Source organism: Amborella trichopoda, chromosome 5 (assembly GCF_054954075.1).
Source record: "Amborella trichopoda isolate Santa Cruz 75 chromosome 5, AtrichopodaSantaCruz75HAP2 v2.0, whole genome shotgun sequence".
Taxonomy (NCBI): Eukaryota; Viridiplantae; Streptophyta; class Magnoliopsida; order Amborellales; family Amborellaceae; genus Amborella; species Amborella trichopoda.
The window spans coordinates 40,830,787-40,902,875 of NC_142340.1; the positions used below are offsets into that span (position 1 = coordinate 40,830,787).

The 72,089-nt window shown below is 35.9% G+C and overlaps 2 protein-coding genes across 39 annotated transcripts; one reads left to right on the forward strand and one right to left on the reverse strand.

The window, feature by feature from the left end:
• Positions 1-2,074: 2,074 nt before the first annotated feature.
• LOC18424979 (paramyosin-like protein) lies at positions 2,075-45,015 on the forward strand. Of its 38 annotated transcripts, none has more exons than XR_016056295.1 (17): positions 2,075-2,408; positions 16,148-16,307; positions 17,317-17,394; positions 17,478-17,542; positions 17,684-17,728; positions 18,150-18,246; positions 18,557-18,673; positions 18,979-19,092; positions 31,209-31,388; positions 32,221-32,300; positions 39,503-39,542; positions 39,668-39,775; positions 39,876-39,976; positions 40,060-40,131; positions 41,127-41,207; positions 42,765-42,887; positions 44,429-44,986. XR_016056295.1 is itself a non-coding variant. In XM_088867908.1 (17 exons), exons 1-17 carry the CDS (start codon positions 2,197-2,199, stop codon positions 44,432-44,434), a joined length of 1,671 nt encoding a protein of 556 aa, XP_088724034.1. In that variant the 5' UTR covers positions 2,075-2,196; the 3' UTR covers positions 44,435-45,015. The 38 variants fall into 38 exon arrangements, 35 of the variants coding, with proteins under 35 accessions (XP_088724034.1, XP_088724045.1, XP_088724033.1 ...); XM_088867908.1 differs by having other exon boundaries at positions 39,876-39,968; positions 44,429-45,015; XM_088867919.1 differs by lacking the exon at positions 44,429-44,986 and adding an exon at positions 42,976-43,199 and having other exon boundaries at positions 18,552-18,673; positions 39,876-39,968.
• A 10,491-nt stretch (positions 45,016-55,506) lies between these two features.
• On the reverse strand, positions 55,507-57,370 carry LOC18424978 (gibberellin 3-beta-dioxygenase 3). The gene is made up of 2 exons (XM_020661859.2): positions 56,436-57,370; positions 55,507-56,293 (listed from the first exon to the last, which is right to left on the reverse strand). The coding sequence occupies exons 1-2, from the start codon at positions 57,197-57,199 to the stop codon at positions 55,651-55,653; spliced, it is 1,407 nt and encodes a 468-aa protein (XP_020517518.2). The 5' UTR covers positions 57,200-57,370; the 3' UTR covers positions 55,507-55,650.
• Between the last annotated feature and the right edge of the window lie 14,719 nt (positions 57,371-72,089).

Genomic DNA, 72,089 nt, shown 5'->3' on the forward strand with positions numbered 1-72,089 from the left:
CTTTGTGTCTATTCAATTATACCTTTAGAGCCACCCCTTTTGAAATTGAAAGGACGAGAATGATTGTGATCTCTATGTGCAAAAGATAAATGATCTCTTCGTAGATAGTCTTTTTTAAATAACATAACTTTATGGAGATTTACAGGTAATTTTCCCACATTGAAAAGAAAATGATTCTTTTAGGGGTATATATGCATACATTTCTTAAAAAAGAGAAAGAAAAAGAAGAAGGGAATTTACGAGATAAATGAAAGATAACCATAATACAACCATTAGAGAGGGTGTTATTTGTATAAGGTCAGGTGCACTATCAAATTTTATTATAAGATATATTGAAATTTTTTAGGATGGTTTGAGAATTCATTTTCATCTCTAATTATAAATTTTGGACCCCAAAAATGATTCAAATTATATATATGCCCTATATCTGTGGGCAGTGATTTCATGCAATGGTTGTATCATTGTATAATGCAACCACACTTCTAGAAATCCATGTGTTGTGGTATTTGTATAACCCAAAATTTGGCACACATGCTCTTTCATCTCAATAATCAACTCAAAAAAAAAAAGTTCGATTTGAACTCAGATATAGTCAAATTGAGTCGCCTTCAACAACGAATCTAGACCATTCATTTAGTGAATTTCAAGATTTTAGCCTTTACAAACTCAAAATCATTTTTTCCTTTTTGTAATATTGTTTATCTAATGATAATAAAACCATATAAAAAAATTGGAAAAGAAAAAAAATCCTACTAAGACTTAGATCTATACATCTTATCAAAATGGACGGTCTATTCTTAATTGAGCTAAAAAAATACTTTCGAGGATGCGTACTTTTTTTTTGTTGTGATTGTTCATTAGAATTAAAATGCGTATATTTTAAAATTTGGATTAATCAAATGACCATAACATGATTTTTTAATGTGATTGCATCATATTACTATACAACCGTTGCATGAAATCACTGCCCTATATATATAGGGATATTCTAAACTTCATAATCCTTCAAATTATAAAGGTTCAAGATAGAGAGAGTTGTGAATGATGAATTTATTAATTTTGTTGCTTATTTTTTTAAAAAATTACTTTTGAGGGGCAAATTTGTAAATATTACTACAAGACAAATGATTTTTTTGTCATTTCCATAAGAGGTAAAATTGAAATTTTAACTAAAAGACAATGACACTCTACAAATAAAGTTTCAGATACTAACTTCCAAAATGCCATTGTACTTTTGTGAAAATTTCAAATTTACATTTGTTTAATGGTAAAATTATATTTAAATAAAATTTTAATTAAAAAATAATGATTGTTTTAATAAATACACTCATCACAACCCCTACTAACTTGAACGTTTGTATTGTGAGAGGTTGTTAACTCTAGACAAACATATATATATATATATATATATATATATATATATATATATATATATAATAGGAAAATATCTTATTATCCTTTATTGACTTTATCTCTCTCTCTAAAAATCCATCTCTCTTCATATCATCATCTCTCTCTAAAACTCAAACTCCATCTCACTCTCTCTCAAAACTCTATTTCTCTCTTTAAAACTCAAACTCCACCTCTCTCTTTCTCTAAAACTCTCTCTCTAAAACCCAAACTCCATCTCTCTCACTCTAAAACTCCATCTCTCTTTTACACATAAGAAGGTATGCTCGTGTTCGAGCTCAAGCTAAGCCCTTTGACTGGTAAACTCATCGAAAAACGAAAAAAGAGAGATGAAGTTTGAATAAAGTGTTATTTTATTGTTTGTTTGAGTTAAAAATTTATGGTCAAAAGGGTACAGGGGTTGTAAGATGGAAATGATGTAGACTTTTTGCTTACAAGTGATATTTTCAATTATTGAGTCTCATGAGATATAAAAGTTAAAAATAGATGATAAATAGATATTATATAATATATATTTATTGCCACTTACACGATGCACTATTTTACCACTCAACTTTTTTATTTTATTTTTATTTTTTAATTTTTTTACGTCTATGTCGATTAGAAGATTTTCAATTTTCAATTTTCAATTTTAAAAAAGAGTAGATGGCTTAGATGCATCTTCAGTCCACACTTTAAGGGTGTAGCCTTATATAAACTCTTTGATTAGGGGGAAGAGAGAGCTATTTGGTTAGGAGAGAGACAGAGAGGTAACTGAAGTTTTGGAGGGACAGAGAGGGAGGGGCAATGGAAACAGACGTAGAGAAATGCGTGGTCCTCGAGAAAATATTGGAGCTGTTGGTGTCAGCAGGTTATTACAGGGCGACGATTTGTACATTGTCCACATTCGACAAGCTCACTGGGGGCCTCGCATGGTGCATCTCTGCCGCCGCTCACGCTCACGCTCATCCCAATTTCTACATCCTCTATCACGACGAACAAACCCTAGGCGACAAGATGTACTCTCTCCTCTCTCTACTTCTAACTTTGCAAATTGAACTGGACACTACTCTTAGACAACAGTGTGAAACGCGTGGGTTGTTTAGAGATACTTTCAAATACATTTATTCTAACATTACAAATGGAAATGCAAATTACTCTTAATATATCCAACTGAAGGATTAAGTTTATTTGTAGATTCTTTTATAGAAAAAAGGAATCATTTGGAGATTTTTTTTTTTTTTTTGTCAATTCTCTCATACATTTCTGATGCTTGTTTTTTTTTCCTTTGTTTGTGTTGGGAGGTGATGCCAAATCACCACCGCACGTAGTATATTGGTGGGGGTATGAAGCTTTTTTAGTGGAGGCTCATAAAAGGTTTTTCTAGAGAGAGAAACATAGAGAAAAAGGGGGGGAGTTCTTTTCTCCACCTTGATGCAAAATCACGTCCTTGCTTTGCCAACCCTTCATTTCTTTCCTTTCTTGAAACTAGAGAGGTTAGACTCCATTATAATTTTTCTACTTAGATGGGCTTCATAAGCATATCCTCAAGGTTGTCTTCATTCTTAATCTTGGTCAATCGAACACTTTCATCTTCAACAACTTGCTGGACATAGTGATATTGAACCAATATGTGCCTTAACTTCCTATGGTGAATCGGGTTCTTTGCCAAATGGATAACACTCATATTTTCACAAAATTGTTCCATGGGCTTGCACATAATGCCCATCTCACCTATCAACCCTTGAAGCCACACGGCTTCTTTTGATGCCTCCGTTTCTGCCAAATACTCGGCTTCGATAGTTGACAATGCTACCGTGTCTTGGAGCCTTGACATCCAACTAACCGGTCCATTTGCAAACCAAAAAACAAATGCGGTAGTCGACCTACCTCTATCAAGATCATCGGCAAAATTTGCATCCACAAAACCTTGCATTTGCGTTGAGCCCTTGCGAAATATGATTGCATAACGAGTTGTACTTCTTAAGTATCGAATTACCCATTTTGTTGCTTCCCAATGGACCTTTTTGGGGTTTACCATAAACTGACTTAGAACACCAACCGCATGCGCGATGTCCGGTCTTGTACATCCCATGACAAATATCAAACGTCCAATCGCATTTGCATAAGGAACCTTAGCCATGCTTGTTCTTTCTTCTTCCATCTTCAGACTTTGCATTGAAGACAATTTGAAGTGAGGCGCTAAGGGTGTCTTCACCGGCTTTGTATCTTTCATGCCAAAATTTTCAAGTACCCTTTCTATGTAACCCTTTTGAGATAATGACAAAATTCCATTTTGTCTATCCCTTTTAATTTCAATCCCAAGGATTTGCCTTGCCGGCCCGAGATCTTTCATCTTAAATCTTTTGCTCAAATAAGTCTTGAGCTCATCAATTTCAATCCCAAGGATTTGCCCTATATCTTTCAAGCTTTCCATCAAGCCCCTTCTTTATCTTGAACACCCATTTACAACCAACGGCCTTTTTACCTTTTAGTAGCTCTACCAAATCCCAAGTCTTAGTTATTTGAAGGGTCAATATCTCCTCTTCCATAACCTTTTTCCAATGCTCAGTACCATTGCTATCAATGGCTTCATGGAATGCTATTAGCTCTTCATTTTCGGCTATCAAAGCATGCAAAGTATTTGAATCCACATAATCTTTGTGCAACCCGGGTCCCCGAATTTCTCTAGTAGAGTGCCTATATACAAAAAGCACAATTTCATCATGATAGCCATGTGGTTCTTCATCTTGACTTCCTTGTTCTTTACCATATTCTTCATCATGATCAATGGGTATATGCATCATGATCAATGGGTATATGCTCGTAAGGCATAATTGTACTTGGTGGAAGTGTTTCGGGGTTGCCTTGAAATTCTTGGCTCTGTTGTTGCACTTCTTAACCATTGTCCTTTATCGTCATCCCTTTTGCTAATACCTTGGATTCATCAAAATGCACATCACGACTAGTAATTATTTACCGTTATCCCTTCACATCCTTGCTATAACCCCCAAAGATGCACTTCTTTGACCTTGGATCCAATTTGTTCTTTTTGGCAACTTGGAATAAGTGCATAAGCATCACAACAAAAAATTTTCAAATCGGAGTAGTCACTCGGATTCCATACCATGCCTCATTAGGAGTTTTGCTTCCCAATGCTATGGAAGGTGATCAGTTGATAAGATAACAAGCCATTGATAGAGCTTCCGCCCATAATTCTTGTTCTAGGCAAGCATTGCTTAACATGTACCGTGCACGCTCCATCAAAGTGCGATTCATCCTCTCGGCCACATCATTTTGTTGAGGATTGTAGGCATTTGTCTAATGCTTAGTAATTCTTTCGGCCTTGTAAAATTTTTCACACTCCTTTGGTATAAACTCTTTACCATTATCTGTCCGAAGAACTTTGATGTGATGCCTGTAGATTTTTCAATTTCGGCTTTAAAATTTTTTAATGCGCAAAACACATCACTTTTGGACTTGAGAGTTTTGATCCATACCTTTCTTGAGAAGTCACAAACTAATGAAACAAAATATAATGCACCGCCATAAGATGTAGTTGGTGAAGGGCCCCTTACATCTGAGTGAATGTAATCAAATTTGCACTTGCTTACCTTGTTACTACATTCAGCTGTAGTAAAGAGGATTCGCTTGATTTGGACGCGGTGTGTAGTACCCTACTTGCCGATGAACTTCGAAAGAAGGCATCTTTGGGAAGTTGTAGAATCGAAGACAGAAGCTCTTGTGGCAAGAGGTCGATCGAATGAACGGGGTGATTCGTCGAAGAATCATTCAAGAAGTAATTCAAGATTTCGATCAAAATCTAGAGGGCCCAATAACAAGAATGTGTAGGCATTGTGGGAAGCCCGGTCATATAAGGAAGATTTGTTTTAAAAGAAATGGAGTGAATTCTTTCAAACCTCCAAACGCGGGAGGTGAAAAGCCAAGTGAATCCCAGAATGAAGCAAATCAAGTCGAAGAGTCTACATCCGAGTTCATTGAAGATGAAGTATTGATGGTGGCATATAATTCAATATTCTATCAAAATTGGATACTTGATAGTGGAGCCACCTATCACATGTAACCCCATAGATCATGGTTTGACTCATATGAGTCATGTGAAGGAGGATCGGTATCCATGGGAAATAATTCCACTAGCAAGGTGGTTGGAATGGGTTCGGTTCGCCTAAGGATGTTTGATGGTACTATTCGGGCAATTAAGAATGTTAGGCATGTGCCGGAACTAAAAAGGAGCTTGATTTCCTTCTCTTCTCTAGATTCGAAAGGATATAAGTTTACCGGTCAAGATGGAGTAATCAAAGTATCAAAAGGGTCTCTAATTGTGATGCAATGAGTCCTAGTTGGGAGCTTGTACAAGTTATTGGGAAGCGTAATAATAAATGATGAAGTGAATTCCATGGTCGAAGGCGAGGAAGTTCCATTTTGCCTATGGCATAGAAGATTGGGGCATATGAGTGATAAGGGTACGGAGGTCTTGATGAAGAAAAATTTTATTCCTACACTTCAATAGATGGATCCGAATTTTGTGAGCATTGTGTCTATGGGAAACAACATAGACAACCTTTCAAGGCCGGGAAGCATACAAGTAAGTGCAAACTTGATTACATTCACTCGGATGTATGAGGCCCTTCATCAACTACATCTTATGGCGGTACATTATATTTTGTTTCATTTGTTGATGACTTCTCAAGAAAGTATGAATCAAACCTCTCAAGTCCAAAAGTGATGTATTTTGTGCATTAAAGAATTTTAAAGCCGAAATTGAAAAATCTACGGGGCATCACATCAAAGTTCTTCGGACCGATAATGGTGGAGGGTTTGTATCAAAAGAGTTCGAAAATTTTGCAAGGTCAAAGGAATTACTAAGTATTACACAATTGCCTACAATCCTCAACAAAATGGTGTGGCCGAGAGAATGAATCGCACTTTGATGGAGCGTGCGAGGTGCTTGTTAGGTAATGCTAGCCTAAAACAAGAATTATGGGCGGAAGTCGTATCAATGGCTTGTTATCTTATCAACCGATCACATTTGATAGCATTGGGAAGTAAAAGTCCTAATCAGGTATGGTATGAAACTCTGAGTGACTACTTCGATTTGAAAATTTTTGGTTGTGATGCATATACACTTATTCCAAGTTACCAAAAGAACAAATTGGATCCTAGGTCAAAGAAGCGCATCTTTGTGGGTTATAGCAAATGTGTGAAGGGGTACCGGTCATGGGATCCAAGTACCCGAAAAATAACTATTAGTCATGATGTGCATTTTGATGAATCCAAGGTCTTGGCAAAATGGATGATGATAAAGGACAATGGCCAAGAAGTGTAATAAGAGAGCCAAGAATTTCAAGGCATCCCCAAAATACTTCCATCAAGTACAATTATGCCTTATGAGAATATACCCATTGGTTATAGTGAAGAGCATGAAGGATTAGGAAGTCAAGGTGGAGAACCACATGGCTATCATGATGAAGTTGTGCCTTTGGCACAAAGGCGCTCTACTAGAGAAACTCGTGCATCCAGGCGGCACAAAGATTTTGTGGATTCAAATACTTTGCATGCTTTGATAGATGAAAATGAAGAGCCAACATCATTCCATGAAGCCATTGATAGCAATGGTACCGAGCATTGGAAAATAGCTATGGAAGATGAGATATTAGTCCTTTAAAGAAACAAAACTTGGGATTGGGTAGAGCTAACAAAAGGTAGAAAGGCCGTTGGTTGTAAATGAGTGTTCAAGATAAAGAAGGGGCTTGATGGCAAGCTTGAAAGATATAGGGCGAGATTGGTGGCAAAAGGTTTTTTGCAAAAGGAAGGGATTGACTTTGATGAAATTTTAGTATCGGTAGTCAAGTTGGTCTCAATTCGCTTGGTGTTTGGGTTAGTTGCTATGCATGATTTAGAGCTTGAGCAAATGGATGTGAAGACAACTCTTTTGCATGGAGAACTTGAAGAGGAAGTGTACATGCAACAACCGGAAGGCTTCATAGAGAAAGGCAAAGAAGGACTTGTATGTAAATTAAAAAAGTCCTTGTATGGGCTCAAGCAAGCATCAAGACATTGGTATAGAATATTTGATATGTTCATGTTGAGCCTTGGGTACACAAGAAGTAAGTATGACCATTGCATCTATTTAAAGTTCTTTGATGATGGTACATTCTTGATTTTAGTCTTATATGCGGATGACATGCTTTTGGTGTGCAAAGATAAGGCAAAAATTGATGAGCTCATGACTTCTTTGATCAAAAGATTTGAGATGAAGGATCTTGAGCCAACAAAGCAAATCCTTGGGATTGAAATTGAAAGGGATAGACAAAATGGAATTTTGTCAAAAGGGTTACATACAAAGGGTGCTTGAAAAATTTGGCATGAAAGATGCAAAGCTGGACAAGACACCCCTAGTGCCTCACTTCAAATTGTCTTCAATGCAAAGTCTGAAGACGGAAGAAGAAAGAAGAAGCATGGCTAAGGTTCCTTATGCAAATGCGATTGGAATTTTAATGTTTGCCATGGTATGTACATGACCGGATATCGCGCATGCGGTTGGAGTTCTAGGTCAGTTTATGGCAAACACCGGAAAAGTTCATTGGGAAGCAACAAAATGGGTGCTTCGGTACTTAAGAGGTACAAGTAGTTATGCATTCACATTTGGTAAGGGCTCAATCCCAATACAAGGTTTTGTGGATGCAAATTTTGTCGGTGATCTTTATAGAGGGAGGTCGACTACAGCATTTGTTTTTTGATTTGCAAATGGACCGATTAGTTGGATGTCAAGGCTCCAACATACAGTAGCATTGTCAAGTACAGAATCCGAGTACATGGTGGTAACGGAGGCATCAAAAGAAGTTGTGTAGCTTCAAGGGTTGATAGGTGAGATGGGCATTATGTGCAAGCCCATGGAACTATATTTTGTGACAATATGAGTGTTATCCATTTGGCCAAGAACCCGGTTCACTACAGGAGGTCGAGGCACATATTTGTTCAATATCACTTTATCCGACAAGTTATTGAAGATGGAAGAGTTCGATTGGTCAAGATCAAGACCGATGACAACCTTGCGGTTATGCTGACAGAGACCATCCAAGTAGAGCAGCTAGAATGGAGCCTAACTTCTCGAGGTTTCAAGAAAGAAAAGAAGTGGTGGATTGGGAAGACAAGGGTGTGATTTTGCATCAAGGTGGAGATTGTTGGGAGGTGATGCCAAATCACCACCCTATGTGGTATTTCTCACTATGGTGAGGGGTATTTTTGTTACTAAAAGGAAGCTGTTTTAGTGGAGGCTCGTAAAAGGTTTTTCTAGATAGAGAAACGTAGAGGAAAAGGGGGTGAACTCTTTTGTTGAGAAAAGGGAGCTTGTAGAGAAGATTGGGGGCTGGAAATTGGAGGTTTTGCAACAAAACCCTAGCACCACCATTTGGGGCTGATCTTGGGCCATTTTGTCGGCATTTCTTCACGGCATCGGTGAATCCAAGAAATGAGTCGTTTGTAGGTGGTTTGTGGTTGGAAGTTTTTGTTTGAGCATTCCTTGAGATTGTATGAGGTAACTCTATATAACCCCAATCTTGTAAGTTTTTCTCTTGATGGTGAATACGCCTTTGCCATGTTGCCCGTGGACGTAGCCCATTTTGGGTGAACCACATATATGTGCGTGTCCCTCTCTATTTTCATTTGAGTTGTGCTTTGAAGATTTCCCATATTGCTTGTTTCATTGTTGTTATATTTTTCCCAATTATATTTCACTGTTATTGCATCTTGGGCATATTATTTGAGTGTTGAAATCATTGTGGTGGAGTGCTCACCACATCTAGTGGGATTTGAGATATCCCGATTTGCTCAAAAGGGGTGATTGGGTTATCTCGATTTACAACTGTTTGGTATCATGAACCATTCAATTAGTTTTATGATTCTTTTAGGTATTCCCTAAACATATTTTCTGCTCTGTCAAAGAATAAATACAACCCATGTAAATTTTCTTAGTCAACCAATTGCACAAAAACTCAAGAAAATAGAGGAAAATGCGAATATCAATCTGATAATAAGAAAATAAGAAATGCCCATTGATTAGTTCAATCGGTTTGAACAACCTTAACATCAAGGTTTCAAAAAATGCTAGGTGGCCCTAGGTGGTTGTCCTGGCGCTCAGCGCCCAAGCGGGCGCTTACAACCTTAGGCACCCTATAGTACACATTCTCTAAATATATACATATATGTGCTGTTGTCCAAACGCGTATGCATATATTTATGTCAATTTTGTAATTATTACATTTGAAAATATTGTATCATATTTTTTTATATACAAACATATATCATATCACATGTTGAGAATAAACTTGTTCAAAATTTCAAAATTTGAACCATACAAAATTTAAAAAAAATTAAAAGTCTAATAGACTATGTATTAGTAATAGTCTCAACTCTCTATATTCCATCTTTGATATTTGTGGCCTCAATCTAGCTACTAATCACCTCAAAAGTCTTCTAATACCTCCAATAGTACCCTAAAAATAATTCCAATGAGAAAAGAAAAGTTTGGGAAGCTTCTTCATAGGTATAGCTAAGAGATTGAGAGAACATTGGGGGTTGAAAATAACCCCTATATTTAAACTTTTTTCGGGGTCAAAATTACCCCTTTTGCCCTTTTGAGTATCTCTAAAAATTGAAGAAAAGACCCACGTCCTTGGGTGCCTGCCCAGGTACATCCTCCTAGGCCTAGGTCTAGGTGTGTGGTTCAAAGGTGTCTTGGGCACCTAGGCATTGGGCAGACCATTTTTTGAAACCTTGATTTACATCTATGATCTGACTGGTTATGTGGATCCAGTGGTTGATCGTACTATACAATAGGCCAATTCAGGTCCAAACTCATTGAAGAGCTTGTCCAGTCTAGCTTTGGAAAATTTTGATTTAAGATCAGAAAGACAGGTTACCTAGTTGTAACTATGAATGCTACTTCTGGGATTGATAGTTCTGAACTTCTTTGGATGTTTACGTTACATGGATTTAGTGATGGTGACTATTTGAAGTTTTGTATAGTTTGGAAAAAAATGAATTTATATTCACTTTTCTGTAATTTTCAATGTTCTAAAACTCAGCTCGGGCAGGCTGGACTTGGCCGAGTCTTGCACAACACCAAAATAGGCCCAAAACTTCAAAAGAAAATTGTAAAAGGTTATTTAAAAGTAATTAGATATGAGTAAAAACAAAAATACGTAATGGAATTCCATCAATATCTTTGGGTCCTGATGGTTACCCGGTGGCGCTATTCTATATCTTTTGGGATGCCTTTCGCTCTTATACCTGGCTTTCTTCTTGGAGTGCCATCAAGGAGGGGCCATTCAGAGGGCTATGAATGCCACCTTCATCGCTTTGGTCCCTAAAGTTAAAGGGGCAAAGGACCTGAAAGAATTCAGGCCCCTTTGTCTACTCAATAGCTCTTATAAGATTCTTGTGAGGGTCCCATCCTCTCACTTGAAAGCGCCATTAATTTGGGTCATCTCTTTGACTCAAGGAACTTTGTCAAGGATCGGTAGATCCTCTATGGCACAGTAGTAACCACGAATGTAAACATTCCAGACACATCTCTAGGATCCTTGGTGGTCATTAAGCTCGATTAGAAGAAGGCTTGTGACCATGTCGACTGGCCAATCCTAGATGAGAACCATTTAAATATGGGTTTTGATGAGAAATGGAGAACTTGGATTGGTGCTTGCATCTCAAATCCGTCCCTCTCCATCCTCATTAATGGCTCCCCTAAAGGTGTCTTCCTTTCCTCTAGGGGCCTTCATAAAGGTGACCCTCTCCTTTTTCTCCATGATAGTGGCTGAAATCTTTAGTAGGTCTACATAGAGAATGTACCAATAGTGGTTACCAAGTGACTACTATCGGTTATCAAGGCCAGGTTATTTCTCATCTTCACATGTAGATGACACCTCGGTCTTTTGTGATGCTACCCCTTAGCAGGTGGGCCACCTTTTCCTCTTCCTCAAATGCTTTGAGCTAGCACCGGCTTCAAGCATAACATGGTGAAATCTAAAATGATGGGTGTTGCTTTTGAGGCAAGGGTGGTTCATGACCTGGCCGACCGACCAACTCGGACGTGGAGTGGACCAGCTATTGTCGACCTACCTTGGTTTACTTCTTTGTCATTAGTAAACTGAAGAAGCATCTTTGTGATTCCTTCATCGAGAAATTTGATCATAAACTTGCTGCCTCGGCTTGGCTCCCTTGAGGTGTTGAGAACGGCTGGTACTCTGGGGCATGGCGAAGTATAATAGCGAGCTACAACCTCTTTCGGGATAACATTTGCTTTAGGGCAGGGTAAGGCAATAGAGTCAGGGTTTGAACTGATTTGTGGATCGGGAACTCCACCCTTCAAGAGAGCACAATTTATTCCTTATTGCCTATGACCCTCAAGCAGTAGTTGCGGATTAGTTCGAATTGCCGGACTCCTCGAATGTTTGGTCCTAGATCTTGAATTCATTTCCCTTTCCTCTCTACTACATTCCACCTCATAGTTACCAGGATTGGGAGTGAGAACATATCTTAGATTTGGCGACTGGACCTCGGGATTGAGAGATGCACGGAAATCCATGGGACAGGGATCAAGATCCATGCACTATGAGTTCAAGGATTTGCGATCCCAATAAGCTGGGAGTACGATCCAAATTTATATAGGATCAAATGGTAAAGTATATGGAATCAAGGTTTGTCCAGCTTAGAGTTGACGCTCCCAAAGAGAACTTAACTAGAGTACTCTAGCTCGGGAACGAAGTCCGTTGAATATGATTAATGTTTCTCTTTTTTTTTGAATTTGAAAATTAAAGCATCATTGAATACAAAGAATTTCATTTTTAAAGTATTTTTTAAAATTTTGTTATCATTGGAGTGTGTTTCATAAGTGAGAAGTGAAACTGAAAATACAAAATGATGATTCAAATTTCAGTCCTCAGGCATGAAAGAAGTTATGGTATTTGATGAAAATACAGTGTCCTTGTTTTCCCTCGTTTGGGACCTTTCACTTACATGCGATTGGGCATGCAACTGGTCGTACGCTCTCTAGATTCAGAGGAAAACAAACGTCAAGCTGCAAAGGTCTCTGTAATGAGGGATATGGTCAACAAGAGGGCATTAGAGACAAAGATCAATTGTATAAAACGTATAGAGCTTCCAATAAGTGAAATGCAAAGCATTTAGTGTAGGATATGGAGAATCTTTAGTTTTGCAGTGGCTCTCCTTCACCTATAGATTTCATAACATAATATGGCAGCAGCTTGTATGTTATGGTGTTTATTTTCATGACTTACATGTTCAAAGTTCAGACTTCAAGCTTCAAACCCTGGTTGATGTTGTGGGAATTGGGAATGTTTTTCAACTGGGGCATCTCTATATCGAAAGTCAATTCAGATTTCGGATGTTTTTAAAAAATATGGTCTTTGAGAGAGAGAGAGATTATGGGCTACGGAGTTAGAGAGGGGAAGGGTGGGGTAGCCAGTGCATGAGACTCAAAATGTGCTGGTGATCTTCCGTACTAATGTACAAGAAACTTGATTCCATTTTGGTGGAGGTTTTATATCACTTACTCATGGACTCATGATTTGGATAAGAGGTATCTATATCCCATTAACCAGGGATCTAGATCCCCATTTTTGCAGACCAAGATCTCTAAATTCGTAGAACATCTAGAATCAAGATCCCTTGTCCTGAAATGCAGGACCGAGCTTCTGGAGCTGGAGTGACCACCTTCTTGGGTGATCCTGGTAACTATGAATCACCTTCCTCCCCACTTCTGGCCTGACCAACTGATTCGGAAGCCTGTTGCTTTGGGGATATTCTCGGTTTCCTCTTTTTATGGAAGATTGCAGCTGCCTCCAGCCTTCCCCACTCGCGACCTCTCTCTCATCTCCTGTGCTTGGGTCTCATCCTTCCCTCCGAATTCAATTCTTCAGCTGGATTGCCCTGTCCGAGAGAGCCCTCACAGTTGATCAACTCCGTATGAGGGGTTTGCCGATCCCAAACAGATGAATTATGTGCAAAGAAGCGGAAGAAACCAATCTACATTGTGATGTCATTTGGGGTTTGTGGGGATTCTTGTTAGAGAAATTCAACTGGAATTGGGTGAACCCAAATCAGTCTCACATCTATTCCTTTCCTATGAACCTCCACATTATTTGAGGTCGGGCATCTTCCATTTGGTGTGTAGTTGTGACTGCAACCTTGTAGGTGGTATGGACCAAGAGGAACAACATGATCTTCAATGGAAAGGAGGCTATACCTTATGCTCTCAAAGGTCTCAATAAAACAATTGCGATTTTTTGGGCTAAGAACAATAAAATGTTTAGCCATTACCGCAACTCAGATTTCTTTCAAGATTGGTAGGTTTTGCTCAACTTTAGGCCACTGCAGATCTTTCACTTCTCTTCGTGGAGACCACCAGAACAGGCCAAACTAAGTAAATTTTGGTGACTACTCACATGGTAACCCGAGTCCTGTTGGCATCAGGGTATTTTTGGAGACCATGAGGGCAAAATTCTGCTATTGTTTTCAGGGCAAATTCACGTCGGCTCTTCCACAGCTGGGACTAGTGCTCTTCTTGTGGGCCTAGGAAGGTTTAACCAATTTTGGGGCCCATTTTGTTAATTGAGGAGGGCTCCAAAAATGTCATCTCGTGGGCGTCAGATGCTTTTCCTTGTCTGTGGAGATTGGAGCACTTTTTTGATAAAATACTTGAAATTTGCAGGCCTATGTGGTATAGTGGCCGATGCAAATTTGGCAGCATATGGCCTCACAAAGGAAAGATCTCTCAAGAATTGCGGCTGGGACTTTATTTTAGCGCCTTTTTGAGCAATGGGTCCGCAAACCTCTCTTCTTCCCTTCCCTAGAATGGCGCTCAATATTTTTTGGACAAATTATAGATTTCTAATCTTGCTTTATACGGAGCACTCATCTTGTGGGCTGCCATACCACCTTTTTATACTAAATTTTGTCTTTTTAACACTAAACATTGAATTATCTCAAAAAAGTAATCACTAACAGTGGATAAAAGAAGAAAGAATATATATAAAAGATGGGTTATTGAAAAAATTGATTTGTACCGTGAAATGTTTCAAAAAAATAAGAAACGAAAAACAGAAAATTAAAGCATATAACAATATAAAAAATCATCATAAAAAATCCAAAAATCATAAAGGTGCATAAATCATATGTGAGTGTTTTTGTTAGCAAAATTTGTGATTTTTAAGGGATATAAAAAATCAAAAAATTGTATAGGAGCATAAATCATATGTTAGTGTTTTTGGTAGCAAAATTTGTGATTTTTGGGCACATAAATTCCCCTCAGCAGGTTGCTGAGGCCGGTTACTCAAGACTTTCTGAACATTGATAATTTTACTTCAATCGATTGGAAAAATTTGTCGCCCACTAATTTATGAAGAAAAGAAACTGATCCCTTATGAGGTACCTCATTGATCCACTGTCGATTGCGTGTTTCATATGAATATTTAATTTTCTCCGTAGGTGTAAAGTATAATTTGCAGCATTTCTTTTGAAACTAGTTATTTGTCTGGAAGATCCACAAAATTTACACTCTTTACTATGATACCGCATTTTTAGAATCTCGTTGATGATTTCATTGCAACAACTTCAGTTCGACCCCAGTATACATGTCATATTTCTAGAGTCACATTTGAGACATTTTAGGTATTTGCTTTCTTATGATGAATTGGCATGTTTTATATTCATGTTAGAGATTGGTCAATCACGTAATCCAGGTCAACTGTCCAAAATAAATGAGAAGGGATTTAGTTGTTGTCGACAATGATAAGCATCACCATATTTGCATGTCCATTTTCTGGCTTGTCAACAATGATAAGCATCACCATATTTGCATGTCCATTTTCTGGGTCATTTATGTTATCAGCGGTTGTCTTAAGTTACCTTTTTTATGAAGGAAAAGTTTGTATAAGGCTAGGGCACTCGACAATCAAATTAAGGCGCACCTCAAAAATACACTAGAAGAGGTTGTTTCGATATTGAAAAACCCTCAATTCGATCATCTCGACTTCAAGATGTATGGACATGAGAAAAACTAGAATTTAAGCCTCGGAAATAGTGCATCTTCTAATGTATTATCTTGACCGTTAATGTTCAAGTGTTCATATATATGCGCGATCTACACTATTATTGAATCTTTAATTTTTATAATTAGAGATGAAAATTTAGGCTATCACAAAGATTTCTGAAACTGAAACAGCATGTTTCGGCAGTATCTGAAGGTGTGTCTTACTTCGGCCTTATACCAACCACACCCTGCTATAAATGACAACATAAATATTGATTTTCAGTTTCCTACGATTTGGCCTATCATATGTGGAATGCCCTTACTAATTCTATCTTTCCTTATCTCTTTTGGTTGCGATCTTTTGGTTGTAAATTGTTGAAATAAAATATAAAAATATAGTCCTTTTTCTAGGATTAATACTTCTATTGATCTTCAATGATTTCATGTTATTGTGAATACCTTCTGTGTTAAGTTAAACTGAGAGTTATGTGCAAGTTATGGTCTATTGTTTGGGAAGGCATCTTCCAATGATAATGTATGTGCTCTGAGTTATCAATTCAATTTACACATTTGGAACTATGAATAACGGGTTGTCTTTGGTTGCGTTGTGCTGTACACTAATATTTCTTGTTCTTAATTGGTAATGCTGTTAGGTAGTGTTTTGATTTGATGGCATTTGAAATACAGTAAGGTTGGTGAGGCCATTGAAGCAGCATTACGATCTATGGAATGCCCATTTCCTCTCCATGCTCATCAGCTTCAAGGCCTAGATTATGATGGAGTCTATCCCGTAATCCAATGGATCGTAAGTCGTGTTTTGACTATGCGAGAAGAGTTGGGGGCTGAGGTGAGACTGTGCATCAGATATGATTGCTTATGATTGTTATACCCATATAGATTGTATATTGGACATTTGTGATTTATAATGCAATATAAATTGTACACTTTGGTCACTTGAGAAATAAAGTGTATCAGTTGATTTGATCATTCATGCATAGCCAACTAATGAGAGAGGACTGCCTTCTTTGTTTGAAACAATTGTTTTCTTGTCATCTCTCGATAATACTTCTGTTGGTTTCGTTGTACGTGTCTCATTGGTGAATTCTTTATGAATTATGATGGGCCAAAACATGTAAATGATGTACCACATATATCATAGAGGTCAGACAATGAATCATAATTTGTAGTACCGTTTTTTAAACATCGCTTTAATCTTTTTAACTATTTAAGAGGCATCAAACTCAGGTTTTGAGCAAATCCCCTAAAGATTAGAGGCATGTTTGGTATGTCTGAAATCTCTCTCTAGGACAGAGATTTCCATTGACCAAGCCAATTCCTATGTTTGGTTTGTGGAAATTTCTCTCTGAGAAATCTCCATGGTGCCTGTCGCTATACAAAATCTGGGAAATCTCCGTGGTTTGGTGGGGAAGCATCTTCATGCCCAAGAAGGTATGAAGCCAGTTTCTTGGAAATCTTTCTCGTGGAGATGGATCTCCAATGAATGAAATGACCCCTAAGTTTGCCATTATAATCTACCTCTAGCATCCCCACGCATCCCATGAAAAGATTAATTCTTGACTGATTATAGTTGTCCAGTTTTATCAGTGTTGGATTCTTTTTGTTCTAAGATAACCATTTTTCTTAATGCCCTGATTCCTCTGCATTCTGCAGATTTATCCTTTTGATGTATTTATTTGATTGTCTTCTGGAGAGACAGATCCTTGGCCATGCTTGGTGGCATTTTTTAACTAAACACTGGTGTGGTTGTATTGTATTGTATTATAAATGTTGTATTGTCTATTTTAAAACAGTGCCTGGAACCAGTTCTTAGTTTCTTACAATTTTTGTTGTATCAGCTAAGGCGCTATTCACACCTACAGTTTCAAAACCACTTTGAGTTGCTTGAAGACCCTTCCAGTAATCCAGAAAGAAATGTATGTTCTCAATAACACTGTCAAATGTGGAACATGTGGTGTAGATTTCAAATTCATGATGCTTTCTATCTCTCTTGTTTCAGGATGTTTCTCCAGGGGTTAATGGATCCAGTTTTCATCAATTATTGCATCGAATGGCTCAGAAAAGGTAATGTTTGTCACCATCTAAATAATAATAATAATAATAATAGAGTTCATGACTCTATTTGCTATCCTTTCTTTCATTACTCATGAGCTTTCTAATTTTTTTACCTGTGATAGAAGCTAACTGATTGATACACATCTTCAGCGAAACATGCCCTGCTTCGGCAGAAAATGGTTCAGGAGTTCAAAGGTGATCAGTTTACCTTCCTGAATGCTATGTATTTCTACAGGGTAGCCATCGACTTTCAAGTTGGATATCTATCAACTATTGAAGACAGAAACCACTTTTATTTTAAATAAGACGATTATATCATTATCAATAAGCATTTGATGATATCATAGGAGTCTATTATATTATCACAGAGTATCTGTAGCTTTGTTTTGCATCAAGGGCCTCAAGTTCTTCAAGAATTTGTTTTTGTTCATTACTGTTTTTACTTTCAATAAGAATTTTGAATAAGAACTGCTTGGGAATCACCTAAGAATTGTGTTTGGGAATGGAAGTATCACCTCTGGAGAAGCATACTTGCTTCTAAGAGATAATATCTGGTTTCTCGCTGTTGTTTATAGTTTTCTTGCATTTTGATGTGTATAGAAATGTTTATTTCCAGAGCACCAACAGAAATTTTGCATTTGGGCAATAAACAAAGTTCATTAATGAACAGTGGCATTATTGACGGAGAATATAATGAAGATCCGCAGCATCAGGTAATTCTCCCCTTGTCACTTATGATTTTGCATGGGTGCATTATAGCTGTGTTCTGCTTCAGACAAATTACACACTCGTGCACATATGACACACATACACATCTATTCATTACTAAACTTATTTTTGATAATTGGCCAAGCCATTGGAGTATGATTCATGTAGGGATGCACCTGCAATGTATTGTGTATAGCGACAAGTGCATCTTTCCATGGTCATGCATCTGCAGTGCAAGGAATGTTCTGTAAAATAAGCCCTTGAAAATCTCATGTTTTAACTTTTTTTCCCATATCTTATGTGACAAAAGTTTAGGTTGCAGTCCTTATGTACAAAATTGAGGAGGAGAATTTTAATGTGCATCAACTTCAGGAGTTGCTAGTTGATACAGAAAAGTCCATAGAAGTGTTACATGGCAGCCTGAGTGAGCAGGTACGCTTTGGACCTATGTGTGCCCGATGTTGTACTTCTTGTATTTACAGATTGAAGCCAATTAAAACCAAATACCCAATGCTACCCTTACCCAACAATTCCTCCCCCCAGGAAAAGTAGAATGGAGGAAAGGAAACCCCTATATAATTTTCAACTTCTAGATGAAGGTCACTCTGAAAACGGGCTTGGTTCTGTTATTTTTCTTAGATTTTGTTTATGAGTTCCATTCTTATTTTCTTCATTTGTCGTCTTCTCAGATTCATATTTGTGTATTCTCACGTCACCTCTGCTTTTCCACATTACAGGATCATAGGAAAACTAGTGTCCTCAATGAGATACAACTTCTGACCCAAAAAATTGATCAAGCAGGTGCTATATCATTGTTCCAGAGGCTAATGTCGCATTTGGAGCAGCTGAAGGTATATTGCTTTAGGCCTATTTGAGATGGTACTCTCATATGTTTTGTGATTTTATTTAGATTCATAGAAGATATAGTGATATACTAAAATATGTTTACCATTAAAACAATATCTTCAATTGGAGATTCAGTATGTTAGATATTAAATCAGGACTTGTTGGACGGCAATTATGAGATTGTAGTTGTGGCTAGTAGGATTGTGAATTCAATTCATAAGAGTTAATACCTTTTTTCATAATTAAGAGAGAATTGCATATTAACCTATTGGTTATTAGTTAATGATTACATAGGAATGCTGACCATTAACTGTGTGTGCTAATGCACATTTATGTGACAATGAGGGCTCATGGAGGGGGAGATTTTAAAGTATGTCAGACAATAATTATTATCTACTGCGGGCAGCTTTCTCCAAAGAATGGTATGCTCTTTTCTCCCTGTGCCTGTGTCAACCACCGTTATCTGTACCTATATAGAAGAACTTGTTTTATGGTTGTAGATGCCTTTCAACTAGGTTAATAGTCTTGTCCGGCAAGAGTGATTCTGTGAGTACAGGACAGAGTTCTCTATAATCCATGATTCTTATTGCTAGCAAATGTTGCACTTTGTATTTATTACAGAGCTAAATGGATGAAAGTTCATGATTTCCTTTTCCCCCTCAATCAGGTATTTGGGTTATAACAGTGTTAAAGAATTCAACCGCCTAGCCTCCTAGGTGGCCAAGCTTTAAAAACCCCTAAGCCTGCCCCTAGGCAGGCACCTCGGTGGTGTAGCCTCTAGGCGCCTGCCTAGGTGGCATCTTTCTCACCTAGGTGGGCACCTTTCTCACTTAGGTGGGCACCTTTCTCGCCAAGGTGCCTTGGCCCTCTTCTTTTGTACATTTATCAGTTGTAATCATTATCATTTTTCTCCTTTCACTATTTCTCATTTTTGGCTTTTATCACCCCCACTTCACTTTACCACATGGAACACTTACATATTGCCATCTAATCTACTTATTAATCAATGCTTCACTTTTCTCTTTGGCATTTGGACCCCCACTCACTTCTCCACATGGAACATTGCCTTGCCACATATTCCACTTATAAATCAATGCTCTTCCTCTTTCTATCGCTCTGTCTCTCTCTCCTGTAAATAGGTACGAAGGCATGTAAAACAAAGGGAAAAAGAAGACAAACAAGAAGAGGACAAATAAAATTAGAGAAATAAACTATAATATTTACATAATAGGAACAATGAAGAAGGAGAAAACTCCAATTATTTGTCACTTCAGCAGGATGCATGCGTTTATTTCTTCTTATCCAGTTCCTATTACTGCTACACGTGTGTTAAATCTCCCCTTGTGATGGCGATAAAAACTCAATTTTGCTTTTTATTATGTTGTTATTTATAAAGGATAACCATTCTACATGTCTGATAATCTCTCTCTCTCTCTCTATATATATACATATATATATATATATAATTAATAGACAATTTTGGGAGGACATAGATGGAATAGTCCAAAACATACTAAATGGAGAGAGGACCTTTTTAGGAGGGGACCTAAATGGTCATGTAGGGGACTTTTGAAAGTAATTTCCAAAACCTTTATAGGCGATTTTTTGTCTGGATAAGGACGTTGCGAGCTTCTGGTGTGTCTTTAGGGGCTTGCCGAGTCTGACTCTTTTTTCTATTAGTGTAATCTGTCAGAAAATAAAAGTAAATATTTCGTTGTTTTGGTTACGCTAAAGCTTTTAATAGGGCGAAATTGTTCCCTTAACGTTATAAATCCCCCTTCTAGATTCAACCCAAAAAAACAAAAACACTTCACAAAAACTCATATATCCAAGATCTGCATTTTTCTTTTCTTTTCTTTGGTGTGTATGCGTGTGGAAAAACCCATTTTCGATCTTCAAATTGGTTGAACTGAAAAGCAATCCATTTCGAAGTTTTAGGATGAATGCTTTGGGAACAATTTGGGCAGCTCTTCAGGGTTTTGAAACTTGGAATTTTTAGGGCCAGATTTACACCATTGAATGCCAATTAGATTGTTCGTGGTCTACTTTTTGCAATCTATGCATCATTGGAATTTGTTTTCTTTACAATTTTTTATATTTGATTATTTTGAAAAACATCTAGAAATAATGAAAAAGCACAATTAGAATGATTTTAGTGCAATTCATATGTAACTATAACTTTTTTTGCCCTACTTGATTTTCCGTATTTTACCTATTTTTCAAGAATTTTCCTAGTTTTCATTATGTTTGTATTTGATTCTTTTTTTTTCTTTCTATATCTTGCACGTTTTTCTTCATTGTGTTAAGGTTTACTGACCCATTTGCATCTTTTGGTCATGGAAGTACAAAACTTTCACAAAAAATCTACAAAATTAATAATGTTACTTACAGCATATACGATTATTACCTTTATTGCGATTGATTTTAATTGTTCTGGCCAATCTTTATGCATTTGTACTCTTTAATTATTAAATTACGAACTTTTCATAAAAAATCCACAAAATAAACAATATTACTTGCATAATATTGTTTAGGAATATTACCTTTGTAGTTGTTTGTAATTGCTTAGGAAGATTTTTTTTACAAAATATTTGTAAACGCTAATTACTTAGTTACAGTTACTAATACAAGAAAAAGGTGGCATATCCCCACATTTTTGTAATTACTAATTTGTATTACTTTGTTTTTTGATAATTGGTAGTTTCCATGGTAGTTTATGCTACCTATGTCGGCTCTTAGAACATTGGTTACAAGATTTGACTTTAAATGGACTGGTTGCTGTAGTTTTAGAAGATGTCTTTTCTTCTTTTTTTTTTTATTTTTGGGAGGGGAGAAGTTCTAGCATGGCAATTCGAAGTAAGGCTAAATCCTGCCAAAAAAAAAAAAAAGATTTGTGTGAAGTTTGTATTTTATGGGAAAGATATTAGAGGCAATATCAACTATCTTAAGTATTTCCTACCGAAGGCAAGGATGTTGTCTTAAGTATTACCTGGCAAAGACAATGGTGGACCACAACTTCTGGCCACCCTCTCCATTCACCTCACCACCTCCTCACATAGCGGCCGTGCCTCCAATGTACATCCCAGGTTCCTTCTTTACGTTCTCAGAAATCATGTATCCCCAGGCTCACAAGTTCTGCTATGTCTCCATTCTTTGTCCGCACCTCTGTCGTTCATCAATGCTCTAGGACTTAACTCGTGCAATGCCTTGGTCCATTTACCACCGGATTAGTTTCTACCATCACCAATTTCCACCTTTTCACTCCTGTGTTATTCCGTTGGATAATCCTTTCCCACCTCCTCCACTCAGCTTCCATCCCTCCCTTTTGCCACCCCCAACTTTATTTCCCTCAGCTTGGCCTCAACCGCCCCAACTCTTCCCTCCACGTCCAAGCTGAAACTTGAGAAACCCCCCTGGCCCCAATTTAGCTCTTCCCAGCTGCTCCCCCAGAGCCCTCTTTCATGTCTTCCTCCCTTCTACTTCTCTGTCACCTGACTTGCCACTCCAAACCCTCTTTCATCTCCTACGACCTTGCAAGATTTCTCCTCAATCCCCATTGCCTCGAAGTTGCTCAGCCAAGCTAATGCCATTGGTTTGACATGAGACTCGGTTAGCCGCATCCCCCTTTTTCCCCTTCAGGACAACTTCGAGCTTAAGAGGATTGACAAAGAACCTTTCATCGAAAATATGCTCCACACTATGAGATTCTCGTACTATGGCCTGTCCTTGGACATTGCAGATTTTCTCAGGTCTAAATAGGACAACATAATGAGTAACTCTTCTAGTGACCGACTGTCTCCCTTGAGGTTTGACCCTTGCAGGGGTCTGAACCCTAATCTTCTTCCCCTCGTCTTCTATTCCTGATGTTCCTCCAAACGTCTGGCTTCTGCATATGTTGTTTCCAAATGAAGTTCTTTATAGGGAATAAATGTGGTCTTAGTGACCCTCACAAGAAGAGGGCCGTCCTTACTCTTCCCATATAACATTCTAGATTTTTTTGCCATCTTGGAAACAAAATCATCTTCTCATACCCTTCTTGAAATCTCAAGCGTTTGGGGCGGACACCCCTCTTAATTGGTGACCCTGGAGGCTTGTGGTGCCTCCAAGGGAATCAGTGTCATTAGAGACCCGACTGTCCATACCCTTCTATCTAAATTGGTGGGGACTTTCTCGGTTTCCCTTTTCTTGTACTGAAATTTTGACAAGTTTCTTTTGAAATTCTTGGCATCTTTGGTCCTAATAGACCCCAGCAACGATCTGCCTCTTGGGACAAACTCAATTTGATTGCCTCATCTTCACCCACTCCATGGGCGGTTGGGGGATTTCATTATACCCAATTTTTTAGTGCACGCATTCATATGGTCTGTACATCTTTATTTTGTACTATGCTTCATTAGAATATAATCTATAGTTGTATACCCTTTATTTTATATATACATATTATTTTCAATCGCTTTTTTTTTTTAATCTCTGCTATTATCAATTATTGATCAATGTCTATGCAATGGTGTATAAATTCATGAATATAGATGCACTAGTTATATCATATGTAGTTCTATAGTTTATTTTCCACTTTTTTAGTGTCAAACCAATATGTTTCATGTATTTAAAAAAAAAAGGGCCGTAACCCGGTGATGGTCTTGCCTAAGCAGGGTATCGGGAGGGGTGGGCTTGAAAGTGTCTTAACCTTTAGCTTATGCACAAAGTGCGCTCTTAGGACCCAAACCCGTGCTCTTGCACTGGCTATCCGAGCCTTTTATCGTGACACCGAGTGACGACCCCTTTAATATGTTTCATGTATTTGCATAGTAGTATTTTGTCTAACTTAGGTCTTAATTTTATTTTTGTGAGGTACTAAGGTTTTTGTTAGATTTGTGATATGCATCTAAACATAGACTTATATATTTATATTTAATTTTTTTAAGCTTTTTTTGAAGTTTTTTTCTCTAGAGAAAGCTTATGATAGAGTACCTCGAGATTTGATTTGGTGGATGTTGGAAAAGAAAGGAGTCTCTAGACACTACATCGACTTGGTGAGAGATGTACGAGGGAACTGTAACTAGTGTATGAACAACTAAGTGAGAGACAAGTGAGTTTTCAATGACAATAGGTCTACATCAAGGTTTAGCGTTGAACCCATACCTCTTTGTCTTAGTTATGGATGACTTAACTAGGAACCTAAAAGATGAGGTACAGTAGTGCATATTGTTTGTAGAGACATAATTTTGATCAATGAAACCTAGGGCGTCAACACAAAGTTAGAACTTTGGAGGGATGCTTTAGAATCTAAAGGTCTTCAAATTAGGCGGACTAAGGCAAAGTATATGGAATGCAAGTTTAGTAATAATAGGAGACGAGGAACTAGTTAAGATTGACGGTTAATAAATACCCAAACGAGTGCGCTTTCGATATCATGAATTGATACTCCAGGAAATTGGAAAGATTGAAGAAGATGTCGCATGAATTAGAGCTGGGTGGGCAAAGTGGATGTGTAATCGAAGTTTTATGTGATCGCCACATTACAAAGGAAGTTGAAAAGCAAGTTCTATAGGACAACTGTGAGGCTAGCTTTGCTTTAAGTGGCAGAATATTGGGCGGTCAAGAAACAACATACCTATAGAATGAGTGTAGCCGAGATAAGGATGTTGAGATGGATGAGTGGCAAGACATGAAGGGATATAATTTGCAATGAATATATTCGGGAGAATTTAGGTGTGGCATCAATAGGTGATAAGATGAGAGAAAGTAGACTTAGGTGGGCTGACCATGTGTGGCGCAAATCCAGTACTACATTTTTTAGGAGGTACGAGTTAGTTCTAGTGGAAGGCTCGGAAAGGGCAAGGGGTAGGCTCAAAAGGACATAGTTGGAAGCAATGAAAAAAGATATAAGGGACTTATGGTCGCATTGAGGGTATGGCCATTAATTGAGCATAATGACGGACCAAGATTCGTATAGCTGATCCTAATTAGTTGGGAAAAGACTTTGACGATAATGATGATATTTATATTCAACTTTTAATGAATTTTAGTAACTTATTATATTTATTGTACAAATAATTATCCCCTAACTAGGGATCTTCTAGCAAATAATGGTTCCCACTCCCGCTTTTTGCCCCCAACGATGATCCCAACATGTTAGATAACTTGAACAAATCCAGTCTACATTGCCCATGCAAGAAAATGACTATATCTAGTCTGCCTGACACCATATCACTAGTGCATCCTAAACTGCTAGCCCTCCTTGCATACCAATGTTGAACTCGAAGTCTCGAACTTATCTTCCTTTTCTCTTAAGTAGGAGAATGGTATTCTCTTCCGATCTCACTAATTTGATGCATTAAGAATCTACAAAAAGCAATAAATTCTCAAAAGAGGGAGAGTGCACCAACCATAAATCGAGCATCATAGCTTGAGAACTCAAAAGGTCAATTACAATCAATATTAAAAATTGTGGAGATGGCCGCCTAGTTGGCCAAAGGTCCTATCATCTAGAGAATAGAGACCCATCACCCTCACTCTCTCTCTCTCTCTCTCTATATATATATATATATATATATATATATATATATATATAGAGAGAGAGAGAGAGAGAGAGAGAGAGAGAGAGAGAGAGAGTGTGTGTGTATACAATGAGACCATTTACCTTTGGTACAAGTACAAGGTGGTCACTACTAATCTTGACCATTGGATGTAAAATTGGGTAGTAGCATTTATTCTATTGACTAAGCTCAAACTTCAAAACAAATTTTCTCGAACCTTGTGACACACCCAAGCTATCAAATTTCACATCGAATGGTTATAAGTAATTGTGACCTCCTTGTATCAAAGGTACATGGTATCATTGTATACAATCCCTATATACATAGATATCGGAAAAGTCTTAAAAACGCTTATAGGATAATTGCTACAGTGTTTTGCCCCCGTCACGAACATGCTATGTCCGTGACGGTTTTGCCCAAAAACCGCCACGTATCTACGAGAGCCGTGGCGGTCCCCGTATATTTTTTTCGTCAATTTTGCGTGAAAAAAATCCCGTCACGGACATGCTATATTCGTGACGGACTGCCATGGACATATTATGTCTGTGACGGTCTTTAATCCACGCCGTCCAAAAAAATCGGACGACGCCGAGCGTATGGGAGAAAATACTGTTTATTTTCACCCATAGGCATTTTGTAGTCTCTTCCACACACACACACACGCACACACACTCACACACACACACACACACACACACACATATATATATATATATATATATATATATATATATACATGTACATATAATCTTATGTAATAGTTTTCTATTGAAGTAACAATATTGTAGCACTATAATGTATTATTAACTTACTATGGTACTATATAATGCTCTACAATATATAACATATAGTAAATATATAGTAATATAATGGCTAATACTATACAATATATGATACTAATTTAATGTAATACTTTATAGTATAATATAATACATATTATATTATACTATGACCATATATAATATTATATACAATAAAAATATATAATTTACAAATGTAGGACCGAAGGGAGAGGGCCAAGATGTTAGGTGCCCACCTTCGTGGGTAAGGGCTGCCTACGCGGGGCGCCTAGAGACCCCTCCGGTCCCTCAGTCTAGGGTGCCTGCCTAGGGTCACGCCTAGGCATTTTTAAAGCCTAGGTGGTCAGGCGGCTGACATTTTCAACATTGATTAAAATTTCAATAAAATTTTCCATCCCCTTTACAATGGACACATAATTGTATGTTTACAAGCACTGGAACTCTAAAATTAACTTGAGATCCAAGTAAACAATTTAAGACTCTAAAATACCCCTAATAATAATACGATACCAAAAAAAACTCTTAAGTAATCCTAAAATTCATGTAGGTATATACTTTAAACCAAGATTAGAGGCCCAAAACAGCAAATTAATGAAAACAAATCCTAGAAATAGCCTTTGTAGATAATTGAGAGATCTTTGCATTGCAACTTGAAGCACAATGATAGGTTACACTGATAAAAAGTTATGATCCTCGGTAAATGACTAGATTATTCGCCCCTTTCCGGAAAGAACTCATCCTCAAGTTTGCTATGAGTTGCTCCTTTTTTTATATTGATGTTCTACATGCTTTGTGTACCTTTTGTACTTTTGACTTCACTTGTGGTAGTTGGTGTAGTTCCACCACGCTGTTTGGTTCTCCTTCATTGGATCCCCATATAATATTATGTTGTGGGGTTGAATGAAATCTTCACAAATAATAGTTGAAATTCATTAGAAAATTCTTTTAGAATAGGGTCTTCATGTTTGATGCTTTAAAATCTTTAAAATCCTTCTCATAATAAAAAGTAAGATTTCCATCAGATACCTCTTTGATCACTTGTTCTTCATATGGTTCCTTATCACATATAGGCTCACGAATTTTGTCAATAAGTGGTGATTCAATCTTGCAATCCAAAAAGACACCCGTAAATGGATTCTCTTTTGAAGGTTGTTGGAAACTATCCATGAAAGTGTAAGGTAGTTGGCACAAGTCGCATGCAACTCATACTCACTCAACATGCCTTCCGGGTTTGCAGCTCGATGGATAACCAGATCCATCAGTGGATCCAACCTTTGAGTCAAGCCTGTCATCAATTGCACAACTCGGATCTTGAGGAATTTGTGCAGCTCTCGGATCTCTAATCTGGAGCAATGAACCCTATTCTGGTACGACTTTGATTCAACAAGATCGAAGAAAGCAAAAAAATCTCAAAAGAAGGAGGGCGCAATGACCAAGCATTACAGTTTTCGAACTCAAAAGTTCAATTACAATTTCAATAAAATTTCCCATCCCCTTCATAATGGACATATAAAGTATATTTATAAACACACAAAACCCTAAAATTACCTTGAGTAAACAATTTAAGACTCTAAAATATCCCTAATTATTAAAAAAAAACTCTAGGTAATTCTAAAATTCATCACTATTTCAGGCATACACTTTAAACTAAGATTTGAGGCCCAAAACAACAAAATTATAGAAAAAAATTTAGAAATAGCCTTGTAGATGATTAAGAGATATTTGAATTGGAACTTGAAGCACTGCAATAGGACACGAGTGAAAAGTTAGGATCCTCGGATATTGACTGCATCACAATCATGCTCTGTTTTGAGGCTTTCTTGTCCTTTGCCACTGTGCTTGATCCACGCATTGATTGTGTGGCATTTGCGGTCACCTTTACATGTTAGGTGATGTTTGAGCAATTAAGCCGGTTGATACCGGCAATTGCGATGCATTTCCTTCTCAGCGAATACACCTTTGAAAGTGTCCTTCATTGTGGAATGTACCCTCTCCCATGATTGCGAAGCTGGATCCTAATTCCCTTACAATATAGTTAAGGCTTTGGTAACTAGCCTACTACTCACTTGAAATCTTGGAACCAGTATTGCTGAAACTTAGAAGTTGAATTACACTAGTAGCAATGTCTAGTTATGGGTGGGCTGGCCCCATTCGTGGCCTAGCCCTGCAGGCACAGCCCTAGCACTGGCCCATGTAGGACCAATGGGTCTGGGCCCTGGCCCAGCCCTTCCTTTGTGTTTTGGCTTGGCTGGACACTTCAAACCTGTGCAAGTTTTCTCCAACGAAGCACACCTTTTTTCCGTTTCAGTTCAAGTATGAAAACAAATATTGCTTTGTTGCTCACACAAGTTCCAATATCTCTTTCTTAAAACATAAAAAGTAATTCATTAAGAAATAAATCAGACCCCAACTTACCTAGTCCTATGTGACTCCTAATTCGCCGAATATCCCTAAAAATCCTAAAAATATAAAAAAACCCTAGGATCCCTAAGACAGCTAAAAAATATGAATGAAATTAAAATTTAAATATTTATCGTTTGAAATTAAATAGAAATAAAAGATACCTCTAATTTTATCCTAAATTTGGCTCCCCTGTTGAGAGAAACTCATCCTCGAGTTTTGAAGTGGCTAGGATGACTCCTGCCTTAAAGCCATGGTCTTTTTCAACCTTGAAGGCCTTATCACGATCCTTAATACGATATTCAAACTTTCCCATCTCTAGATACTCAACAACTCGATGGGATATGTCTTTGTGATCAATCTTCTTATTTATGAATAACAAATAAGATATGTGTTCCTCATTAACCTCCATACCTTTCTTATAATTCTTGATCACATTCTCAAAATCCTCATATGTCGCAGTCCCAGCCTCCCCCCTTTGTGCCTCCTCCTTCCTCAACTTCTTCTTGCTTTCTTCCTCTAATTTTCCGTAGGTTCTAGCTCCTTTGTGTTCAACTTTACCTCTTGCCTCTCCTCCTCTCCATTGATGAAGACATTTGAAATCGTCGCTACCTCAGGGCCAACTTCTTTCCTTTCATCTTGTTTTTCATCACAAGACCTATATCAAAGATGGAGTCAGCTTTGACATCAAGGAATGGTGATTTCAATTGAAAATCCAATCCTACATGTTCTTCACCTTCCAGTTGGTTCTTCAACAAAAGATCGGACCATCCATGAGATCAAAGTGATTTTCAATTGGAAGATCAAAACCCCTTACCCGGTTGTGGAAAAGATTCTCATTGAACTTTGAAACATCTCCAGACGGGACATGCAAGTCGCAAACGGGTTGATCGGGTTGTTGCTCAATGCAAGGCTTGATTTTCTCGCACCATTTGATTTACTTGTCTCCGTAGCTCTTGGATCATGGCAATTTTGGCTTGATTGTGCCTTCCTCTTCCATGTCCTCTAGTTTTCATGGTGGATCAATAAGCTTGCTCTGAGAATGCTTTGATGCAGCAAAAACAAAGAGGAGACAGATAGAGAGAAGAAATTCCAGCCAGAAAAAAAAGAAAAAACTAAATCAAGCGCAACACACCTAGGAAAAAGTACAAGCTTTTTTTTTGTGTTATGTATCAGCTGCGCAAGCTTTCTTCAAGGAAGCTCACTTTATATCCTGTTAATTCAAATCTGAAAGACAATATTCCTTCCTCACCCACATGAGGTCCAATATCTCTTTTAATAAATAAAAAAATGAACTGACTATGAAATAAATCAAACTCGACTTACCTAGTCTGGCATGATTCCTTATAAAGTACTCCTAAAATTCTGAAAATTTAAAAGAAACCCCATAATCCCAAAACAAAACTTTAACAACTGTAAAATTGAACCCCAACATATCAGTTCTATTGCTGATACATCCAAACTCGCGATTCAAAGAGGTTGGGGCCTCCAATCTTTGAAATGGATCTGCAAATAGGACAACCATCAACTCTTAACATTTTGAGGAAGTTGGAAATCGGATCTAGATTATCTGAAGGACACAAAGCCTTAAATGAATCCACAAAGTGAATCCGAAATTCCAAAAAATCAGATGCTTTCACTTGTTTGTTTCAATAAAAGGAGGTAGGATCTGAGATGGGGAAGTGGGCTACAATCCTTGGGACAGCCCTAAAAAACACCTCCAGTCGTTGGAAAAGTGACACTGAAGTTTCATATTTAAGGTGGTAAAAAAAGGTGTAAAAGAAAGTGATTGGATTCGCCAAGTCCCTCACGACTGGTTCAGGACTCTGGAATCGGGCTGATTTTGTCAAGGGACCATGAAGTTCATTCTCTGTAGTCTGTACAATAACTAGGATGGCTTTGTCCAGCACCCCCATCGAGTTGGGGATCCTACATAACTGGAACCTCTTCAGGCTAGGTGGACTCGAGCAAGTCCTGTTTTTCCTCACCTGTTTTTAAACACTGTATTGAACCATTTTTGACCAAACCAACTTCTCTTAAACTTTTTTCTAGTGCATCCAAGTTCATGCTTGTCCTTTCTTTGTTTTGTTTAAATCAATTTGGATGAAAGTTTCAACACGAATTTGGACATTGCAGTCCTATGAAAATTATAATATTTGATTGTTAATATTTACAGAAGATTGTCTATTCGGAGACATCTGATACTTTCAGTGCACAGAAAAGATCAAAAAAATATTTATAGAAGATTGGCTTGTTTTATGATGGAATGTTTCCCTTAAATTTCTCTAATCTTGTCATTTTTCACAAGTCCTAGTTATTGAACTCATAACATGGTCTGACATCTTGTCTTCTATTAACTTGTGTTCACATAAAAAATTACAGCTTCTGGAGAAGCAGGAAGCAGAGTTTCGGTCTCATTGTAAACAGAAGCGCTCAGATCTGCAAGATGAGGTTATCCGAGTTGAGAAAGAAGCCCCGAACAATGGTGAAAGTGAATCCGACTCTTGTGACATGGATCCTCTCATCGATGTGGCATCACGAAAGCTAGATGCAGCACATAGAGTAATACTTTTCTCCTGAGCTTCCTTGCATAAGTTTGGTACTATAATAAAATGATTGACTTCTTTGAACCTCAGCATTTTTCATTTTTATAGATACAATCTCCATTGATATTTGTTTATTTATGTGCTACTTGTATGTCCTCATCAATATTTATTCATTTGTGTCTAGCGTTCCTACTCTAAACCTTTATTTTCAAATTTTTTATGGATAATAGAACAAGGTATGAAACTATAATCCCTTTCTTAGTAAAGGAAGACATACTCGCACTAGGCTAATAGCATGATATCTCACACCCCAACCATTTCCACTGCACTAGTTTATTTAGTATTGTTAACTTTGCTCCTGACGCCGACCCTAAATAGTTGGAAAAAGGTTCTCTCATATGATGATGATAAGGATGAACTCTCCTCTTGATAGAATTTGCTTCCCGAGGCACATGAATTGCATCTATTACACAAACAGAAAAGACATTGGTCTTTCGGACTCGTTGATTGTCCTCGATCATCGTATTGTACCACCTCTAGTGGCAAAATTCATTCCTTTGAGAACTGGTTCAATCTTATTGATTTTTGCTGAAATTTTTTTAAGCTTGGATGTTGATTTCTGTTAATGTTTCCATACCAAACTGATGTCAGTTATGTTAGGATCATCATATTTGAAGTGCTTTGATTCTTGCTCGTGTGTAGTTTCCATCTATGATTGGATACATCTCCTTCATTTTCTGTTGTTTTAACTTTAAAACCGTGGTTTTATTTCCATGTATATCCTAATCAACTTTGATTTTTAGTGAGTTATTGAGTTCTATAAATGATAAATCTGTGTGTTCTCATAGGATTTTTCTGTTAAGATGAGGGCAATATCTTTGCTAAAGAGGAAGGTTGATGATGTACCTTCACAAACAGAACTTATCCAGTAAGTGCAATACATCTTAGAGTATCGGAAATTTCTAAATCTCAGTATATGCACATTCTTAATATTTATTTAGTTCTCTAAATTCTCTTCAATAGAATTATACATAGTCCATCTTTTCTAGTACTATGCTTATGATGCAAAAAGGAGTCCGGGAAATTAAATCTGGTCTTTTTTCGATCTTAAACAAGCAAAAATTCAACAATATTGGAGGGGAAAATATGGCTGTAAATCAAGCCATAGAGAAGAAGAAGCTTTATTTTTTCATTAATCAAGAAACTCTCTGCAAAAATATTCCAGTCTCCCTCAATAGGGCGTCCCCCTTCCTTTTGGTACAAGCCATGAAAAATAAAATAAAATAAAATTGAAAAGATATATATCTTTCTATCCCACTACAAAACTTTTAAGAAATATTTCCCCTCCTTTTTAAATTTCGTACCACCTATGTACTTAATCTCTAACTCTCCTAATTTCTCTCTCATCAGATCCACTTTTCTAGGATCCCTCTCCCAACACCATGTCTCTCTTTCACTCTCTCTTTCTCTCTCTCTCTCTCTCTAATATTCACGTGGTTGCCCATCCAACAATAGAGGAATGTTGCATCACGTGACTTTCCCGCATATTACCTTTCCTAAACCTATTATCTTCCCCACAAATAAAGCTCTCTACATAAATCGAAGCTTTTCCCAACTATTAAGGAAAAGATCACGTTTACCCAAAAATAACATAAAACTTCCTAACTACCCAAGACAATTAATAAAACTCCTTTTAACCCCTTCATTCAATAAAATATAAAAAAAATCTACCCATATCCCTAAAAATTAAAGTTTAAAAAATAAATATAAAAATGTGTCAATCAATTTAATTCTTGCAAACCTCGATGCAATTTGCATCATACTCCCCGGGTTGGAAAAAAAACTCGTCTCAAGTTTTTGCTGCGGCATCATCGACTTCCCTTAGTTGATGGTGAAGTCCAACATCTCCATGCAAATGTTCAGGCATGAGATTGAACACTCTAAACTCTAAAGAATGAAGAAGTTCTCCATCCACCTAGCCAATTCCAGGACAAACATCCAAACACATTCAAATATGGGTCTACGGAATATGCTTTTCGACTAATTGTATCGGCCAATTGATTCCTTATGAAAGAAATATTTTTATTCCAACCGGCTTCTTCTTCTAAGGCTTCTTCTTTGTCTTGAACTCTTGTGATAACCATGCCTTGAGTTGTATGTTATCAATTTGCTTAGAAGGTTGCAACTCCTATTGTAGATCTGACATGAGCCTCATCATTTTATTGTATCTCATTCCAAAGAGGCAAATTACTATCAAAACATGCAGCTTTCAAGGTAGTTGACATGGTTTTGCTAAAGCCTGTGTAGCCAACTATCACATCAACCGTCTTAGAAAGTTTGTTAAGGGGTGAATTTCCTTGTGTAATTTTTAGAAAAAATTTTCTTTGCAATGATAGCATAAAAATCACATAACCATATTTGGTTTTAGCAATTATTGAACCCTTGTTTTGTGGAGAATAATAACAGGGAAAAACTGGGTGAGTTTCTGTACTTCCCCCTTGAAAGTTATCACCAACGTCCTCCTTGCATTCTCCAATCATACAACTGGCATGTGTACAAATACTTTGTCGATCAACACCAAGGCTTCAAGCACACATCCAATAAACCCTTCCCATTCACATCGCAAACCAAAACGTAGATGCTTAAAACTCATATGATTGTGCCCAAGCTGACAAGTTTCCCCAAGGAAAAATTTTAACACATCAAGATAAATTTTCAAAACATGCGTGGCACATGGAGATGTTATCTCTACAGTGGCAAGATCATTGTCTCGTACAATAATTTTCTCAATCTCTACATGAGCACCTTTCATGTTATTTCCCATGGACATCAAGACTTTGACTGTAAAACCAGTCCCTTCACTTGTGGGGCCATATAAGATTTGTTTAGTTCCAACAAAACTGACAAAGAGATGACTCATATCTTATTGTGCACGGACAATAACTTCATTCACCCTTTTAATAAAACTCTCAAACAATTTAATAACTTCTTTCATGAGCCAAATGCCATCAGATGGTTTCCGTACTTGTCTAGGAGGCTTTTTTTCTAGGTAAATAACATCAAAGCTAATTCTAGTGCATTGAACAAACATCAACATACTCCCAGCGCATATTATCATCCCCACATTTCTTGAACATCCCAAATCAACAACATTAATAAGTAGATGCCACACAAAATGATGCTGTTTAAACCATACTTCAAAGATTTCACACCAATTATGATATGGTTTCAATAAACAACCAAACCATCCAAATTTATCATAACCATTCCACACATCATGGTTAGGCTTTTTCAGAATAGACAACTAATCACAACTCACCATGTTCATACCAACACTCTCATCACCTCTATTAGACAACTCCAATGCCTACACATAATTTTTACTACTGGCAACAATATTAACCACATCATCAACTACAATTTGGATATCATCAACTTTTTCCTTTATACATTACCGAATAGAGAATTGAGCCACACCCTCCTCTTTAAAAGATTCAGGTGGAGTCTTATCACTTAATGGCAACAAAGATAGTTCATGTCTAACCATCGACAATTTGTTTCGAATAAAAACCACTATCTTGGTTTTCTCATCCAATCCCAAATCCCATTTCATTGTAGTCAGGGGTTGCTCTTTCATGTTCACAAGGAGGGAATCATTTGAAAATCCAATTTTGTCTTCAACAGAATTAATGTTAAACATTCACAGTTCATTCTGATTGATACAATGCTGAATTTTCTCATTATCAGATTTAGAATTATCCATAATTTCATCAATAAAAATGCTAGGCATATCCCCAATTATCTTTTCCTTTTCAGCAGATTGATCTACGAATACATCTACTATTTTCTTACTAGATTTAGGGCCTTTTGTGTCTTTCAATGCATCAACATCTCTAGTGAAAAACTTAGGATTTTCATTGTTCAAGAAATCACATAGCTTTGTCTGTTTACTTGTGTGATGCTCAGGTCGTAGATTTGTTATAGGGATAACAACTCCCCGGGTTAGAGATGTCGGTCCCGTAGCCTGGGATGATCCTGTACCAGGGGTGGATCTGGATGTAGTAAAATTCTTTATTTGCTCACTTCTAAACTGATTTCGGTCTACTCCCCTATGCCAATCATATCGGCTTTGGGGTAGTCGGTTACCCAACTTTTCTATGCATTCATGTTCCCGTTGATGCCGTCGTGCATCTAACCCATAAGTGCGATCAAGCATAACACCAGGCCGTTCCCTCAAAAAAAAAAGAAAACACCAGGCCATTCCCTCTCAGACTCGTGCTTTGATTTGTGCTGATTTCCACTATAACTCGCACAATATGGATCTAAAACTGTAGATCTCATCTTATTCGATGTATGTTGTTGCGATCTTTGTTTCTGCAACAACTTTTCAACCATCTCCGTCAAGTTGTCGATTTTCTTGTATATTTGGTCATGCTCGGCAGTCCCTTTGGTTGCGACTTCCATGACCATCCATCGTAGTCACTAACCCTTTCGAACCATGCTCTGATACCAAATGATACAAAAAGGAGTCCGGGAAATTAAATACTGGAGGAAAAAATGTGGCTGTAAATCAAACCATGGAAAAGAAGAAGCTTTCTTTCTTCATTCGTAAAGAAACTCTCAGCAAAAATATTCCAATCACCCTCAATAGGGTGTCCCCCTTCCTTTTTGTACACGCAATGAAAAATAAAATAACATGAAATTGAAAAGATATACATCTTTCTATCCCACTACAAAACTTTTAAGAAATATTTCCCCTCCTTTCTAAATTTTGTACTACCTATGTTCTTAATCTCTAACTCTCTTGTTTTCTCTCTCCTTAGATCCACTTTTCTAGGATCCCTCTCCCAACACCATGTCTCTCTCTCTCTTTCTCTCTCTCTACTATTCACGTGGTTGCCCGTCCAACAATAGAGGAATGTGGCATCACATGACTTCCCCTCATATTACCTTTCCTAAACTTACTAACTTCCCTACAAATAAAGCACTCTACATAAATCTAAGCTTATCCCAACTATTAAGGAAAGGATCATGTTTACCCAAAAATAACATAGAACTTCCTAACTACCCAAGACAATTAATAAAACTCCTTTTAACCCCTTCATGCAATAAAATATAAAAAAAACCTATCTATATCCCTAAAAATCAAAGTTTAAAAAAAAAATAAAAAATGTGTCAATCAGTTTAATTCTTGCAAACCTCGATGCAATTTGCATCAGTTTACAAAGCCATGCCCAAAAGAAACTTACACTATTTATTCATGTTTACGAATTATAATAGATGCCACTGTTACCCAAATCTCTTACTGAAGGTCGCGATTCCGATTTGGAACCCTGATTCCGAACCCGTTCCAGTGAAGGTTTACGAATTATAATAGATGCCACTGTTACCCGAATCTTCACGGAACCCGTTCCAGTGAAGTCCAGAATTTTGATTCCTTATTTTAGGAATCTCTATTCCAACTCTTATAGAATCTCGTTTCCAATATTTATTGATTTTTGATACTGCAATTGGTGAATCTCTATTCTACACATGTTGAAACTAGTTTCCACATTTATCGGAATTCTACCACTTTTATCGGAATTCTAAGAAGTTCAAAAGTTTTCAAGGCATCAAACTTCTCGAGCTAGACACTCAATCTCAAACTAAAAAGGTGTAGTCATCTTTATTGGCGACCAATAGAAACCAAAGTGGTGGCCCACGTTCTCTACTTAATTCTTTAGGTATGCATTGTATTGATCCAATGGAGAGATTGTAACTCCAAGATGTTAGAAATAATGTAAACATTCATGTATGGTAATGTCCATCAATGAATGGTGTTGAGACATGTATTGTTTCCCTCTCAGTTCCCACTCGATTCTAAAGATGTCGGAATCTCAATTCTATAAATGAAGGAATCTCGATTTCATATTGGTTGATTTCAACTAAATTGGAAACTCGATTCCAAAGAGATCAGAATCTCGATTCCATCTATGTAGGGATCTCGATTATATTTTGGTCGAATCTCGATTCTTAGAAATAGGAATCTTGTCCCCCTCGATTCCTCTTGTACTGATGTTGACCTGAAAATAAGTATCTCCCAACTTGCAGCAATTCCGTGCTTCCGATTTCTAAGTCGATTCGGTTTCCGAATCGCTTCAGGTAGCTATGATAGATGCACTAGGAAAAAACTAGGCATCATGATTGAAGTCAGCATAATTCCACCCTGACTTATTTTTGTCATTGCCTGGCAAACGAAGTAAGCCATGTTTAAAAGCGAACTGGGATAGAGGAAAAGAGTAATTATATGCCGAAAGTCTCAAGCATTTTAATAAAGTCCACCACCCTAGAGCAAATTCCGTACAAACATAAAGATTTGCATATGTACCTACCTACATATCTGCATATGTAGATATGCATGTACATACATGCATATGTATTTTAATATACACATGCATGCATGCACACCTGTGTGTGCGGATCAGATCATCTCACCATTTCCTTTTCAACGGGGTTTAAAACACTGACTCGGGTCAGGACTTTCTGGGTTCAAGCCTGACTAGGTGGATCAAATTTGCCGAGTCTCTAACATAACTCAATTTAGAAAGAAACAGTAAATGGTTAAAAGTTCTGATCCTTAGAGTGCGTATTGTGGTATTGCCAGGGGAATGATCAGTGCCCCAAGGCAAGTTGACTGGGTGGAGTCCCTAGTCAATTCACTAGGTTCTAAGACATTGCTTCCAAGAGATGAGAAGGCAAGGAGTCATCTCTTGGAAGCAACGAAACCATGGTCCTATATATTCTTCAGCACGAATGCCCAACTTTGAATTGGCTCAGTGGTAAAAATACCACAACCTATCCAAAGCTCCTGGAAAACAACCTAATGTAGCTTTTCCAATTCTAAATTGTCAAAATATCCTTAAAGAACAATCCGAATGCCTACGTATACCCTTTGGAGCCATAAGCTGACACGTCTAGGTACCCAAAAACCCATGCCCTTCATAAATTTAACCAAAGTAGGTCAAAACCCTATACCATCTAATGTGAGCTTTCTAAAGGTTCAGGAATTCCTAAAATCTGAATTCGCATTGAAAACTATTAGTGATCTAGTGAATAAACCCATAAGAAATAAATATCAAACCAGTCCCTGCGCATACATCTTGTACCATATCAACCTTAAGATGTGCCCTCCCCCACCAATTTTGTGCAGTCTTTTGCAAGATGTTAAGGTCTAGGCCTTTCACAAAAGATCTGTTGCTGAAATCCGGTGGGCGTGAATCTATGGAGAAACTTCTAGATGCCTCTGCATATTGGATGCAGATCCAGTGGAACCTCTAGCCAGATCCCCTTTGCATATTGTATGCATTTTCATTCTCATCTAGAAACCTTAGATCAGAACCTCCGTCTATATAAGCCCTGCTACGGAAGAGATTAGGGTCCTGGTCGCCCTAAATTTTTACTCTCTAAACTTGAAGCCTTGAAGCCCTAACCGTAGCTACCGTTCATGTTTTCCTACAAAACCCTTAACTAAACCTTAAGCTATACCTCTCTTAGTTTAGAAACTCAAGGTATGTCACCTTAGACATCTACCAACTTTCCTTTGAATTGACAGGTTGGTGTTGATTCATCTCAATGCTTAGAAACTAGTAAATTGTAATGCTTTTGTTTCTAATTTTGAAGGAAAATAAGATGTTTTGAACGATGGTAGGATAAGTAGAAAGAGTAGATCAATGATGAAAGCAAGCAAAATAAGGTTAAAATAGCAGAACCAGAAAATAATAAATACCTCATTGGGCTACTGTGGGCCCAACACCTGGTGCATGCAGACCTGGATGAGCTTAGTTGGATGTTGGTTAGAATACCTATGCTAAGTTGCTTTCCTTGGTTTTGGTGCTATTGGTAGGTTTTGGCTTCTTCACTACTGAATCCAATTCAAAGTTGGGTGTTAACAAAAACATGTTATAGTGATCACTGATATTAAATCCTTATACTTCCTTAAATGATATTTTCGTTCATATCTATGTTTTTAATTTACCTTTATATATACCATGAATAATGCATTTTCGAAATGATTCATACCATGTGGTAGCATCTACCAAGTTTTTGGTCATCTTCTTGTTTTATTCTAAATTCTAATGTGAACTCTGCTAGATATGAAAGAAGGTTCGCTGAACTCTTTGGGCAAATCCAGGTACAAGATTATCTTTTGTGATCGAAAGTATTATGATAATCACTTATAAGTTATTGCCCAACTCAGGGGAAATATTTGTACCATAATTATGAACTGACGCCGTAATATGGGCATGACTTGTGTAGGATAAGCTTCGACAAACTCGTCGATATTATGGTACTTATAATGCGCTGATAGAGACAAAGGAATTGTCATTAAAGGAAATTTCATTATTGAACTCAATAAGTTCACAGGTATGTCAAATTTATTATAGGAATGGTCACTATAGATTTCTTGAGCATTCTAGCTAGTGTTTGAAAAAAGATTGATTCGGATCAGAATCGGCCTCTCTAGATCAGGAATTGTTGGGAGCCCACCCGGTTCCTAGTCAGAACCGTGGATCAGGTCAGTTGCCGAGGGAATCAGCTAATTCTTTCAGTGAACCAGGTGATCCGGTTCGTCTGGTTCCCACATTTATATTTTTTAATTTTTTCATTTATTTTTTATTGACTGATTCTCACCTAGGAGAATCTGTCAGATCACCAAGCTAGATCCGCGATTTGCTGATCAGACATGTTTCCCAGATGGCTGGTTCAGCCGGCCTATCCAGGTTTTAAACACTGATTCCAGCACTGTAAATTTGTGTAATGAATATCTCAATAAATTACAAGTTTATCAAAAATGGAAGTAGCAGAGAGCCTTGTCAAAATATTTTAGGGCCTGTATAAATTTATGTGGGACCCACTCAATTGAGTATTTGGCACAGAGCCCACAATGTATTGGTCCCATGTATATGGAAAATACCTTTTTACGGGATAAGGGCAAAACTAAATGGTTTTGCCCTTATTCTGAGTATAGCGCTTTTCTATGGTGGTTATCTGCTCCATGCAAACCCACCCTTGCCTATTGGAATGTGACTATGGAAAAACAAGCTAGCCTTGCTGTGGTCATTGCACTAGAATGGATTTATCTTATGAGGAGAATTCAATTGTGTGTTATAAAAATAAAATCACTATAAATAATTGAAATCTGTCATGAGTCAATCATTATTTCACATAATTTTTGAAAGGTGGGTATCTCCACTCGATTAGGTCCATTCAAGTATACGAGATTTTTTCTTTCTTGAGGGGTATTTTATGTGATGTGTGTTGGTCTTGAAAGCAATTAAAAATTATGGATCAATGCAATGGAAAGAACAAAAAACTTGAACATATTTATCATGTATGATGAGCAATCATCATACATGATTTTGAATTCTTTTGAATATAATTGACATATTTGTCTGGTAGTTAGATTCATCGATGAATCACTCATTTGTATGCAGTTAGGGGTGTTTGTGATCATTCCATGAAATAGAGAGAATTGTTCTCAGTTAAAAATAGTAAAGAATTTTAATTACTAAAAGAAACTATGAAGCCAGATGAGTTGGAAATAGAGAGGTTTCCTCTTTTCGCGGATGTTCTTGAAATTTACCTAGTTGAAAAGAGGGGTTTCCCTGTTTTGCAAATAGTGTTGAATTTCACCATTCATTTCTATATCAGGCTCTGATCATTGAGGTTTATTTCAATTTGATGTAACAATATAATTTTCGGACTTCTTATGTAGTTTCAAAATGCCATGGCTAGTGCAAATGGACGAAGCAAACTTATTGATTCCTTCGAGGATATTGCTAAGGGAACTCAGCAAGTAAGTTTCTGCACATCATTGCTTAAAGGTAAAAGTTTATATAGAGCCGAGGCTCTAAACAATCAAATTCGAGCCTTCCTCAAAAATTTCACTAGAAGAGGTTGTTTTGATACCCAAATATCTTCAAATTGATCATCTCGACATCAAGATGCATGGACATGAGAAAAAAATGGATTTAAAGTTTTGGAAATAGTGTACTTTGTAACGCATTTTTGGACCGTCAATTTTCAAGATTTTCAAGTTTTCATAGATCTCTCGATCTAAATTATTTGTGAAGCTTTAAACTTTATAAATAAAGATGAAAATATATTTGAAGGCTAGCAAAAAGATTTAAGAAACCACATTTCTTGACTCTATTTGAAGGTAGGCTCGAATTTGATTGTTTAGAGCCTAGGCTCTATACAAACCGTACCCTCGCTTAAAATACACTTTTTTTTTTATTGTGTGGAGGTTTTTTTTTTTTTTTGGTATTTTTTTTTGGGGGTTGGTGGGGGGTTTGGGTTTTGTTGAGTTTGAGTCAGGACCAGTTTAGGAAAAATCGGGCAGTTCAAATTCTAATCGCCCGGTTTTTGTGAGCCGGCCAGGCATTTTTAAAAAAATTCAAAAACATTATATGAAATTCAAAAAAATAAGGGATTTTGTTTGTAATGCATTTTTTAATGTTTTTCATCATTTTGGCAAAGATTGTAAATTGTTTTGGCTATTAATACTTATTTTTACATTTTCCCATCTGTTTGGATAATTTCATAAATACCCCTGAGCACAAATCGATTCTTTAAAATCCATTTTTTTCATTAATTTTCAACTCCATTTGAATGTGTTTTGTTAAATAATAATTTAAATATACTTTTCGTATTTTTATTAAATTTTTTATAATTTTTTTAACACTTTTTTTACTGCCCGAGACTTTCCCGGTTAAGCCGGTTGAGCGGCTTCCGGTCCCATGTGTGGTTAATTGTTCTGGTTTGATTTTTTCTACACTGGTTAGGACACAGAAGCCAAAGCCTTCACTAGTAATATGCGCAAACATGCATACATGCTTACATGCACACTAACTCACCATGTTAATAAGCCATCCAAAATCTGCTACCCCTGTCATCCTCTCGAGAATTAGAGTGATTAGTATCTCCACTCTTTTTGAAAATCTCTTTTAATATCGATAATATATTTAAAAAAAATGGTGGTTTCTTGAATATTACATTATTTGAGTTCATTTGAACTGAGTTGAAAATTTACTAGCAGGTCTAATCCTTAGGTGGTTCCTGCCATCTGCTAGAACTATGTTTATGCAATTGTTTTCAGTGAACTCTATAGGGTAAATCTTGTGTTTTCCATTGTTTTTTACGTAGTCCAAATTTTGACACCTTACATTTCCTTTTAAGCAAGGAATACTGTTCAAATGTCTTTGCGTGGATTTTTATGTGTTTTCATGGAGAGAGAGAGAGAGAGAGAGAGAGAGAGAGAGAGAGTTCATGCCTCTTGTCATGTCTACTAAAGTAGAGGAAACATGGAAGAGAGAGAGAGTGTGTTGACTTTCATTAATCTCTTTGACAACAGAAGCTGGAGAAAATGCAGTGTTCGTTGCAAGTGGAACAGAAGTCATGCAACTCTATCAAGGAAGTGTATGCCACAGCTGTTGCACAACAGCGACATTGTTCTGTGCTTCTAAAGGCATTTGAGGTAATATCTCTCTCTCCCCCCTCGTGTGTGCACTGGTTATTTTGATATTGCCATTGCATATGATTCAACTAGAAATTAACATTTACAGGAAGAATGTGCGAAAAATGAAAGCCTTAGGAGTTTCCAGAATTAGCATTAGATGCTCCTACAGGTGATGAGGCAAAATGTCAAAAACAATAAAAGGTCGAGAAGGTTGAGAACAATTGAAAAGCAATTAGCATTTATGCATTTTAGTAGTGTATGTATACATGCATGGACGAGAGATTAAAATTGTATTGAGGTTGTTCCATGCCTGTAGCATGGTTTTCCTTCTCTGATGCATACCATTATTTTTGAGAGAGGCCAAGTGCCATGGCTTGTGTATGTGTGCTCCATGGAGAGAGAGAGAGAGAGAGAGAGAGAGAGAGAGAGAGAGAGAGAGAGAGAGAGAGGTTTTGTTTGGCTTTAAGTTGGATTAGGGAAGAAACAGGTCTTGGTAAGGCAAATGGGATTTTTAGGTAGTGCTGGCAAGAGGCCGAGCAGCCTGGCCGTTAAAAAGTAGGGCATGGTCCACAAACTGTGGCCAAAGGGCCAACTAGGGCCAATGCCGGCCCAGCCCTTAAAAGTATGGTCTGGACAACAAACTGTGGCTTGAGGCCCTGGCTAGGGCCAATGCTGGCGCAACATGCCCTTTTTCTTTTTTTCTCGTTTATTTTTGCTTCATTTGTTTTTGGCCTAGCCTTGTCCAGGCCTAGTAGGGCTAGGGTTGGCCTGAGCTGGCCCCATGGGGACAAGGGCTGTGCCAGTGCCAAGGCTGACCTGGCCTTTGCCACCCTTATTTTTAGGTGAATAATGTCCGTGAGATGATGGGCTTTAGTGAAATTCCCTTATGGAAAGTTAAAAAGTGATGTACCCCACCACATTTATCACAATGATGATGGCTCTTGGAAGATAAGATTTCGTTGAATTTAGAGAGGGTAAATGAAACACGTATGTCGATATCCTTATAAGTAGTGGGGAATAAAAGAATATAAGTCAATGGTTCTAAGAAAATCGTAGAGTGAAAATTGCATGGAGCACAATTTTTTTAGGCAGGGGGGGACCCTTGGAGATTAATTCCTTTTTTGATGAAACAAGGGATGTTATTTCAGAGATTTTATACAATTATGTTGTTGCTTTACGGAAGGAAGCTGATGTTTTACCAAAAAAGATGGGGCATGTTAGGATTTCATGGTGGTGAATAGATTCTCGAATGGCAACTATATTTTTGTAGATCTTTTTGTTTTTAAGGAAAAGTCACACGTAACTATTTTAAAAAAGAAATGGTTTATAATAATAATAATAATAATAATAGTAATAATAATAATAGGAATTATATACTATTAAGACCATTTATTTTTAGTATAAGGAGGTTAAAATGGGGATGTAAAATATAGAGAAAATTACAAAAAACCCTAATACTACACTTTTTATGCAACTTATCTCCAATTTAACTTTTTTTTCTTACTTTTTTCTCCAAAACAAACTTTTTATGCAAATAACTTCTCAATCATTTTGTACAGATTTGACTTTGGCTTTTGGACCCTAATAGCACATTGTCGGAGCGTACCATCACATTGTTGGAGCGTACAAGTGTCGGACCGCCTTTTGCAACTGTCGGACCGTCTTTTTCAATTTTCAGACCGCATTTTACATAGTGCTGGAGCTTTATTGTCGGACCACTCTTTACACAGTGTTGGAGCTCTATTGCCAGATCGCACTATACACAGTGTCGGATCCTTACTGTTGAATCGAACTTTACGTAGCGTCGGAGCGCTATTGTCGGATCATAGTTAATTTATTGTTTGGTTGTGGGATTTTTGCATAGAAAGTATATTTTGGAGAAAAAAGTGAGAAAAAGGTTAGGTTAGGGTAAATAAGTTGCATAGAAAGTGTAGTTTTGGGGGAATTAACCCTAAAATCTACTAGATAAAAGTGTATCATAACATTCGAGAAATGTTATTATGGACTTTGTGTTCAAACAATGATACATCCTCAACCATTCAATTTCAAATCTAACGGTCATTGATGGTTGTGACCTCCTTGTATTAGATTGTATCAGAGTGAATGGTCTTCCATAATAATTAGGCAAATTTATGCCTTCATCTCCCATTTTGTTTTATATAGGGGTGAGGCTCTAAACAATCAAATTAAGGTGCATCTCAAAAATTCATTAAAACATGTTGCTTTGATGCTGAACAACCCGGAATTCGATCATCATGACTTCAAGATATATGGACATAAGAAAAAATAGATTTCAAATATTAGAAATTGTGCATCTTGTTGTGTATTATCATCTAGATTGTCAATTTTCAAGTGTTCATAAATGTTCTCGAAGTGCATTATTTTTAAATTTTAAAATTTATAATTAGAGATGAAAATAAATTTTCATAACATCAATGCTGAAAAAACATATTTTGCCACTATTTAAAGGTGCGCCCTACTTTGATTGTGTAGGACCTCGCCCTTATACAAACCACACCCTTTATCTAAAATGGTCCAACACAAGTTCAATTTAATGAAATCTCCAACACACTTTGGCATTTTTTTAATTGTTGAACTAGCTCTGGCTTGGAGATTCAGTGTCTGAACCAGTATCTTGATTGAAAAAGTAGTTTGGACATTGGATGTCTAAACGAATTTTTTTGAACTAGTATAATGGTTTTCGTCATTCATTGTCTTGAACCACTGTTTTTTACAAGAAGAAGTGGGTGAATGTCTAAATTGGGTGCTTGTCTTTTTTCTTAAGTGTTAACACCCAACCCTTCTTCTCATTCAAAGAAAATGACAAGGGACTTGTCACTTGTTTTTAGTGAAAAAAGCAGATCATTTGGACAAGAGGGGCCCTTAGAGGTTAAAGTCCATTTTGTTGGAGATCATGGAGATTAAAGTTCATTTGGTTGGAGATCATAGATGTAATTGTTCCTTTGGACATATCTTTCTTACATGTCTATAGGGAGGCAAATGATTTGAGGTGAGGATATATCAGGTTTAGTAGTTTCTGATAATGTGATCTTCTAAGTGCTTCTCTGTATCATTTTCTCACTAATTAAATTATAAAGATTGTCAAAAATAAAAAAAATAAAAAAATAAAGAAAAATAAAAATAAAAAAAATGTTGCAACGATTGGATGTACTAGTCTTTTCATTCAATCAAATGACACGTGGTAGTATAGACCTTGGATGGACTTGTCCAAACCGGTTTACATATCTAGATTACTTTTTTACACTTTCTTTTTTTTTTTTAAAAAAAAAAAACAATTTGGACATTGAATGCTTATTAGTAGTTGGGGAATTAAAAAAATGCAAGCTTACTATATTTCCCCTACTGTATAACACCTATGTACCTCTCCTTATCTAACTGTCTAATTTGAATGGACTCTCTAATCTGAATGGACGTTTGAGATGGCTCCAAGCACTATGTCATATTTATATTATTTTTTTTTTTACAAAATATTTATACCCCAAATTTTGGGCATCCATTCCTCTCTTAAACTTGCACCTATAAATTTGTTTTTTTAATACTTCTGAAATTTTTAAGGGTATTTTAGTCATTGTATTTTATCAAAAATATATTTTTAATATTTTTTTAGGTGCGCCCCATTGTGCTGATGAAACATACCAAATTTTTTTATTCATATAATTTGTAGAAAAAATTAATAATAAAATACTCTGAGACATTGGATCTAAGATCTAATGGTTAGTGGCTCACTTGATCTAAACTGAACGATTAGATGGGGGGAGGGAGAGTATATACCTTCTGTAAAGTAGAGGAAGTATAGAAACATTTCCCATAAAAAATGCTAAAAAAGGGGAACTTAAAGCAAAATAGAAATCTTGCATGGCAAGTTTTTAATAGTACAAAATAAATGGAATTTAACATAAATTTGAATAATAACAATGGCGATGATGATTATAATAAAGCTAAGAAAATGTTATATAAGGTGTCAATCTTAAACCTATCGAAAAATGTTGTTATGATGGTACAAAACCCTCCAATTAATCATCTCTACTTGAGATATATAGATATGAAAAAATATTGATCTCAAGTCCTAAAAATAATATATATATGTGACATTATCTAGACAATCAATTTTCAAGTGTTTATAAATCTACTTAATCTACACTACTTTTTGAGCTTTAAACTTCATGATGAAGGGGAAATTATATTTCCAGGAGAGGAGTTTTGGCGCTAAAACCAAGTCTTTTGTCGCAATTTGGAGACTACTTTATTTAGTTGTTTAAGATAGCCACCTTATACAAACCACGCCTATAATAATAACAATAGTAATGATAATGATGAATGTATAATAATAATGATAACGATGTAATGATGAAGATGATAATTACAACAACGACATTGATCTCATATTGATTTATGGTCAAAGTAACTAAGGGATGCACTAAAGAGAGAGGGGGAGAGATCTAGTTTTTTGCTTGGTTGAAGAGGAATCATCCTCACAATAATTTGATATCCTGGAAATACTCGTCCACAGGGTTTTACCAGAGGGAGTGAATTGATAATGTGCTTAAGTGGGAGCTAAGAGTGGCAATGGACCAAGCAGCCCGGCTTGGTCGGTCCCACCCTAAAAAATGAGGGCCAAGGCTGGCCCGATTCGGCCCAGCACAACCAGCCCAACCCTTTTTTTCTTTTCTTTTATTATTATTTTTTTTAACACGGCCCAGTCTGCCCTGCCCGGCCCTAAAAGGGCTAGGGCTGGTCTAGGCTAGGGCGTCTTGGAGCAGGGATAGAGCCCCATAAGGGTGAGTCTACCCGGCCCGCCCCATTGCCTGCCCCAGTGAGAGCATATAATATCTGGACATTTCCTTGACCAATTCTATTTTTTTCATTGGTAACCACTTATATTTTATTTGTAAGGAGAAGGTTTTGATTACAAAATTATCTAAAGGCAACATTGAGGTGTGAATGGTAGGAATTCTCGTATGGTCGTGGATGTTACCATCAAGGCAGTCTTTTTTCAGCATCATTCCCTTCCAATTCTTTAAAAAACCTTGGAGTATCTCTTGCCGGATTTTATACCTTTTTGATTCCCTCCTTTAATTAATCTATACTTATTCAATTCTTGACCTTATCTATTATATATATTAAGCGAGGGAGGTCCCATTTATAATTTTGACACATTTCTTTTTTGCTTTATTTATTCTTTTTTTGTTTTTAATAATTCTTGCTTTGTTCTTATACTTATTCTTAGTTAATCAAGACCATTGCTATTTAAATAAAAAAAATGCTTATATTTAGCCTTTATTATAATATAAACATTGTGCTTAAAATATTTATAATTTTTATCTGAATAAACCTATAATAAATGCTCACTACAATATCTCTTTCTCCCCCAACTGCTGCACCATCTCTTTCTTCCCCCAACTCATGCACGTCTCTCTCTCTCTCTCTCTCTCTCTCTCTCTCTCTCAGTGTATCACTGGCCCGTAACCCCCACTCTCTCTCTCAGTGTCTCACTGGCCCGAAACCCCCACATGCACGCCTCCCCCCCCCCCCCGGCCCCGGCCCCCCAACCTCCACATGCACGCCTCTCTCCCCCCACCCTCAAAAAAATAAAAAAAATTATGCATGTCTCCACCTCTCTTTCTCTCACAGAAAACAAAATATTTTCCAACAAATAATTGTGTAAATTATATTTGTATATACAAAACAAAAATACAATTAAAATTCAAATATTATTTATATTAAAAATAAAAAAAATTTCCTTCTCTATTTATTCGTTTATGTTTTTCTATTATCTATTTTTACATTTTTCCGTCCTTACTTTTTTACAATTCCTAAAATCCAAACCTTATTGGTATGAAAAAAGAAAAAAGCTTCCTACCTAAATAAAATATTTATTTATTTGTTTATATACTAATAATGCGTTTATTTATGAGCATGGTTTTTATGACTTCTTTTTAAATGACTCCTCCCCTCTAAAATCGATTTTAGAGATAGATTTTACATTTTAAATTTTAAGATGTAAATTTTAAAATCTCTACCATTGTGAATCCAGAAATAATAAATTTTAAAAATAAATTTTTTTTTTTAATATAATTTTGATATCATCAATTTAAATTTTTTGTGGGGGACTATTTTTTAACATCCATCTACAATATGGATGTTTAGTGTGTCAGGGGACGATATTGTAGAAGCGCATCCTCTAACGTATGTACTACTTTTCCATTTACTTATAAATAAAAATTGGATTAACTAAAATATTCCAGAATAATATTTATGTATAAGTAAATAATATATTTTTAATATAAGTAAAGACAATTTCAATTAGGAAAATTTACATATAAGTCATGTTTTGTATTAGATATTTAAAAATAGTCCCATATATTTCATAGTTTACAATGAAGTCCCATTTTGAGAATAGAAATTAATTTTTATCTTTTCTCTATATGTCATATTAAGCTTAAATTTTATACATCCAAGCATTTTACAATCATGCACCTAATGAAAATATTTACAAATAATTTACAATAAATAAAATTACTAAGCTACCCTTAGGTATTTTATAAATATTTACAAATAATTTACAATAAATAAAATTACTAAGCTACCCCTAAGTATTTTATAAATTATTTACAAATAATTTACAATAAATAAAATTACCAAGCTACCCCTAAGTATTTTATAAATATTTACTAGAAGGTGGGTGATAGTGTGAAATATATACATACTAAATCTGGACTCAATATGTTCTATAAAAGAAAAGATAAAATAGAAGTACTCTTTATGCTTAAAAAAAAAAGGGACTTGATTGAAAAATATAAAATATATGAGACTATTTTATATATATTAAAAAAGGTCTTATACATAAATTTTCCTCTCAATTAAGAGAAAGGTTTCTATGCTTCATAGAAGTTCTATCCTCCCCCTACCATCCAGCCATCCAATTTTGATCAAGAGAGCCACTCACCGTTTCATCTTAGATCCGACATCTCAAAGTATTTTATTTTTAGTTTTTTTTATAAAAATTGTATGAATATGAAAATTGGTACTTGCCATCTTCTCATTGGGGCACACCTATAAAAAATATTAAAAATATTTTTTTGATAAAATATAATAACCAAAATACCCCTTGAAATTTTCAAAGGTATTTTGGTCCTGTTATTTTATTGAAAATATTTTTTTATATTTTTCGCTAGTGTGAGTTTAATAGAAGAATGAATGTCCAAAATTTGGTGTCAAAATAGTTTATAGAAAAAATATTAAAAATAAAATAGTGTAGAGACGTGATATTGTGATTGGGACAATCTTAGCCCTCCATTCAGAATGGACGGTTAGATAAGGGGGAGGATAGAACTTCTATGATGTAGAGAAGCATAGAAATCTTGCCCATCAATTAATTTAGTAAAAGTATAATTGAGAATGTAAAAAAGAATAAAAACCACAACAAATAAAAATAACCGAATTATGGCATCATCGTTATATTAACTAATAGTACTCATATAATATAACAACAATTCTGTTTTTATTACGAATAGTACTCATTTTTTATTTTGGTTCATGGGACTTGTTAAGGAAACTATAATTTCATTGCTCTCTATTTTAACATATTTCATTTTCTTTTTCAATATTTCCCTAAATAATATTTACTTATGAGTGCATAATATACATAATAATTTACGTAAATAATATAGCCATAACAACTTTCCAGAACAATATATTTATTAATAGGAGTAAAAGTAATTTCACTAATGGCATTAAATATTATAATTAAAAAATGCAAACATAAGGAAAAAAAGACAAAAAAAGTATGCAAATTATGGTAGGTAAATAATGGAGTTGAAATTACATTGTATTAACTATTCTAGATTAATAATTACTTGAAAATATAAAAAAAAAATCCTTAATATTTTTCTTTATTTATTATTAAACTTGATTTGTAAATGCTTTTATATAATTTTTGGGTAATTAAAATGTTTCAATAATTATTATCTAATAAAACCCTACATGTGATAAAATGCTATTTCAAAGTTGAAAATTTGTTTCAATGATGAAGACTTAATATCACGTGAAGTGCTCGTGCATATCGCTAGTTTAGAGTAGTTTGCCAACTCTAAGGAAGGTAAAAAGTTGTAGGAAACACATTAGGGTTAACTTGTTCTTTAATTTTTCAAATTAAGATTGTAATTGAGTGATTTTAGCATAAGATATATTTGACAGCAAGAAAAAGGGCATCAACGTGCGGGCTTCCTCCCGAACCTTATTGGGTGGAGTCAAATCTTGATTTGATTGACAAAATGATTAAAGATTAAGGCTTAAATTTTGTCTTAAGCCAAATCTGATGTGCTAAGCTTATCTTTAATCTCAATCTTGACCTTTCAAAGCCAGCCTCCAAGCTTCACTTTCAAAGTTTAAAGTTCCCCACGTGAGCAATGGCATAAAGGTCAGAGAAAATAGAAAACACCCAAGTATTTTGTAAAGAAAAAGTTTATATAAGGTTACAATCTTATAATGTAGAATTAAAGTGCATCTAAAAAGTCCATCGGAAAATATCGTTTTAATTTTGAAAAAACCATTAATTAATTATATCGACGTCAGTATCTATGACTATAATAACAATAAATAAAAGATTTTGAGTCTAAAAATAGTAAATCTTGCTACATATTATCTAGACCGGACATTTCATTAAGATTGTCATATGTTTATATATCTACTTGATTTGAACCATTTTTTGAGTATAAAATTTTATAATTAGAGACAAAAACATATTTTCAAGTCATCCTAAGAATTTTTTACGCCACAGTTACTTGTTATGGTAAAATTTGGAGATGCACCTTAATTTGATTGGTTTGTAAAACATGTTTTCATTTTAGAAAATTTGCAAATTGATTATCTCTACCCTGACTATCATAGATATGAAAAAACTTCTTTTTTAGATCCCAAAAGCAGTTCTGATGAAGTTGAATGTTTTGGCGTCATAAAGACTAGCATCTCCACCTTGGCAATCTAGATAAGAAAAAAAAAAAAGTTCTTGAAACCCCAAAATAGTGTCATCATCATCATCCAAGTCTTATCCTAACTATTTAGGATCGGCTACACAAATTTTGTTCTACCATTCTGCTCTATCAAGGGTCATACATTATTGCCATAAGTCACTATATCTCTCTTTCTTATTACTTTCGTCCATGTCCTTTTAGATCTTCCCCTCATCATTTCAGAGCTTTCTACTTGACCAATTTACCCTCCTAACAGGTATTGTATTAAGTCTAAGCTGCACATACTCAACCTACCGATCTACTTTCTCTTTATCTTATTGCTTTATTTTGTAAAAGTTGCAATAAACCCGAATAATAGTCCAAACTTGCAATATTTTTCAAAGTTATCTACCTCAAGTCTTAATCAACACCATCTATGAGCTCCAAATTCCCTCATATATGGGTGCCATTACAAAGTTGTCTCATGTTGAATCCGATTTTTTAGGCGAGTGCGACTCTACTAAACTTCATAAAGCTGCTGTACTAACAAAACTCATCCAAAACTAAGATGCGGAGAAAATGGGTGCAGTTTGTATAGAGCCGAGGCCCTAAACAATCAAAGTAAGCGTACCTTTAAATAGTATAGACAAATGTAGTTTCAATAATGAAAATATTTGTGATAGCCTTCAACTATAATTTTAATATTTAACTATAAAATGTTAAGCATAAAAAATAGTGTAGATTGAGCAAATCTATAAAAACGAAAATTAGCTATCCAAAAATACATTACAAGATGCACTATTTCCAAAATTTGAAATCCATTTTTTTTCTCATATCCATGCATCAATGCATCTTGATATCGAGATGATCAATTTAAGGATATTTGGCTATCAAAACAATCTCATCCAGTAAAATTTTGGAGATGGGGCTTTAATTTGATTGTTTAGAGCCTCGGCTCTATATGAACTTTTTCTGGAGAAAATAGTATAACAGCTATAAAACACAACTGTAGTCATAGAGTATCATCACCATCCAATTGACGGAGATACAATGATCAGACAAAACAAAACTCCCTAAAACATGCAATGACCTAAGAAGTGGGATCTTTGTCTCCATCACCATCCATCCATCCATTATGTAGAGGATGATGACGCTCGTGACCATAGTTAGCAAGTCTTTATTCAAAAATACGATCTTTTCAAAGATCTCCAGTTTTCTAAAATCCGCTGTGAACTTTGAGTTTTTCAAAAGATATTCAAAAAATCCATTTTTTTAATAGAATATATATCAATCTATATTTTATATTTTTTCAAAAAAAAAAAAACTTCTTCTCTATTAACTTTATTTCTTCATTTATGTAATATCTTTGAATTTTCGTCAAAAATTTCCTCCATTATGTTCCACTAAGAAAAAAGGTCAAAAAGGTGCAATATATTCTCCAAAAAAATAATTCATCAAAATGATCTTATTTCTTAAAATAATAGTTAGAGTTAGATAAAGAGTAATGCAATGAAAAATCCTTTTATCCTCTAAACACAAAGCGTTACTATAAATAGTAAGTGAGGGATTAAGTGAAAACTATAGTTTTAAGCTCCTAGGAATTCAAAGTAAGCATTGAATATTTGGATTTGTTTAGGAATTTTGTTGCTTTCCTTTTGTGTACAAAAGTTTGATTGATTTCACCTTTTTTTTTTTTATAAAAAAAGTTTATATAAGGTTGCAACCTTAAAATGTAGAACTAGAGATGCACCTCAAAAATCCATCGGGAAAGGTTGTTTTAATGTTGAAGAACCCTCTAATTGATCATCTCGACACTGAGATGAATGAAAATAATAAAAAAAAAGGATTTTAAGTCTTAGAAATAGTGCATCTTACAATGCATTATCTAAATCGTCCACTTTCAAGATTTTTATATGGTTATAGATCTACTTGATTTTAACAATTTTTGGAGTTTAAAATTTTATAATTAGATATGAAAATATATTTTCTGATAATCTTAAGAATTTTTTACACCAAAAGTACATATTATGATAAAATTTGGAGTTGCGCCTTAATTAGATTGTTTAAGGTTGCAACTTATAGAAACCCTAGTTTTTTTACTTCATTAGTGTATAAAACACAACAATTTGGATGGACTACAATTTTAATTTTTTGGGTTTTTGTGTTTTAATTAACTGCAATCCTATACTAAAGGTTTTTTTTTTCTTTCAACGATAATCCCATACATTGGGTTATACTCTTATTGTTTCCTAATTTAGTTCTTGTGTTTAGTACATTTTTTGTTGTTGTCGATGACATGCTCCCACTAAATCTATTATATGATGTGTCAAGACAATAGAGTAAGCATTTGTTATTGTATTTATTGAAAGTTTAAACAAACATTTGTCAAGTATGACTCTTATGACACCAAGTAAGGACATAAAATTTAGAGTAATGATATTATGAGAACCTCCTACACTCATGTGACTAGGATCCCAAAAGATCACCATTAAATTTTGATACAGATCTCTAAAAAAGTTATCAATAAACCCATTCACCCAAGTCCCACACCCATGACATAACTTTTCTAAAGATTGCGTCAAAATTTAATAGTGATCCTTTGAGGTCCTACTCACATAGGTGTGGGAGGATCTCATAGTGTTATTACTCTAAAATTTATAGTTCAATAATTTTAATATGAGTAATGACACTATGATACTCTCCTAGCCCTATATGAGTAGGATCCCAAAAGATCATCATTAAATTTTGACACAGGTCTCTATAAAATTTATTACATGGGTGTGGGACTTGGGTGAATGGGTTTATTGGTAACTTTTATAGAGATCTGTGTCAAAATTTAATGGTGATTATTTGTGATCATACTCACATGAGTGTGAGAGAGTCTCATAGTATCATTACTCTTTTAATATATCCATACAATAACCGCAACTAATAATCTTATATTTTGTTATTGTTATATACCTAATTTGTTTTGCTTCTTTTTTTTTAGCCTAATCTAAAATATTCTCGATTCTCTTACTTAACTAATTTTGACTATCTGTATTTTTTATCCCAATTTTTTTTCCAACATTTTAAAGCGAAACCGAATCATTACCAATGTTTTAGTTTGCGTATAGAGTTACTTCCCAACTGTGACTACTACACATTCTAGGGACCTATGGATCATAGTATAATTTCCCCAAGTGTTTATTTTTGTTTGTTTATACATACAGGGGGGGCCCATGTTGTCCTGTTCATTTACACAAGTGGGGCCCATTGTTGCACGCCCTCACCAATTTTAGTACGGCCGACAGTGGGCATCCTTCCATGTGACACGTGTCACCTCACAAGAGTACATGGCCACATTTAAAGCCCACAAGAGAAAGATTTTCTCCTTGATTTGATCCCTTTCTCTCTCCTCTCACTCTTATCTTTCTCTCTCCTCTCACCACCACATAATGTCGGTTTATTTGTCCCTATGTTCACAATCGAATGCAATAATTTATTGTTATGGACAAAAGAAGGGGTAGTGGGAATTTTGTTTGGACATGCATGGTTAGGCCTGCGTCATGGGAACTAACCCAATTCACTTTCTCTCTCTAATTTTCTCCTTCCATCGCTACAAGCCAAAGCCACGACGAGTACCAAAATCAAGACCTGTGCAAAAGGTTCCATGCCAAACGACAAAAAGCAAGGCCAATACTCCCATTTTATATGATATAGACACCTTTTCATATCATCTCTAAAAACAGCTCTCAATTTTCTCTCTCTAAAAAGAGCTCACGTCCTCTCTCTCTCTAGGGGTTCCTTCTTGTATTACACTGTTCTCTCTAATGTGACTCTTGCATCACACTAGGCCGTGACTGCGAGGGGAGGAGAGAGAAAGGCTGTTGCAGCCGTGTCGAGAAGCCCGAATCCGGTAGGAGGAGAGAGAAAAGGGCATTGTTAAATAGCGTCCCTTTGATCCTGAGGTATTCTGTCCATGTCACCGAGCGGTACAGGGCCGTCGGCTCATCCGGTCCGATCAGCGGTTCGACGGTGGCCCCCGGAGACGGGAAACAAAAATAGGCGAATGACAGGCGGTGGTGGACCCTATTCACGACGGCGCGGTGCATCGAAGATCTGCACCGACCGTTCGAGAGGATGTGGAGCAGATCTCCAATGTTCACTACTAGCGCTCCATGTACCGGAGGAACTGTGACCCATTTCTGCCCAGAGGCATCCAGTAACTGGAGGCCGCTGGTGTTGCTCTGGTGGATGACCGTGAGGAGGGACGAGTCTGTGTGCGGCGCGAGCCCCATGGCCCGGGACGGCTCCGGGCACGACGGGTACGAGTTCAATTGGGTCACCCCACTTGAGTCCCCAACCTCCCAATTCAAGTCCTCTTTGCCTGCACCTACCCATTCCAGTATCAACTCCAAAAGCTTGACTGTTAAACTCTTCATCTCGCTCTGATACTCCTCTATCACCTCACTGCATGTAATGAGGAGGTCAGTAAGTTCTTACAATCTCTTTCTCTCTCTACACACACAACTCTTCATTCTTTCTAACTGTGTATGGATGTTACGCTTTAGATTTTGTGTGTGGTTAAGTGAGTGAGAGAAAGTGGTCGTACCAAAATTGCATGTGGTCATGGGGCCAGAGGCGGCGAGCCTGCTCGAGGGGCGACCCGAAGACGGTGAACCCCTCGGTCCACATGCGCTTCGGGAAGAAATGCGTGATACGGGGCGCGCCGAACCCGGCAATCTCGTCCGGCCCCCTCTCAGCCTTGAGCTTCTGATCCGGCGGGAGCGAGAAGAGGCGCCACCCTTGCTCCTCCACTCTCTTCAAAACATTATCGGGAACCCCATGGTTGACGACCTGGAACGCGCCCCAACTAGCACAAGCCCTTCCAATTTCCCTCGCAACGCCCCACCAAGGCGTCGACAAATCGATAACCGGAATGCCATCCAAATCAGACGACTCGAGTGAGAAGCCCTCCGGTTCCTGCCATGCATGGCTCTCCGGAACCGTCTTCACCGAGCCAAAGTCCACCCCACCATCCAAGGGACTGCTTAAATCGCCGCTCGATATGGAAGGCATCTGTATTTCTATCGAGGATTCTTCGACCACAACCGCAAACTCTTCTCTCCGGTAAAAACTAAACCGGAAAAGACGAATAAGGCAATCAGCTGCAAATGCTAATTGTTTCTCCTGTGGAGGAGAGAGAGAGAGAGAGCACAAATTGTTTCTCTCTCTACACCACAAATGCAATTTGTCGGAGGAGAGAGAGGGGCTAGGGACTCTTCGAACACAGAAGCTACTCATACAACGTAGGCATAACAAAGGACATATAAATACCCAAACATTGTAATTATATTCTATGTGTAAAATATGCATATGAAAACACACACAAATATTATTTATAAATAGAGTGAGAGTTGGTGATGGATAAGGGTACTGGCGGCTCCTGGTGGGATAGGTGTCGATATGCGGCCTAGGGGGGAGTGTAATGGAAGAAGGGGACAAAGAATGAGAGAAGAGGGGAGACAAAGGAAGAAACAAAAAATTGCCCCCTCCCCTCCCATCCCCCACTTTCTCTCTCTATACCAAAGCTCAAAATTGGGCCCCTACCTCTTTCTCTCTCTACACCATAACTCAAAATCGGTCCCTCTTTCTCTCTCTCACTAGACCAAAATTTGGCCTCTCCTTTCTCTCAACACCGAGTATGATCCCTCCAAAAAAAATTCTTACTCGAGAGATTTTTTCAAGGGTGTGGTTTTTATAAGGTTGAGGCTCTAAATAATTAAAATAAGGCGTGCCTTCAAATAGAGCTCAAGTATATCGATTGAGTATAAAAAAATTTATGATGGCTTGAAAATCTTTTTTCATCTTTAATTATAAAATTTAAAGATTAAAAAATAGTATACATCGAGTAAATCCATAAATAGTACAGATAATATATTACTATCGTGAACAAGACATACTATTTTTTAGATTTGAAATCTATTTTTTCTTATGTACGTACATCTTGAGGTCGAGGTGATGAAATTGAGGGTTTTTCAGCATCGAAATAACTGGTACATCTTAATTAAATTATTTAGGGCCTCATCCTTATATAAACATTTTCTTTTTTTGAATATCAAAATGGGAAATCCATTTCAAAATCAGAATGATTATTTAGAAATAGAAAAATGTGAATAGGATTTTGAGATCTTCAATACTTAGTTTTTGCTATCCAAAAATCCGATAGTTTGTGTTCAATTTTGAGATATTGTTTTTAAGCTCATGAGGGGAAGTAGACATAAATGGGCCAGTCATGTACAGTGCAAACCTATTATAACACTGGTTAGGAGGTACGATTTGGTTCAAGTAAAAGACTTTAAAATGGCAAGATGAAAACCTAAAAATACATGTGAGAAAATATATTGTGACTTATAGTCTTACTAAGGGTATGTCTCTTGATAGAGCATAATGACGGAATAAGATTCATGTAACGAACTCCAAATAGTCGGAATAAGACTCGAAAGATGATGACGATGTATTTTTTTCAAGTTCGTAGAACATATTTTTGAAATTTTCTTTGTTTGGAGTTGGTCTCAGTAGTCTTACATGTTCATCATCGCCATCTTCAGCATCACCATCATCAACCTTAACCTTATCCTAATAATTTGAAGTCTCTTGAGTCCTACAAAATACATCCCTAAAATTTAGCGTCCCAAGAGTTCCCCTAGACACATTGCTCTTGCAGGAGCTTCTTAATTTTTGAGAAGGGGCTCAAATGCTACCCATGTGCCATGGTCTTGTCCTTGAGTATAGAGACATTCTCTCTCTACACCAAAAACCCATTTCCTTGGGGTAGGGGCACCTAAGCAAGCAAGGGGCCTCAAACTCTCCCCATGTGCCATGGTCTTGTCCTTAAGTAGAGAAACATCCATATCATGCTCTAAGTCACTTTGTTAGTACTTGAAACCATGACACCATGACATTGCTCTCACGTGCCTTAGGGCCTAATGTCACACACATAGAGCCAATGGTTAGGTGTCTTTTAGATTGTCCTCATGTTTAGCGTTTCGGATTATGCGATGGTTTTGGATTCGGGTGGGAACCTTTGATTCGGTTTTTGGACCCAGTGTTGGCGCAAGTCCTTTTCTTTCTCTCTCAAATTGGTTATAAAAAAATGTTTTGGTTTTTTTATTTTTAGTTTTGATGTGATTGGAAATGGCTAAAATTCAAAATATTGGCATCTTTGAAGCGACCGAGGTCACCCAGCGGGGCCTGTAAAGCCTAGGGTTTAGAATAAAAGATATAGGTGTATTACCAAATTTCGAAACTTACCTAAAATTGTAGTTATTTTACCATATATTTCGAAACTTACCTAAAATTTCGAAGCTTACCAAATTTCGAAAGTTTCCTAAAATTTCGAAACTTACCAAATTTCGAAACTTTCCTAAAATTTCGAAACTTACCTAAAATTTCCGAACTTACCAAATTTCACGTGTTTGTACTGTTTTGAAACTTCAAATTTTACGATCAAGGATAAAATTTGATTTTCAATTCGAGTCGATATGAGAACCGCAATTTTTTAGTGGGATTTCAAGGAGCGACTTTACTTTTCATCCTAAACCCCCTAGGGCTTCCACAAACTACACCCATAAAAATTTGTCCTGATTTATGTCTCTAGGAAGATTGCAAGATCTATGAAATAGTGGCTTGTTCACGATGATAAGCACTTTTTCCTTTGAAAAACACAGTTTGTCTTAGCCCCACATGGGTTATATAAGGATCAAATAAATATGCCCTTTAATTATACTGTGTAAATGTTTTAAAATATATACTTCTTTAAAATTTTAAGTAAACTTTATGTAGATATTACATAGTGCATATAAAATACTACTATATGACCTTGTAAATTCGACTGGCTAAACTGGGCTGTGTTCTATGCCCTTTTGGACCACATTCGAAGTTATATAAAAAAGAGGGGCCCGGCAGGCCTTCTTGGGTTGGCCCGGCTCTAACCTTCTATCGTAAGGGCCATCGAGCTGTACATTTCAGGCCTAAACCCGGGTTAAAAATGGACCTGATCTCAAACTTCGGACCTAAGCCCAACCTGTGAGCATAATAGTGAGGCCCAAGGGCCCGTGGGCCGATCTGCACGATTGCACGAGTACTCCTTTGTAATGAGAAAATGACAAAGTACGATAAATTAAAAAAAAATTTGCAAGGAAAGCCAGAAAATATGGATATTTAAAACTCGAATGGTACAATTATTTTCTTTATTGAGACCCACAACCCAAATAATTTCTGTTGATAGTGATATCAAACACATTTTGACAACTGACTGAAACTTGTACTCTTTGGCATTTCAAAGTCATATGAGTAACTGCACAATGATTTGACCCCCAACGACCCCCCCCCCCTCCCCCGGGCCCCCCAAAACAAAAATAAAGAGGAATTAACTTTGAGTAATTTAAAGTAAATGATTCCATAAATTTTCAAATTTGTGAAGTGAAAATACCTTGAATCATTAAAAGTAAGTAGACCAACGGGAAGAAAATAGGGTAATGAATTGATGGTTACATAAATGCATGCATGCCTACCTACTTAAATTGTTATGGGGTTCATCTAGACATATCATTTATTTTTTTGTATATAAATGTCATAATTATTTTTATCTTTTAAATTTTAAAGTGAGTGGTTGTAAAAATGTTGTTAAATAGACACCAAATTATGAAAAACAAAATTTTTTCAGGGACTCACACCATCCAACCAATTTGACATCTAATGAACGAGAATGATTGTGATCTCCATATACAAAATATAAATCGTCTTTTTGTAGATAATCCCAAAGTTATAATGTATAGTTTCGTCTATAACAAAAAGAAGATGTGTGCATTTATATATGTGTTTTAAGTATACGTTTGTGTACGTATGCTTGCATGTGTAAATACTCACATTTTTACATTAGTGAGGGGAAAGGGCATTTTGGCCTTCGTTGTGGGTATGAGAGGGATTCCCTCCCCATATTCCTCTTGGCTTCTATTATTATAAACTTTGTATAACATGTTCTTGTAGGGGCACATTGTATATCTATTGCTTCAGGCAAAAATCTGATTTGGGAATATTTTTCGATCTCAAATTTCGTCATTTGTTCAAAATCACCAAGTAAGTAATATTAAAAAAAAAAAAAGGATTTTGAGTTGTTAAACACCTAGAAAAGAAGCCGTTATAAAGCACTATTTTTGTTACTCTTAAAATGTTGATTTTTAAGCACACATATAGGTTTCTCTTCTTTCCTTTTCTCATATCAATCACAGGTTTGAAGAAGTTACATCCTGAAATTTGAAGAAATACTCGGATATGGTGATACCGAAACTCACCCCCATAAGGAAATCTCATATTAAAATGGTATTAATATTGATATTGATATTGACATTGATAAGTTTCTTAAGTTAGTTGAGATACCTATTAAAGTCCAACTCGATAATGATTCCTATCTATAATGGGATGCATGATTTCATATATATATATATTCTCTAGAGATAGAGGAGCAAGAATCTCTTATAAAAGAGGCTATGCCTGTACAAAAAGAGAATAATGATATTCTTATGAAGAAAAACAATGTGATAGTGCCTCCTGCGGAGAGATGTTAGTTTCTTGTTTAGAGACATCTATAATGGAGATTTTGGGTGGTATCTTCTTTTAGCAAGAAAACGTTTTTGTTGCGCTCAAGGTTATCTTTCTAGATAGTAGTTTAATTGTGGAATAGATATGAGAGATCAACGGACGATTTCAGTCCGAAGAGTGGGTGTAAAACGTTTGTTCGACTGGGTGGTGTCAAGTCTTTGAGAGGTAACTATGTGTCTCAAAATCTATAATATCTCTTTAGTATAGGTTTTAGCTTGGTTTGTTCATGGATATAACCCTTTTGAGGTGAACTACATAAATATTTGTATTTTTGTAGTGTGTATTTTATGATTTATTTCTTGTACTACCTGGTTAAGTATAGGTCCTAGTGGATCCAACATACAGGATTCTAGATTCCATGTGTAAGGAATTTCTTGAATCCAACATGATTGAAATTCTATGATAGGAAGCGACTCTTCAGTGTTAGATGTGCTCCAGCAGGAGCATGCGATCTTCTCGTAATCAATACTAACCTATATTGAATACACAAAGTACATGAATAAGCCTCGAAAACCACGGGCACAAGCTAAGCGTGTACGGACAAAGGTGCACATGCATGATTCCATGGACATACCAACATGCACATGCCTTTCTACAAGCACTTGTCTTGTGTTTCTTATTTGCCCTACATAAATGCATACATGCATATCTTGCATTCAAAAAAGCTATGCCTTGAAAAGATTTGGAGCAAAAATAGGGATTATATATGATTAGACCATTCGCCTTTCGCACATGGATGCTACCATATGAAGGTTTGTGCATGTCAAAAAATTTGAAAAAATTTCTTTTAAACTTTGAAATTAGTCCATAGAATAGTAAAAAATTAATTGTGATCACTTTGTATCAAAAAGGTAAATGGTCTCATTGTATACTTTACCTTATAAATATCTTTAGAGCTAAGTTTTGGCAAATAGTCGTTCAACATAGTGACAATCTAAAAACACAAGAGACGCAATTTCTATAGGATGCAGTTTTTATAGAGCCGAGACTCTGAATAATCAAAGAAAATCGCATCTTTAAATAGTATCGAGAAATGTCGTTTCAATTATAGAAATCTTTGTGATAGCCTTGAAATATATTTTCATATTTTATTATAAAATTTAAAGCTTAAAAAATAGTGTAGATTGAACAAATATATGAAAACATGAAAATCTTGAAAATTGATGGTCCAAAAAGGTGTTACAAGATGCACTATTTCCAACACTTGAAATTCATTTTTTTTCTCATGTCATGCATATTGATATCGAGATAATCAATTTGAGGATATTTAAGCATAAAAACAACCTCTTCTAGTGAAATTTTTTAGGTGGGATCTAATTTGATGGTTTCGAGCCTTGGCACTATATAAACTTTTTCCATTTCTAAAAAGCTTAGGTATTATCATTTTGGGTATCAAAAATCTGTATGATGGCTGTAAAATCAATTTCCAATACCAACTATGAAATTTGAAGATCAAGAAATAGTACAAATCTTGTAGATCCGTAAATACTTAATCTAAATCACAAATCTCCAAATAAGTAATTTTTTGCCCTGGCTTGAGGGAGCACATAGAACTTTTCGCTACCAGGGGAGCATAATCCATTACTCAAACATGAAAAATTAAAAATCACAGCTTAGGTCACTAGAAAAGACAATGGCAAATTTGTGGAGAATTCTTTGTAAGAGTACCAATTAGTGCAACGAGATATCTTAATCTCTTTTTTATTTTGGTTAGTAAGCGGCTGGATTCAAAGTTGGAATATAAGTTTTGATATCTTAGTCAGAAAAAATGTACAAACATATAACAGGAAAGGGAAATTTGCACCAATATCTTTTATTTTCTTGGAATTAAAAATATATCCTTATATCTTCTAATTTATGCTCATCTTCCTATTTCTAATTTATGGTCACGTTCCTTTTTCTTTTTTTCTTTTACGTTTTCCCAAATTCCATCGGTCCAGGTTTTCAAAATCTAAACCAATTACTTTTTTTCACGAATAAGATTTTGGCAAAAGTTCTAGCTAATAGGCTGAAGAAGGCAACTCGTGAGGTCATTCAAGGCTCACAAACAACTTTCATCAAGCGCAGGCAAATCAGGATAGCATTTTAATTGCACATGAACTTATCCACTCCACCCATAATCAAGGAAGAAAAGGTGTTATGCTGAAGATAGATTTTGAGAAGGCATATGATAAGGTGGAATAGAATTATTTGGATAAAATTATGAAGTTATTGGGTTTCGTTGAAAGGTGGAGAAAGTGGATCAATGGTCGCATGTCTACTGCCCATTTCTTAGTCATTATCAATGGCAAAGCCTACAGATATTTCAGGACATCGAGGGGCTTCATACAAGGGGGCACTTTGTCACCATTCCTCTAAACTCTTGTGGCTGAGTCATTTAGCCTAATGCTAGCCGGTGTAGTCCACAAAGATCTTATCAGATGACTTACCATTACTACTTGAGGCCCACTCTTAACTCATTTCCAATATGTTGACGATACCTTGCTAGTAGTAGAGGGGGACATGGTACCACCTTTGGTTATTCCTTAAATATTATGAGGCAGTCTTCTTAAGTGCTATGAGGTGGTGTCAGGGGCAAAAGTTAATCTGCACAAGACAATGTTAATGGGTATTAATTGTGCAAAAGAGGAATTACGAGATTGGGCTAATTGGATGGAATGGCAAGTGGATAGCCTACTTGCAAAATGCCTAGGGATCCCACTCATGGACGGTCGGCTACCAAGGGATCCAATCATCCAAAGATTTCAAAATAAGTTATATGGGTAGAAATGTAGGTACTTCGTCTTTTGGGGCACATGTAACCTTGATTAAAGCTACGATGTTCAATCTTCCCATTTATTATTTTTCCTTATTTAGGCCCTCACAATTTGTTATCAACCTCCTTGAATCGTATTATGATGAGAGTTTTCTTGTGTAAACTTCATTTGGTAAGGTGGCAGACTTTGTGCCTTCCCAGACCGGAAGGGGGACTGTGTATTTGCAAGCATCGAGCATTTAATGGTGCCCTCCTCACCAAATGGTTGTGGAGAGCTTCCACTTCACCATCACATCTCTGGTTGCAGGTCATCATTGATAAGTATGGGTGGGATTCAGTGTGCTTGGCCTCGAGGAATTTACCGAGGGGCCGCTTAGTGTCCTCAGTATGGAGGGGTATTAATTCAGTGAGGATTTTGTTTCTGGGTCATAAGAGGATTCTGGTGGGGATAATGTCAATACATTGTTTTGGAATTCGAAATTGGAAATTGCTCTCTCAAGCTTCAGTTCTCAGAACTTCACACGAAATCAACATAGAAGAATGACAAAGTCAAGGACGTAATGCCATATCAAGGTGGTCAAGTGCTGTGGAATTTGATGTTGAATGTTTGAAGGGTTAATCGGATGGAGGAACATTAGTATTCCACTCTGATGAGCATGTTAAATAAATTATTGTGATTTCCCAGCTAGAGGTGATAGAGTGGTTTGGGAACTGGAGGTGAGGGGGTATCTTCTCCGTAAAATCTCTGTACAAATGCCTTGTAGAAGATCGATTCATCAGTGGTTCAAAAGAATATGGAGTTGCAAGGGGCCACCGAGATTGAAAGCTTTTATTTTGGAAATAGTGCTTCTTGTAACTCATTTTTGAACAGTCAATTTTCAAGTTTTTATAGATCTACTCCATCTATATTAGTTTTTAAGTTTTAAATTTTATAATTAGAGGTAAAAATATATTTTAAAGTTATCACAAAGATTTCCAATATTGAAACCACATTTCTCATCATTATTTGAAGTTGGGCTTTAATTTGATTGTTTAGAGCCTCGACTCTATACAAACCGCACTCTTAAAAAAATCATGTTTTATTTTTAAAATTTAAAAATGATATAACGTATTTCACTTGTTACATTCAAGTCCACCTTTAGAAATGCATATAATGTATTTTAATTTTATCTTCTTTTTTTTCTCTGTGGATTGGATTACACTTAAATTAGATATGATCATACTTCTTTACATCACACACCTATAAAAAGTATTACAAGTAATTTAAATTAAAACGAAGTTACCAAAATAGCCCTGAATGTTGTAGGGGTATTTTACTGAGGCTGGAACTTGCGGGTATCAACAATGGGAAAGAACAACCAAATGGAAACAACAACTAACTATGGCTCTTGGCCCACACATTTTTATATTTTACACTCAAGTCCCACTTATTGCATGAAGTACGGTTTAATTTTATCTCTTTACATCAAATTAAGCTCAAATTTGGTATATTCATAATTTTCACTATCACACACCAATAAAAATATTTAAAAATAATATAAAAATAATAAATAACCATTATACCCTTGTAATATCTATGGATATTGGATTATTTTATTTATTTAAAATAATCGTTTAAATATTTTATGTAGATATGCAATAGTGAGAAGTATAAACATGTCAAATTTAAGTCTAATCAAATGTGTAAAAAAAAGATGGAAGTCATACACACTATATGCTTTAAAAAAAGTGAAGCTTCAATGTAAAATATGAAAATATAAGAGGTTCTATTTTAATCTGAAAATAAACTTAATTTCTGTCAATTTTCCAAAATAAAATAAAATTTTCTATACATTTTCCAAAAGAAGAATTTGTAACATATGAACTTTAAATAATGAAGATGGTAAGCGAATGTTTATACTTTCTGTGTGGCAGTAAATTTGGGTGGTAAGGTTTTGTTCTATCATGAAATAAAGAACGTTAGAACGTTACCGAACATCATTTGAAAAAACAAAAATAAAAACAAGAAATACTTATTCAAAACAAAAATAAAAACAAGAAATACTTATCTATGAGATTTGTGTGTGTAGAGAGATAATAATTGAGGTCAAACATAAAATATTAAATTAAGGTGCTATTTTAAATATAAAAAAAGTTTATAGAGGGTTACCACCACTTTACACTCAAATTTACGTCAATCTCAGGGTGAGATAAACTCAAATATCTTGCGAAACGAGTTAAATTTTAGAGATTAGTGGAGAGAGTGGGATCGCTCAAATTATAAATTTAAGGGCATAACAAATCTTTGCAGAACTGGTTATCTTCTAAGCCTGGAAGCACCAACTGCAAAATGTGTTTATGAGACCTTAAAAAGCTTCTAATTCTTAACTAAAATGTAGTATTTAGGTCTTAGAATTGAGGCTTCTGAAAATTCTATTAGCCAATATGTCAGAAGTTCTATTTGTAGGAATTACCATTTTTTAGACTCTCTTAAAAGAAGTGCTAAATTTATACTATCTGACTAAAATACAATGCCACAATCTTACTTTTACAAGTAAGTTTGTAACCTTATATAAACTGTACCCTTTAAATATTGCTAAAAGATGTAATTTTGGCGGTAGAAACCCCTAGACCTAAAAATCGATTTTGAACCATAATTATAAAATTTTAAAATCCAAAATGGTATATAGGTCGAACAAATCTCCAAATACTTAAAATTTTTAAATTTTGATATTCTCGATAAGGTATTACAAAGACAAATTTGAAGACTTGAAATCATTTTTTTATGTCATATACATACATCTCGAGTTCCAGATATCAATTGCAGTATTTTTCTCAACATTGGAACAACCTTTTTTGAGTGGAATATTTAGTTGCACATTTTTTCTATAATATAAAGTTGGCACCCTATATAAACCTTTTCCAAATTTTTGGAAAGCTATCTTGTGCCCAAATGCTCTCAAAGAAGGAGAAAGAAACATTGAAAATATGGCGCCGCCTTGCCAATGCTTCCAATTTACTACTTCTCTACGTTTAGGGCTTATGCGATCATTAAGAAGCTGAAAAGGTTGACGAGAGAATTCTTTTGGAGTGGAGAAATGGAGAAAGTAAAATTTCAATTTGATCCATTAGAATTCTGTGTGTTTACCAATGAATTGGATGACCTTGCCATAAGGAGAGTACATTATTGAAAGTAAAGCGCACCTTCAAATAGCGTCGAGAAATGTGGTTTCAATATTGAAAATCTCTGTGATAGCCTTAAAATATATTTTTATTTTTAATTATAAAATTTAAAGCTTAAAAAATAGTATAAATCGAACAAATCTATAGAAAAATCTTGAAAATTGACGGTCCAAAAATGCGTTACAAGATGCACTATTTCCAAAACTTGAAATTCACTTTTTTTCTCATGTCCATACATCTTGATGTCGAGATGATTAATTTGGAGATATTTGGGTATCAAAACAACCTCTTCTTTGAGGTGGGCTCTAATTTGATTGTTTAGAGCCTTGAAGCTATACAAACTTTTTCTTTTATTTATTTGTTACAATCAATGGTTTAAAAAATGGATCGGTGCCCCGGATCGGGCACCCCAACAACCCATTTGTATCGGTGAATCGGTGTTTCAGATCGGGAATTGGCCTTAAAAAATCTAAAAAAATATATGAAAATCATTATAAATGTTGTTTTTTGGAAATCCAATAAGAAATATGAGTACTATATTAATAACTTTCATTTTTTTGCATCAATATGCGAATATTGAGATGTTCTTTCTCTGTATGAACTATTGTCAACTATTAAATTAATTGGCAAGCTTTTTATGCTTCCCCTACAACATAGAAATTTTGTCCTCCCCCTTATCCAACCGTTCATTCTGAATGGAGCGCTAATATTGCCCCAATCACAATATCATGTCTTTATATTATTTTATTTTTAATTTTTTTCTATATACTATTTTGATACCAAATTTTGGACGTCCACTCCTCTATTAAACTCGCACTAGCGAAACATATAAAAAAAATATTTTCAATAAAATAAAATGACCAAAATACGATTGAAAGTTTCAAGGGGTATTTTGGTCATTATATTTTATCAAAAAATTATTTTTAGTATTTTTTATAGATGCGTCCCAATGAGAATATGGTACGTACCAAATTTCATATTCATACAATTTGTATAAAAAAAACTAAAAATAAAATACTTTGAGACGTCGGATCTAAGATCAAACGATGAGTGGCTCTCTTGATCAAAATTGGGCGACTAGATGGTAAGGGGAGGATAGAACTTCTATGCTATAGGGGAAGCATAGAAACCTTTCCCTAAATTTAATATCATAATTTAATTTTGCATCAAAATGATTAAAAAAATTTTAAAAAAATCCATTTTGTATGATTAAAAAAATAATATCCCTTATTGATTAGTATCACATTAAATATTGATTACTTATCTTTGCTCATCTAAAATTATAACGACTAACTAGCTATAGTATTATATATTGACATTAGAGTTATTAAATTATATTTTATAGTTATTTTATTATACAAATTAGAATAAATTTAAATTTTGTTTTATAATATCATGTTAAGTTAAAAAATCTCATTTACAACTACATATAAAAAAAAAAAGTACATAACTATAATACCATGAAAATAATACATTACATAACTATAATACAAAGAATTTATTACATTACATAACTATAAATAGGATACACGAGAGGGAGATTGTTAATAAAATAGGAGTTTAGAGAGAGACCCAAAGTTTTAGAGTTAAGGCGTTAGAGAGGGAGAGAAACCAATGTTTTTTTTTTAAATAAATAAATATTATTAATATTAAAAAATTTTATTTTTTTGATTATTTCATGTAGACAAATCTAAATGAGAGAGAGAGCTAGCATCCTAAGGTGTAAAATAACTACCGTTGGGCATCCAATGAACGAGCTTCCAAAGTTTTTACCCAATTAAATGCCACTCCCATTTGACAAGCAATAACGAATTTGTCCTTGGAATGTAGAAAGCTAAAAGTCCCACATAAAAGGTGGTCTCTATGTCATCATTAACATAAAGAAGCCTTTGAGGTGAGCACGATGTGAAAGTTGGGTCTTCTAACCAATGAGACATGTGTAATTCAAATGCGATAGGTGTCTATAATTTTATAAGAAAGCTAATTCAAAAATCATGTTCAATGTAGCAACTCGGCTTCTATGACGTGGATCGTGGCGAATCCTGTTTTTTCATTGAAATCGAAACGTGCTAAGCGATACTCAGTCCGGATCCCCCGATTCCGAATCAGGTTGTCGATTTTTCAAACACTAGTTACAATAGAATGATTGTTAGCAATGGAGAAAGTAGGAGCTTTTGCAATAATCAATGGATTGGCAATATTCTGCTAAAAATTTAGTCTCTTGAGTGTCGTTTGCTGCACAAAAAGGTATGATCTTCTAATTTGGGTATTGAATTTCTCCAGGGAATTTTCAGTGAAATCCGGATATAAAAATTGGTTGATTCATGTTTTATTAGACAGAGGTAGGAAGTTAACAAAACTTAGAGTTTACTGGTCTTGTAGCAAACTAAGGTTTTATTTCGCTTGTCATTAGTTGCACTATAGATAGGAACAGGGGAAGTGGGGTCCGTTTCTTACTAGTGTCAACTAAGTGGCATCCTATTGACCACAAAGTTATAGTTAACCGAGATGTTATTTTCAATAAAAATTACCTGCACAAGAAGAAAGATGTGCCAAATGCAAAACCTGTTGAGGTGGAATGCTCACATGGGAACCAGCGAGATAGTGGGAAGGACCAAGAACCTGAAGTTGTCTAAGAGCTTGAAGAATATTTAGGTGATATTGAATTAAGAAGATCTGATCGACCTAAAAGGCTTCTGTGAGGCTTAACGACTTTGTCTTATCTCATGCTTGCCTAACATAAGATGGTCAGCCAATTTCTTTTCGTGAAGCATGTGAGTCGACGAAGCCAATCAATGGAAAGTATCTATGGAAGAAGAGACGGAGGCCTTGCGAAAAAGTAAAACATAGGACCTCGTCGAACTACCAAAGAAGTGAAAGGCAATTCGTTGCAGGTGGGTCTTTAAGAAGAAGAAAGGTCTTGATGATATTGTTAAAAGGTACAGAGCTCGATTGGTTGTGAAAAGGTAAGCTCAGAAATCAAGTATTAATTTTGATGAGATTTTTTCTCTTGTTGGGTACATGTCCATTATTAGAGTTGTTTTTATGTGACTGTTGTTCTTGATTTAGAGTTAGAACAATTAGATGTGAAAACTGCATTTTTGCATGGTGACTTAAAAAAATAAATTTATATGGCCAAACCTAAGGGTTTTATTGAGGAAGGTAAAGGGAATTTGGTTTGTAGGGTCAAGAAATCGTTGCACGGGTTGATGTAAGCACTGCGGTGTTGGTACAAAAGATTTGACTCGTTCATATTGAGCTTGAATTTTAATAGATGTGAAGCTGACCATTATGCCTATTTTCAAGTATGTGGTGATGAAAGCTTTATTATCTTGTTGTTATATGTTGATGACATGATCGTTGCAGGACCAAATAAGGATAATATTGCAACACTCAAAGCTCAATCGGCTAGGGAATTTGAGATGAAAGAATTGGAAGCCGTTAACCAAATTCTTCGGATGAGTGTATATAGAGACAAAAAAAATAGAGAAATATGGTTAATTCAAAAGAGTTATGTGGAGAGGGTTTTGCGGCGCTTCAATATGGATAATGTCAAACCAGTTAGTACCTCATTTCTTGTGATATGAAGTTGTTTCAAAAAAATGTCCTAAACACCGAAGCAGGGAAGACACATATGTCTCAAGTACCGTATTCATTTGTAGTAGGGAGCCTCATGTTTGCTATGGTTAACACCAGATTTGACATACACAAAAAGTGGGATTTGTAAGCAGATATATGGCAAATCCTGGGATTTGTGAGCAGATATATGGCAAATCCTGGCCATGATCACTGGACCACTATGAAATGTTTCCTTTAGTATTTGAAGGGAACTTGCGATGCTAGTATTTGTTATAGTGGAATGGATTTGAAAGTCACTGGTTATGTCGATGTCGACTTTGCAAGTGAATTAAATAAAAGAAGGTCTACTATCGGATATGTTTTTTTCTTTGGGAGGTGGTACAGTAAGTTGGTTATCAAGGTTGCTGAGTGTATATCACTTATGCATCTAAAGAACCAATTTGGCTAAACAGGTTACTTGGTGAGTTCCGAGTTATGCAATAGGGTATTTCGCTTCATTGTGATAATCAGAGTGCCTTATTTCTACTAAGGAATCTAGCCTTCCATGATAGGACTAAACATATTGATGTTCAATATTACTTTATTCATAATGTGGTAGAAGTTGAAAAAAATTATTGCATAAAATTCATACTGATGACAATCCAGCGAATATGTTGACTAAGCCCATTGGGAAGGGGAAGTTCACTTGGTGCATAACTTCTTTAGGGCTTGTGGTTACTTGAAAATTAGTAACTGGTGGGTAGCAATTTCTTGAAGTAGACTAATCGGAATGGAAACATGTCTTCAAATGAGAGAATGTTGGTTATACGGTGAAACCCATATTTTGTAGGATATAATATTTACTTGATATCTTTTGTTATGAAGTTTCCTATATTTGTGGGATGTCATGTGATCACCTATGTGTGGTTCCTTATTATGTGGGGTGTGAATCCAAGTAAGAAGGGATGAGGAAGATTCCTTCTTTGATAAGGAGTGTCACGTGATTTCATAGAGAGATAAACTTCCCTACTCCTTAAAAGATGAGAAATAGATCCTAGTAGATTTAGGAAACCTAATTGAATTAGGAATTGGAGAGAGAGTCACGTTGTGGTTTTTCTTAGGTATTTT

Bases quoted from the DNA above. Each gene is read 5' to 3' on its own strand.
- LOC18424979 (XM_088867907.1), top strand. From the start codon at position 2,197: ATGGAAACAGACGTAGAGAAATGCGTGGTCCTCGAGAAAATATTGGAG. The intron at 16,308-17,316 runs GTGAGACTGTGC...TTGTTGTATCAG, and splicing joins GAGAAGAGTTGGGGGCTGAG to CTAAGGCGCTATTCACACCT. The intron at 39,543-39,667 runs GTACAAGATTAT...TGACTTGTGTAG, and splicing joins AACTCTTTGGGCAAATCCAG to GATAAGCTTCGACAAACTCG.
- LOC18424978 (XM_020661859.2), bottom strand. From the start codon at position 57,199: ATGCATATTTTACACATAGAATATAATTACAATGTTTGGGTATTTATA. The intron at 56,294-56,435 runs GTACGACCACTT...CATTACATGCAG, and splicing joins CATGACCACATGCAATTTTG to TGAGGTGATAGAGGAGTATC.